The sequence below is a fragment of the Spea bombifrons genome, chromosome 12 (genome assembly GCF_027358695.1).
Source record: "Spea bombifrons isolate aSpeBom1 chromosome 12, aSpeBom1.2.pri, whole genome shotgun sequence".
Classification (NCBI taxonomy): domain Eukaryota; kingdom Metazoa; phylum Chordata; class Amphibia; order Anura; family Pelobatidae; genus Spea; species Spea bombifrons.
This window is the reverse complement of record NC_071098.1, coordinates 32,705,654-32,777,742: the sequence shown is the minus strand read 5'-3', so window position 1 is coordinate 32,777,742 and position 72,089 is coordinate 32,705,654. Positions and strand designations below refer to the sequence as shown.

The window sequence follows — 72,089 nt, the reverse complement described above, 5'->3', positions numbered from 1 at the left end:
CGCCGGGAGAAGATGTCTCGAACGCTCTCACTCTAGTGCTTCTCAGCCAATACAGGCATCACCTGGATGGGACCTTCCACGTGTAACATAACACCGGTGAGTATGAGTGGGGATCTGCTGGAAGAGAGGATTTATTGGAAATGAGGATCCTTGGACAGCGAGAGGGTCCTGGAAGCGCGTCTGTCTCGGGACTGTAGACCAGCGCTGGGAGAGCGTCTGGTTGGAGGTGTACTTGGTGCCATCCGAGGCGTTCTCTATTCGGCCTGGATATTACTGGATATATTTTGGCGCGGATCTCGCCGCCGTGTCCCGGGAGCCCCTTTGAGACGAAGCTCCTGTAAACTCGTCGGCAGATTATACTGCGTTTCGCAGCGATGCTTTATAACGCATCCCGAGAAGTAACAAAGAAAAATCACACGTTTACTGCCGCCTTTACGAGCCGTTTCATTTCATCCCCCTGAATTTTACTATCATATGAAGCGCATCGACAGGATAAATATGGAAGCAGGTGTGGGGGGGGGCACGGCGTGCAGCGTGAGAGCGTGCGCTTCAGCTGTCCGATATGTCACCGGCGGCCTGTTACAGATCCCCGGTCACGCTCGGCGAGATAAAGCCACGATATCACCCTGGGGACAGCGAGCTGTCGGGGAGCTGGACGTCGCTGATGTCACCCACCTATCCAACCTGTTGGCGCGGCCCCCCCAACCACATTAAGCTAGACTGTTTCCCACGCGTTTCACTCCCACCTCCCCCTTTATTCCCGCCACTCGCTTGGGCTTTTATAAAACCCGACGTGCTTCCAGAGCGCTGGAACTCACACCGGCTCGATGTTTACCGGACATCAAACCAGAAATTGTTACTTTGTTTTCCTGGATAAATTCTAATGAAAACGCCCCCGTTTATTAAGTGGTCAAAAATAGCATTTCTGGTCTGGGTTAGATGACCTTCGGCCATTTTTGCGGAGGAATTATTGATGATTCCCCATTTCCCCCGTTTGTTGGTTGTGGCGCCGGGTTTAATGTGGCAGCTTTGTGGACGGCATGACCCCTGCCCTGCATGAAGCCCACCACGTCCAGACATTTATCGTACTTTCTATTGATAATAATGTTTAGCGGGAAGTAACTAAAGGATATTAGAAACGCAAAAGTCTCTTAAAACGCGTCGGACGGATTGACAGACACGCAGGTTCTTTGTCCCGTGATGGGATTAAACACGCATGGGATAGACACACGGCTCCTGCGGGCGGGCTCTGGGTTTCTGTGGTATGGGACTCACGAGTTTATGAGGGGTTTTGGCACAGGGCAGTTCTAGGAATACCCCGATGCGTCGGATTTGCGGTTACGGTTCATGTTATGGACGCCGCAGCTCTCGGATTTGCTCTTTATTCTCTGTCAGCGGAAGAAACATCATTTCCCCCGGAATCGGGGAACACGGTCTGTCATTTAATGTGAAATACAGACTTTTAGGATAATTGCGGTTTATGGACAGAGCGCGGTAAAGACATTTGGGGTCCCTTTAGACCGGACGTGTCGCACGTTGGCGGATGAGCGGCTCGTTTGGAACGCGCTGCTCGAGTGACGTAAATACCGATTATTCCTTCTAGATATCTTTCGCTTACAGCGCGTAAACCTGGATGCTAATTACAGGTTATTGGAATAAAAATCCAAACTTTCCAAGCTTTGTGAAAAAAGTCACTGTCTACACGTCTCAAGCGAGGCCTTTATTCCCAAACAAACCAGGGCACGATCCATCGTGTTAATTCCTCCCCGCGGGGCAGATGCAGGGTGTTGCGTAATCGTGCGATGTTTACAGACAGATACATGTCCATACACTGACACAGTCTTGTTTTATGTTTGTCGGTTTAACACCCTCCAGATTGCTGGTAGCCGATCCTATAGCTGTGTATTCCTATAGCTAGGCGCCAACGACCCTCTTATTGGAATAACCGCGGGGGTCTCTGAACAGAGGGTACAAAGACGTCCCTGGCAAATACTGGGGAAGGGGCACGGCCCTGATTGTTAAGTGTTTGCTTGACACTTGGGCTCTTTAGGACTACAATTACTATCAGGTATCGTGGAGGGGGGGGCGTTAAATACCCGTACGTTCCCGGAATTAACAGACCTTACGTTTCACGTAAGTTACAGGACGGTGCGGAGTTTATGTCTGGAGGGACGCGGTCCTTCTGTTCTCCCATATCGGAGAGGAAGGCTTCCGGTACTCTGATATTCCTCTGGCATCTGGTAGGCACTTCACACTAGCCACTACCCCTGGCACAGAATGCCCCGGAGTTATTTATTTCCCGCAGTTTGTAACCATCCATTGTATGCCCGGTGTTGGCGTAACGCTGCTCCCCACTAGGTGGCGGTAGCGATAAAGATCCGGCATGTATTGTAACGTTCGTGCGCGGTGCCAGCCTGTCCTGTTTATTACAATGAATTATTACTTATATAATAACTCCAGTCCTGTCACAGGGAACCCAAGCGTGTTATCCCAGCTGGAGAGCCCCCCGGCTGAGCCATACCCGGCACTCTGCTGCCAATCTAAGGCCGGGCTCTGCTCATGTACCTGACCGTATAGTGATAAAATTATACCCAGAACCAGGGCACAGCTTGGCAGCACCCACTGCCGACCCACCACAGACCCACCACCGACCCACCGGGGCCCCTGCTCGAGAGACACGAGGGCTGTACGCACATTACATGTGAATTGCTGCGCATGGTTATTCCAAGATTGCCAGATTAGCAAGTAGCTCCGCATGTTGCACACATCTGCTGCGGCCAGCAGAGAGTTATGTGCGGAGCCATAAATCTGACAGCCGGTCAATGCACGTTAAACGGGCAGTATTTATTGCCTCTCAGGAGTAGAATCTGCCCCTCATTGGCTTAACGCTTACACTTTCTAGTAACTGATGTCCATTAAAAGATCACAGAGCAGCCTGATGCGCAGGAAGATAAAAAGCCAGCGCTCCAGCAGCCACGGAGGGGGCTAAAGCAGCAGGGTCTATTCACTAAACTCCATAACGCCCCTAATCCGCTTGGAATCTTAACTGTAAAACACATTTAATACGCAACATAGTGATATGGAGAGTAAGAAAGGGCCGCCTACTCGCCTGGGAGCCCCCCCGGACCCCAGAGCTTACAATCTAACCCTACCATCGGGCCGTGAGCAGGAACGTGGCCCTAGCACTGCATCTGCGTGGTTATAATGGGAACTTCAGCTTTATTCCGGCAAGCGAAAAAAAGCTCCATCTATATGCAAATTTAAAACCATTGATAATAACGTTCACGGGTCCTGAACGACGTTAATTAATACACAGATAGTTATTGTCCATGAATCAATGAATGATTTTACTCAGGTGGGTTTTACATAGTAACATAGTAACATAGTGCATAAGGTTGAAAAAAGACCAAAGTCCATCAAGTTGAACCTATATACATATTGTGTCCCTACCGTGTTGATCCAGAGGAAGGCAGAAAAACCCTTATGAAGCCGATGCCAATTGCCCCATACCAGGGGGAAAATTCCTTCCCGACTCCAAATCTGGCAATCAGAATAAATCCCTGGATCAACGTTCTGTCCCTATTAATCTACTATCCATAACTTGTGATATTATTGCTTTCAAGAAACACGTCCAGGCTCCTTTTAAACTCTTTTATTGAGTTTACCATTACCACCTCCTCTGACAGAGAGTTCCATGGTCTCACCGCTCTTACTTTTAAGAGATTGGAAGAAGAAATAATGTGTTAACTGCGTGTCTGCCGAAAAGCCGGCGGCTAAGTGAAAAGCGCCACTCCTCATGCGGTTATTTATCAGCAAATCAAAGGGTTAATAGGGAAAACGGACGCGGCCGCACTGATCCAAGTGAACATGGTGTCTTTGGTCAAGAGTCATTACCTCTTATTGAGGCAACGGAGGGGAAAAGAGCAAGACCGTTAGCCTTCCAGACCTCAGCCGTCTCTTCTTCAGATGCTTAACCCCTTAATGACAAAGCCCGTACATGTACGTGCTCAAAATGCATTGTTTTCAATGGGTTTTGGGACCGCCCATTGTCCTTAAGGGGTTAAGTAACTTCACATGTTTTCCTGCGTTGGCCGAATAAAAGGTGTCACCTCCGACTAAAGACGCCACGCTTCCAGAATCAATGAATTCTAATAAACCTGGCTTTACCTAGCAATGACCTATTCCATTGTACAGCGCTGCGGAATATGACGGCGCTATATAAATCAGTAACCAGGTTATGTTGGTAAAGGAGTTGCCGCAGGTAGCGCCGCCGTCCACCAGGTGACACTCTTAGTACAGAGCTAAGCCCCAGCTCGCATTCATGATTCAGCGCATGGAGCGAGCGGCCCCCCAGCCCCGCCGTCAGCTCCTGCGTTAACATGCCATGCGCGGGCTGCTGGGTCCGGGGCGGAGAAACGATATACATGCGCAGACGAATGAGTACCGACCGGCGTACGGTAAAGCGTGTAAACACACAGCTATTTAATAACCGCCCCGTCACGTGGGGCGTTTGTGGGGGCAGCTGCCACCGGCTCTGTCTGAGTTTTTGGTGCAGGAGATGAATAAACGGTACATATTCGGCGTTATTTATTATTCACTGGAAGGGGTTCGCTTACCTCGCCCTGTGCTTGTCGGCAGGTAGAGCGCGTGACGTCCTGCGCGGCTCAGTGCGCCTTTTACTCTCGCATTGCCCATCTTCCGGCTTTTTTTCTCCGCTTCCAGGGAATCTGTAACCCAAATTAAATAAAATCACATTTACATTCAAAATCTCCTCTCCCATACATCTCTGGTTCAGCTTTAATAATAACCGGTAATGAAGCGGGTCACGCGTCCATCATCATCATCATCATCATCATCATTATTATTATTCACATCGTCCATGCGCACGACTCCTGGACACGGTTCTCTTTTTTGGATATTGAAAATATTCTATGGGAACTGAAGATTTAATAAGTCCTGCTTATGTGATTCGCGGGCCGGACAGCGACAGGGGGGGCTGCGTAATAATCAGCACGTTTACCGAGTGCCCACTCAGCACTAATCACACAGAGCGCTGCGGCGGGCGATATATATTAAAGTACAGCGCGCATGCTCCCGGGACGGGCGTTTAATGAAGATTAAAGTTACAAATGTATTTGAGGTTATGGGGAGGAATTATTATGGGAAGTGTCATTCTCTGGTCAATAGGTCGCCCTTTAATATCGGAGGGCAATCCGTTTTGGCGTTAAAGGCGGGCTGCTGCCCCATCTGTTAGTCATTCATTCACACCCCGGACACCGGTAACCCGCGTTTTACCCCTTGTCAATCAGCGTTTCCATTAAAAGTCTTTGCTACGGAAGCTGAGGTCGGAGGCAGCTTGTGGCAGAGCCAGGATCATCAATTATTACCACATTACGACGACGAGGGGCAGTATTTGATCGGACCGGGCCCCTGGCCCGGGGGGCCAGAAATACCATTTTTTCTACCTGCGCTCTGTCAATGTGGAGCAGATTGTCCCGTTTGATATACTCGGCTGAGGCCCCCAGGAGATGATTTGCGTGGCGCGAGATGCCGAGTCTCATGGAAGTGCCCCACAGACCTCCTACTGGAAGTGCCCCCCGTTAGTCTAAATCCGGGTGATTATATAGGAGATGTGGCAATTCCCGTGATTGAGGCCAGCTGACCCGGACTGCGGGGGGGGCAGTTTTAGCGTCTAGCTGCATAGACTTACGACGAGCGGCGCATGACCGGACACACAATGGCCGAAGCTCCCCGGAGCCCTATAAAGACTTTAGGAACAGGAACATCCTAAAACAAGAGGCACCCCGGGGCATAAAGTACGAGGGGTAAGTACAGACGCGAGTCTAATAAAAAGCCCCTGTTACGCAATAATGACTTACTACGGCCTTAGAGACAGAAAACCGACAAATATCAAAAAAACGCAACGAGGAGACTCGCTGGGGTCTGCAGTGCACAACGTGCGCTTATTCCTCCCCAGCTCTCCTAATCACGAGGTTTATTTATATAAAAATAACACAGAGTTCTAGCCCCATGGAGCATGTTCACCTTCCGTCTTTCATGATTATTACTAGTAAAGTGATAATAATCACAATAACAATGATAGTAACAATTATAATAATAATAATAATAATAATAATAACAATGACAATAACAATAATAATAATAATATATGGCACATTTGGTTTTGGTTGCGTGGTGAAGGCGGATTCCGTCTAAAGTATCAATAAAGAGATTAAGAAACAAACAACTAAATTACCTTTTGTAGCAGAAAACAGCTTTTTTTTTATCTTAAGGCACCTATACACCGCACGTATGCATTTATATAGAAATATATTCTAGAGATAGTTTGTGGCATGGTTAATTATTCATTGCATTTTTTAACTAATGAAATGTATTTCTTACCATAAATATTAATCTATGAAAGAAGATACTTCGAATTATTAATAATAAGAAAGATAATGAAACAGATAATAGATAGAGACATTACAATCACGTCACACAAAGCAAGAACATTCAACCATTCCAGCTAATCGCGTATAATCTGCTCTAATAAATGAATAAAGCGAGCACCGGTTATCTAAACTCCACTATCTGTAAAGAAAGAAGAATAAGAAGAATAAGCGAAGTTCCCTGGAAATGCAGGAAATGATTCTCTGCGATCACCGTTTAAAGAACTCGTTATCATTACACAGTTTAGGGGCCGGCCCCCCGCCACGGCTGGATGGAACAGATTGCATTTCAGGATAAATAGAAGGGATACGGCGCGCAGCGTATAGGTGACCCCAAATTTATATTCACAATATTTTCTCAGCGCCACCGGGAGATTTCATTCATGAAATAACCCCCCCAAAAGAAAATAATAACAACGGCGTTAACTTGCCAAATATGCACGCTAAGCCATACGGAAGAAGAATCCCACCCGCTTTATAATCATATTACATATATTGAACATTTACTGTATATAGTATGACATATATGTAACATTTAATGTATATAGTATTACATATATGTAACATTTAATGTATATAGTATGACATATATGTAACATTTAATGTATATAGTATTACATATATGTAACATTTAATGTATATAGTATTACATATATGTAACATTTAATGTATATAGTATTACATATATGTAACATTTAACGTATATAGTATTACATATATGTAACATTTAACGTATATAGTATTACATATATGTAACATTTAATGTATATAATATTAAATATATTGAACATTTACTGTATATAGTATTACATATATGTAACATTTAATGTATATAGTATTACATATATTGAACATTTACTGTATATAGTATTACATATATGTAACATTTAATGTATATAGTATTACATATATTGAACATTTAATGTATATAGTATTACATATATTGAACATTTAATGTATATAATATTAAATATATTTAACATTTACTGTATATAGTATTACATATATTTAACATTTACTGTATATAGTATTACATATATTTAACATTTACTGTATATAGTATTACATATATTTAACATTTATTGTATATAGTATTACATATATTGAACATTTAATGTATATAGTATTACATATATTGAACATTTAATGTATATAGTATTACATATATTGAACATTTAATGTATATAGTATTACATATATTGAACATTTAATGTATATAATATTAAATATATTTAACATTTACTGTATATAGTATTACATATATTGAACATTTACTGTATATAGTATTACATATATTTAACATTTACTGTATATAGTATTACATATATTTAACATTTATTGTATATAGTATTACATATATTGAACATTTAATGTATATAATATTAAATATATTGAACATTTAATGTATATAGCATTACATATATGTAACATTTAATGTATATAGTATTACATATATTGAACATTTAATGTATATAGTATTACATATATGTAACATTTAATGTATATAGTATTACATATATTGAACATTTAATGTATATAGTATTACATATATGTAACATTTAATGTATATAGTATTACATATATTTAACATTTAATGTATATAGTATTACATATATTTAACATTTAATGTATATAGTATTACATATATGTAACATTTAATGTATATAGTATTACATATATGTAACATTTAATGTATATAGTATTACATATATTTAATATTTAATGTATATAGTATTAAATATATTGAACATTTAATGTATATAGTATTACATATATTTACGACAATTTTATTTTTATAAGTAACTTATTTTTTGGCTAAAAGACACAAACTGGTTATATTTATTATTATTTATTACGCTTAGCCTAAAATGTGCTTCTTAACAGCAAGCATGGCTGACGTGCGGCCCCCGAAGCGATATCTGGAAGTATCCTCCATTTTTATTTTCTGGAAGGCGGTTATCGTATCCCCCGCTTGATAATGTGATAAGGGGAGGTCTCAGGACGGTCCCGGGACCTGCGGATATGTTTCAGACGCACGCGACGCTTTTTACCGCTGATTTTCCGAATGGGAATTTGTCGAGAGCGGCGGAGACCCCGCCCGAAAAAAAAATGAAAGAAAAGAAAAAAATTGGAAAGAAAAGAAAAGGCTGCTTTACGATTATTTTGCTAGATTAGAAAGCGGTATCTGCGAGCGTTCGGCGTAAAATCTTTCCATTGATATAAAAGTATGCAGACGAGGTTTGGGCGGCCTGGGCTCTGTAACCGTATCCGCGCGCACCTGGGTATTACCACAGCCAGACAATACCCATCTCATACCGCCACCTCCTCATTCTCTCCCGCCCGGCGGCGTCCTGAACAGCGCACGCACGACATTTAAAACAAATATGATAGACGGATCCGGGAATCATTCATTAGCGGGTCACGGAAAGCAATTAGTGAAATACTTGGACAGTTCGTTTAAGAATAAAATGGAACTGAACCTGGCAGTGGCGAGCCGGAGAGAAACGGCGCCTGGTATCATGCCAAGAGAGCCGCACCACAAGGATCCAGTCTCGTACGGATGATTAATACATAGTTGGGATGACTTTAAGTGCAGGAACAGCGCCTGCCGAGATGCGAAAGCAGAGGAAATGATAATTTGGTAAAAAGTACATTTTTGGGCGTTTTCTTCCTTTATATGCATTCTCTTCCAAAACCAGGCGACGACGTTTTAAGGTTAATATTCTGCATCTTACAAAAGTTTATTCCTTTAACATTCCGGATGCAGAAGAAGAACGGGGGTTGGCTTGGATTTTATTTATTTTTGTTTAAAAATGTACAGCTGAGTGAAAGTTTTTGCAGTTAGTGAATCAATTCATCAGAATGACAAAAAACATCAGCTCAAATAAAATGCATGCTGGCGTTTGTGTAAAATATCTAGTATGCCAGCGCCTAGCTGAGGATTATGGGAGTTGTAATGTAGAACAGATGCGTGCCCGAGGGGGTCTATGTCTCAGGAGAGGAGGTCAACGAGGGAGAGAGAAAAAAAAACGTTGTAGCAATGGATTCTGGGAAAGGGCCAATTGGTCCGCAGTCTCCCGGCCCCTCGTGGAAAGAAGTCATTATTTCGCGGGACGCACGCGTCTGTCGGGAGGAACTCTGGCAGCTTTTATTCTTTGCTGGGGATTAAATCTTTCAGGTCCTCGGAAATTGTTTTAAATGTAGATTGAAACGGATATGTCTCCTAAACGGCGCTCAGGCGGAATTTATCAAAGCTGCCTTTTTATTATAACGATGTTTGGTATCCTGGTTCGGTTTATTTGGGATAACGTATGGAGCGATGCTCGGGATGCCTGTGAGGGCCAAACACGCTCCGGATGCATTTCACATCCTAAAATGTTTCTAATGGGTCTCGTTTCCTGCAAAGTTTGGGCTAAATATTCATTTTCCGCTCAGGTACGGAATGGTTTAAACATTTTAGAAGCCCACAGCGGCTTCGAGTGGCACCGGAGTATGGGGGGGCAATAGAAACGGGATCTGTAAACGTACCCACGGGGGGGGGCAATGAACTGAAATGAAGGGAGGAATGGATGAGACAGAAGTGAAAAGAACGAGGAATCGGATGAAACTGATGAGCGCAACAGTCGGGGAAAGAAAAGAGTGGAAAGGTTCAGGTGACTTTGCTTTAAAGGGGGGGGTAGATGGTGGGCTTCTGACCCCTTTAATTAAGTTCATTCACAGTCTGGGGAGTTCTCTGGTACAGGGTCACGGATGTAGGTTTTTTCACGCGTGATTCGGGTCAGCCTGCCTCGCATGTTGTTTAGCGGAGGTCTCCTTCTGCAAAGACGTGGCCGGGATAGAAATCATATTTGATTTCTGTTGAATGAGTGAACGGATGCGTTGAGAAGAACGCGGCTCTCTCCAAAGCCATGTTTAATGCGGAGCTCTTTCTGCCGCGTGGAGCGGGGCGCACAGAAAGCAGAAAGGAGATTAGTGCAGAGAATACATTCTATTATATTATTATATTATTATACTTCATGTTCAAAATGGCTCAGCGGTTTTTTCATGTGTAGCTTAATAACAGATTTAGTTTTATTCCCATCATGCAGCTGGCCATTCCTTCCCAACTACTTCATTTCTTTTGTTAGATCTTTATAATTTGCTTCAGAACCAGAGCTCCGATTAGGGGGTGAGGGGGTGACGCAGATTCCTTTTCTGAGCCCCAATACAGGGGGCAGTTTGGCTGCAATACTTTCTTTAAAATGTTTTAAAAACAAAATGATTTTACCCAAATAATCACCCGGATCATGGCGTGGATGTGCCAGTACCAGCATGTCGGTGTTCTGGATCAGGGCACAGCCAATGGGAGTTAAGCCGGGCAGAGATTCCTTCTCCCATTGGCTGCATCCATCGTGTTTGGCTGATGTCGGGATGCAGAGATGGAGTCAGCACCATCCCCAGCTTCGTGTATCATGTATGTGTAAGGCTCCGCAATACTAAATGTTTAATGTATGTATTTCGTCTAAACGCCCCGATCCGGTGTAGTAATCCTAGATCCGCCGGCTCATTACATGGAATGCGGGGACTCCATGCTGCACCCTGCGGAGGAGACATGTTGGGTCTTCTGACCCTTTGGTAATTGGGCTTGATGGGTATCCAGCTCATCTGAGTAGAGAAAATAAGGTCAGATTGTTTTTCCATTTGCACACCTCCCAAACGTGAGGGACCATTACTTGTACCATTACTCATTGGTTTAAATTACGATGGGATATTCAGGGACAATGCACCGTAAAATGTATTCACGCGCGTGCGAAGGAATGACCGCTTCGACTGCATAATCCACGACAAAGAATGAAAAGTGAGAAGCGGAAATGTGGCTCACGCTGCGCACACTCTCAGGGCTTTATTTACTAAGGTAAAAGTGCTACATACATATATATAAATATATATATATAATGAGAAGTAAAGTAAGGTTCCTCCACGTATCTCGGCATGAGGTTTTCCAATAACCGTCTGTACCGTCTTGCATTGAAATGCTTTGGACAGAATGTGGACGTCACTACTTTTAAATGGACCAACTTTTTGCATACTGCTGTACAGACCAAGCAATACCCAAATATACCACAAATAATGATGAAAAATATTGCAAAATAAAACAAGACATACCCCCCCCCGCTGCATTGTGCGGGGAGGCAGACACAATCACCCAGCGAGGGGGCACGGAGGCTGCTGATCCTCTCCCTTGTTTCATACGAGTGCCCGGTGCCAACATGTCCTGGCATGGACGCCACTCCCTCATACAAACTTCACTCAAACAAGAAAGGTCCGATGGAAAAGTGGATGAGAGCAGGGAGGTGCCGCGGCTTAGAGCCCAAACCCTGGTCTTTATTCTGGGTTGGATCTCTCGCCCCTCTGCCCAGACTCTGAAAGGAGAGATTGTTACTACGTTTTTAATACTTGTAAAGAAACCTTTGCAGGATGATTACCAGTTAATGAGCTGTCAGCGAGAGCGAGAGGCAGGCAGTGCCATTCAGAGCTTAGCCAAGGACGCGTTCTCAGCTCAATTCAAGCCTCTGTTCCATCTTAATTCACGTTATCTCTATCCAAAAATCCAACATTGAGAAATAAATGGAGGCGGATTTTAATTTAACTACATAAACCTGTGTGCCTGTGCTTATAGAGTGAAACCAGCAACATGTATGTATTAAAATCCCAGTCCATGTGTGCTGGGAGCAGCCGTACTTACTTCCTGTAAAATCGATTTTATTATTCCTGCTCTCACATAAGTGACCTCACATTGTATTCCATAATTACCTTACTTTCCCTTTTAACGCGCCTGAAATCGTTTTTCTCTTCCCTGGTAGGTTATTGGGGGAAGATGTTTTCGGTTACAATCACCACTTCCTGTCTTCCCTTACAACAAGGAGAATACACAGGAAATGCTCAGAGGTGCAAATAATATTTCTTCCCCCATGCGGCCAAAAAGCAAACAAAATACTTAAAGTGTTCAGGATTCTGCATCAATGTTAGTAAATGTTTAGTTAGTGCGAATCAACAGGTATTTTATTCCATCTCACTTCCGGAAACCAGCCTCATAAAAAACATAACTTTTCTCTTTGCCTCTGTGCTACTGTGAGACGTATACATATAATAAGTTTGATCGTCAGTAAGAGGCTTTAAATAATATTTCAAGTGAAATACGTGCACTAGCTTAATTCTATAGATGCCATTAAATAAATGTATAATGTAAGGTCTGACGACGGACAAATATCTTTTTCACCACTTCTTAAAAAGTCAGAAATGTGATTTTTGAAGTAGTCCTGCTATAAAGGGCATATAATCCACATCTCCTTGGTACTTTATAAGAGCCGCACGGAAATAAATGAACAATCTTGTTCAGTTCTAGTTCTGATCCCTTTTAACAGCTGTTATAAAGAAAGAATTCAGAGGATTTCCTTTTTATGGTGAGGGAATTAATAGAGGTTTGGAAAATTGGGTTCAGAGGGACTCCAAAATCCGCAGAATGGAATTATGTATTGACAGTCATTATATTATGATAAAAGGGAACTATTTTACACCTGTAAAATAAATGGTTTCTGCCAGCCCCTGTGGGAATGACGCATGCACGAATCCGACAGGGCTCCTGAGGGCTGACAAACGGCCTCTTGCACCCTGCTGAAGCCCCCTTGCTTTTGGTCCCCATCAGTAATAACCCCCAGGGGCAGAAACACAAAGAAATTCTGTGAAATCTAAAGTTTTACTTTTAGGCGTCCTACGTGTCATACTTATCAGAAAACAGTCCACATAACACTGTAATTAAGGTGGAAAAGAGACAGGACGAGTCCATCAGCAGAAGGCAAAAACAGTGAATAAGCACTACAACGAATGGTCCTGCTAATGGCTGAAAAAAACATTCCTTAAATATATAACCTAGTGTGAATTTATTTTTTGTTACTATGTGTTACATTTCTGTATTTTTTTTACTGTTTCTTTTTCTATGTGTGTTAAATTAAATATATTAGATACACTTTTACATGATTGTAGATGGTTTCTACCTAGTATTTCTTATATAATGATAATAATAATAATAATAATAATAATAAATGTAATAATTTAAATCCCCCCCCCATTCTAATCGCACTCCCTGGAGAATACTCCATCTTTGCTCTTTTGTTGGTCAGAGGGTCCTGCCTGCACATCCCTGGGGTTTGGGGCTTTGTCAGGGGATATTCTGCCGCTCTCTGGTATGTTTTAAATACTTTTACAATCATTTGTAGCTGAAAATGAACGTTGTCTAATTCCAAATGCCACTGAATATTTCGAATAATTATGGAGCAGAGCTCACAGATCTTTTTATTTCAATCAGATTGAAGCTAATTAGACTGTGCTCCCTCAAACAGCTCGAACAGCCTCTTAGCGAGTGATTAATCTCCTTTACAAACCCCAACAAAGGCTGGAAAGGCTCTGCTGCTTGTGCACACTCAGTGGCCACATGGCTACCTTAATATTTCCGTTTGTTTAATGAAAACACTGTGGCCGTTGCATGGATGTCTTGCTTTGCTGTGTGCTGCAGCTTGACATGCCCTGCATGGGGTTCTGGGAGGAGGGCAGGCAGGCAGGCAGGCAGGCAGACCGGGGCACTTGCTGGGGAGAGCTTTGCCCCTTTGTCAAATGTCTCTGGCAGGAGCACTTTATGATTGTGTTCTGCTTCCTGCCCCTGGAGAGGGTCCCTGTGAACAGAAATTAATTCTCATTACACAGAAATTAGCAGCATCCCTAACCAGAGGCTGGCAGCCGGAGACAGACAGGGGGCAGGCAGTGGGTGGAATGAGTGCGGGGCAAGCTGAGTGGGCATGTGCAGGAGCCCACTCACACCCATAGAATGCAGGAGCCCACCGGAGACCCGTCACCCTCTCTGCACAGTGACAGGCTACAGGTGGAGATTATTTGTAATTATTATTTTATTAAAATCCACTTTCCCAGCCGTTTAATTGCCCCCCCCCCGTCCTTAGATAGATAGCAGGCAGGGTATATACAGGGCATGGACACACAGAGGGGGAGCTTCTTTACTATTAAACTGTAAGATACTGTTTTAATTGCATATAAATAAACTCTCTACATAAAAGTCTTTACAATAATAATAATAATAATAATAATAATAATAATAATAATAATGTTCTGTAAATAACTTGGTGCACTATGAGTTTCTGAAATGTGTTATCAAAGACCGTAAATTCAAACTATGCACATAAATATTTTAAAGCTAAATCATTTTATGTCAATGTTTACCGTTTCATTATTGTTATTTTTGGATTGAGTGATAAGAAATATTGGGGCTCAATAAATAAATTGAGGGGTAAATTGTGCAGGATGGGAAGCACTTCCAGCACTCACCCTCTGCCAGGGGTGCCTATGGTTTGGGCTTATTCTTTACATCAGTATTAAAATAGTTTCATGGGGGGGTTAAGTGACATTTGGGTCTGCCAGTAACCCCCCTCAGACCCCCAGCTAAATCCCCCGTTTCCCTGCACACTCCTTAATTGTTGGAAAAATGATTTGTGAAATTGCCTTTCACCAGGAGAGCCCTGCACGCTTGTTCTCAATGCAAAGAGTTCCCAGGGAGCTGACAAGCCTCTGATCCCAGCATACAATCCCAAAATTACAGGGGAAATTAAAAGGCTCCTTAAAATGCCAGCACATGGCAGGGGCAGGGAGATTAATGGGGAGATAAACATGGGGCAAAATATCAGGGGCACATTCATTTCTGTCAATAGTTTATTGATATTGTGGGATAATAAAAAAATAATACATTTTACAATTCGAAAATAATTATTTATTGTGCATTATTTTGGGTGGAAACCAATAATCTGGAAATTATAAAATAAATATATATAGTTTTGAAAAGTTAACAAATTAAAAAACAAACAAAACAGTTTTATTTATGGTATGAAGACGAATTGTCCATTTCTGTGTTTAGGTGTCAAATATTTGGACACATTTTTTACATATTCTTTTGGTCATGGTAAAAAAGCTAATCCTGCTTTTGATCCCGGGGTAACCCAATAGCACCTTAACCGAGAGAGCTTTCCCAAAGATCAGATTCTCGGGGCAGGTTGGGGAAGAGAAGCAAATCAAACAGATCCAACAGCAATATCGTGCAAATACCGTGCAAACTACCCCATCAGGGGCTGTTATTCTGTAATTCTGCACACAGAGATACATTGCGCTAAATGAAACATAAATCCATAAATCACTTCCACGGAAATGCAGTAAAAACACGAAATATTCCGTCATAGAATGTCTTCTCACCTTGTTACTTTGTTACATTTGGTTAAAACACGCAGGGAAAATTGTGCCAATAGTTATAAGATTCGAAACCCTTGTAAAAGGGAACAGATTTCGTTAGTTATAACACATTAAGTGTTCTGAGAATGTTGCCAAAAGCGGGAAATAGAAAATCAATCCTAGCACTCTTAGCCATCAACATGGGGCACTGGTTTGTTGGGTCTGGGTAATGCTTAATGCTGAGTATGCTGATTTTATTCCCCCTTTCAACCAAAAATAAAATATATGGAAATTGTATGGAAGAGGAAAGAAAAAGTGTCCTTTTTGGTGATTTCCCCGAAAAGCCCATTTTACATATGAAAACGGTGCCTGAGCGTTTGGCGTCACCCCCTGCTGAGAGTGGGTTCTGTGTGAAGCCCCCAGACACTGCACTGTGCCCTGTCATTGTTTAAACCCCTCCAATGCCAGCTCCAGGGGCAAAATCCGTACAGCCACTTACCGATGGGTATTAAGATTTATTTCACCCCTTTCTGTGCCAATGGGGCAGACAATACATCGGACACCTCTCTGGCACTGACAGGGTCAATTCAACCGCACCTTATACCATTAAAAACGTGTATAAATGGCTGAAATATAAGGCTGTATTGCTGCATTTGAATACATGCAAGTCACGGCCAGGAAGGGGTTAAAACAATTATTAAAAAATATTCCAAACTTTTAAAGAAGCCGCATTCATATTTTTCTGAAGAAAAATAAATTCCGTTTGGAGTCACGGATACTGAACATGGAATAAAGCGCATTACTTGTATATTAGATTACATATAGTATATGGGATAGGGTATAGTGTGTGATTTTTACCCCCTGGGGGTGTTTATATGACGGTGCTGTCCCCACCACCTGAAACATCCTTGTGTTTTGGGGCAGTTTAGGCACATGTGTCTCTGTAAAAGCGTTTAAGGGAAGGGGTGCTATTGGCTAAATTGCACCATTTTCACTTTACCTTGAGATCTTCTGTCTGGGGACGAGTAAAACAAACAGAATTAGGAAATATTCGGGCAGACAGAGGCACAAAGTGACATCACACCCGGGACATTTCTGCCGCAAAAAGAGGAAAACCAGAGCATGTGCTGTGTACCCGGAGAGGGGTAAATGTGGCAAAGCGTGCAGAATGCGCCCAGGTACAGCCAGCAGCCCCTCCGCGTCTCTTTGCCAGGATTTGGAAGATGAAATATATCTGTATGTTGAGTCCCCCAGTCTGGGCCCAAAGGAGTCTTTTTTTCCATTGGTCCCCCGTCTGTCAGCAAGTCCCTTCCTTCTTCATGAATAAAAGTCCAGCGCAGCCTCCCTGCCTCCACTCACTCCTCCTACCCCGAGCCAAACTTGGCCACTTTAACAAGTTGCAAACCTTCCAGCTGACACTAATTGCCCCAGCTAACACCCCCATCACATCCCAGGTACCCCGGGCAAACGGAGAGCCAGCAGCCTGTGCCCCTCAGTCCTTCCTGGAGCAGATTGTGTGTTGCCTGCGCCCCCAGGACCCGACTGCCAGCTTTTTGGAGGGTCCCTCACCCCAGAACCCGCATTCTCTGCCCAGCTGCGAATGGCAGGACTGCCAGGCAGTGTGCCCAGAATGATGCGCCCAGCTCCCGGACAGAACTACCCCCGCACCGGCTTCCCCCTGGAAGGTAGGTCTCCCCCAGATACCAAGGGGACCCCAGTAGCCCTCACATCGCTCTGCTTTTCTTTTACATTATTTACCAGAAGCGGCAATAGTTTCCGAAACTTATTCTTCTTTTATAATCGCTATACATTTTTTTCAAATATTAAGAAGAGAATATTAGAGAAGAAAACATTTTGTAAAATATTAAATAAAACACGAATACAATTAGACAGCATTTTGTTATTTTGCTTGTGTACATATATATATTATATTATATATATATATGTGTGTGTGTGTTTTATTTATATATATTATATATGTGTGTTATATATAAATATATGATATATGTGTGTTGTATATATATTATATAGGTGTCTGTGTGTATTTATATGTATGCACAATGTAACATAATACAATCGTAATTTTTATGATCGCTACAATATACGTGAATAATAATATACATGAATTCGATTATTTTTAAATTATTATTTCGTATATTTTCTATTATTATTATGATTGTTTTTATATTTTTTTATTAATCTAAATCTATTAATAGAATTGTTTGTAGTATTTTTGCAGACGCGCACACTGGGTTTTTATTCTGATTTTTAGTGTGGCAGCTGTCACCCTGCGTGTTCGGATTTCACTTAAAGCAATTATTTTACAAGTTTGGGAAAAAGCGTCCTTAGGAATTCAAGGATCTGGAGTGAGCGGAGAGCTGGGCATAGGATCTGCCAGCTGGGGGGCTTTAATGGGTGAGGGGGGTATTTACTGGCCTTAATCGTGTTGTGACTTTCTCCACGTCGGTGCCACTTTGCTGAGCTGCTAATTAGGGGCCCCTGCAGCTGGGGGCCTCTAGCTGGGTCCTGTCTGCTCTGGCCCATGATTTGGGGGCAGCAAGGAACAGATAATAGCCCGAGACAGCCTAAGACAGCCTAAGAGAGCATGAGACAGCCCGAGACAGCATATGCATTTATTAAAACTCCGATTTATCCAATCCGTGATCAAGTGCGTGGAATAAAACTGCGAAAAGCCACGAAAACTGCAAAACCCACAGGCTGCGGGGATTTAGTCGAGTGCTTCTCTGTAGCAAATGAAAGTAAAACAGACAGCAAAGAGACGGATCAAAGGATTACGAGATATTTGCACAACATGAGCAGGAATATTAAAGAGCCCGGTGCGTGCATTCGGGGAGCCTCTTGAGTGTGAGCTCTTAGGTCTAATGATACAGAGCGAATTAGCATGAAATCCCCAAATACCCCCATCCCCTGCCCTCTCCCCCTGCCTCCGCCATTACACATTCACTCTGCCAGCCTGGAAAATCGCTCTAATCTGTAAGATCTATATTACACGATATTAAACAAATTGCAGATTTCTGCCCGGATTAGACAGCCGCCGCCTCCCCACCGGCACGGGCAGAAAATCGGAGAGACGTTACTGAGATAACCGGGCTCCGGGTGATATGGGGGCATCGCTGCCACTCAGTCACTGTGTGGGGCCGTGGACGAGGGGGCCACAAAGTTACCATTTCCAGCCTAAATTGGCCCAGAAGCTCCCAAAAAAATATGCAAAGAAAAGTAAAAGTTTTGTTGATAATTTAATATTTGTTATTCTAAATAATAATATAGCAATAATACATAATGATGATAATAATAATAATAATATAAATTATAATAAGCAATAATTCTATGAATGTAAATTGGTTAATGGGTTAGAATATTCCTATAAATGTCTATTAATCCCCACCCGGGAATCGGTTAACTTGTAAACTACCCTTTCATTAACTGTGCTTTTTACATAAAACTGTAATTTCCTGTGTGGGTTTCGTCCACTTCGCGTGTTTATATCAGTCTGATTATGTCTGCTCTCGCGTTTATTCACACAGAGTGTCACATTTAAACTGCTTCGCATTTGTTTAAAATTTATTATTTTTGTGTACTTTTAGAAAACGAATATGTCGAAAGAGTTCCCCACTCGTGTGTTTGTAGAGTATCTCAGCACGGTTGAATAGAGTTTTTTTCCTTGCAATATTTAACTGAATTTGATTATCGGTGCAAAAAGTTACTGAGAATTATTTCCCCGATACTGAGCCTAAATAGAGTTCACGGGAAATAATATTTAACCCCCGTGTTCAGTTTTAATATTAAACCACTTTCCTGTTATAATATATTTATAAATGTATTTATAATAATATAAATAATATACTTATTGATAAATGCCCCTCGGTGTGTATATGTGTGTATACATATATATGTATATATATATATATATATATATATATATATATACAGACAAGCCAGCAGGCTTGTTTTTCCCCTCAGAAATCTCATAAGAATTGACTGACTCTGTTTTGTGATCGCAGTGTCCACCCCCCTTGGCCAGGGAAGAGTTAACCAGCTCGGTGGGGTCTTCATCAATGGCAGACCCCTACCCAACCACATCCGCCACAAGATAGTGGAGATGGCCCACCACGGAATCCGGCCCTGTGTCATCTCCCGGCAGCTCAGGGTGTCCCACGGGTGCGTGTCCAAAATCCTGTGCAGGTACCAGGAGACCGGCTCCATCCGCCCAGGGGCCATCGGAGGCAGCAAGCCCAGGGTGAGTACCGGTTACACTGGCAGACACTAGCTGTAGGGCATTAGGGCAATAGAACTGGGCATGACCGGGGCAATAGCACACTGTTACCCACAGAGTAACTGGCATTGTGAAACCACACAGGGGCAGCCTAATGGGACAGGCAGCACAGGGACACAATGTTACAAATAACACACTGTGTGTACAGGGACATATTATATATTACATATAACACACTGTGTGTACAGGGACATATTATATAGTACATATAACACTGTGTGTACAGGGACATATTATATATTACATATAACACTGTGTGTACAGGGACATATTATATATTACATATAACACACTGTGTGTACAGGGACATATTATATATTACATATAACACACTGTGTGTACAGGGACATATTATATATTACATATAACACTGTGTGTACAGGGACATATTATATATTACAAATAACACACTGTGTGTACAGGGACATATTATATATTACATATAACACACTGTGTGTACAGGGACATATTATATATTACATATAACACACTGTGTGTACAGGGACATATTATATATTATAAATAACACACTGCGTGTACAGGGACATATTATATATTACATATAACACTGTGTGTACAGGGACATATTATATATTACATATAACACTGTGTGTACAGGGACATATTATATATTACATATAACACACTGTGTGTACAGGGACATATTATATATTACATATAACACACTGTGTGTACAGGGACATATTATATATTACATATAACACTGTGTGTACAGGGACATATTATATATTACATATAACACACTGTGTGTACAGGGACATATTATATATTACATATAACACACTGTGTGTACAGGGACATATTATATATTACATATAACACACTGTGTGTACAGGGACATATTATATATTACATATAACACTGTGTGTACAGGGACATATTATATATTACATATAACACACTGTGTGTACAGGGACATATTATATATTACATATAACACACTGTGTGTACAGGGACATATTATATATTACATATAACACTGCGTGTACAGGGACATATTATATATTACATATAACACTGTGTGTACAGGGACATATTATATATTACATATAACACTGTGTGTACAGGGACATATTATATATTACATATAACACACTGTGTGTACAGGGACATATTATATATTACATATAACACACTGTGTGTACAGGGACATATTATATATTACATATAACACTGTGTGTACAGGGACATATTATATATTACATATAACACACTGTGTGTACAGGGACATATTATATATTACATATAACACACTGTGTGTACAGGGACATATTATATATTACATATAACACTGTGTGTACAGGGACATATTATATATTACATATAACACACTGTGTGTACAGGGACATATTATATATTACATATAACACACTGTGTGTACAGGGACATATTATATATTACATATAACACTGTGTGTACAGGGACATATTATATATTACATATAACACACTGTGTGTACAGGGACATATTATATATTACATATAACACTGTGTGTACAGGGACATATTATATATTACATATAACACACTGTGTGTACAGGGACATATTATATATTACATATAACACACTGTGTGTACAGGGACATATTATATATTACATATAACACACTGTGTGTACAGGGACATATTATATATTACATATAACACTGTGTGTACAGGGACATATTATATATTACATATAACACACTGTGTGTACAGGGACATATTATATATTATAAATAACACACTGTGTGTACAGGGACATATTATATATTACATATAACACTGTGTGTACAGGGACATATTATATATTACATATAACACACTGTGTGTACAGGGACATATTATATATTATAAATAACACACTGCGTGTACAGGGACATATTATATATTACAAATAACACACTGTATGTACATGGACACATTATTATATATTACATATAACACACTGCCCATGACTTGTGCCGGTTTGTCTGTCTATGGCTGTATCTGAGTCTGCCCTTGGCTAAGCTGCCCACCTCTCTTGGCCATTAAAGCAGGTGGCCACTCCTGATGTGGAGAAGAAGATTGAGGAGTACAAGAGGGAGAACCCGGGGATGTTCAGCTGGGAGATCCGGGACAGGCTGCTCAAAGATGGACACTGCGACCGCAGCTCTGTGCCCTCAGGTGAGCACAGGACAAGGGGCACTAAGGGGCAGACTGAGGAAGCTGGCCACAGGGTACAAGAGTTGGCAATAGACCCCATTATCCCTGCAGCTATCTGTGCCATTGGCACCCTGTCCAAAACTGGACTCTACCACCTTAACAACTTGTTACGAAATGGATGGGTACCCTACACTCACTCACTCACTCACTGCCGGTAATATCGGGCCCTCCCGAGGTATGCAGCTCCCGCAGGGTGTTATTCCTGGAAATTAAAAGTCAATCAATTTGGGGACACACTCAGGAGCTGTCAATAGACCACTCTGGTGTTAATGAGCCTTAATGCCATTTAAATTCGCGTCATTCTGCTGTCATTTTGACGCAATTCGTGAATTTGCAAAGGAATTCACAGCGCTGAATTCCTTAGGGTTAAAAGATACATCTGATAATATCACGATCTGGGACATTTTAGCTGCTGTATGAAGTCCCAAGGAGGGGGTCCACCTGCCCTTGTCAGTCCAATTTATACCCCCTCCTGTTCCTTTCATGTCCGAGGTTTAGTGAGTTCGATTAGCCGAGTCCTGCGAATCAAGTTCGGGAAGAAAGAGGATGATGAGGATTGTGACAAGAAGGAGGATGAAGGAGACAAGAAGACAAAACACAGCATTGATGGCATCCTCGGCGACAAAGGTAGGACGAAACGTGGGCAACACAACTGCGTCATTGCATTGGGGACAATAATGGAGGGAAGGGGGTTATGGGGACAATGTACCCCTCCTGCATTTGGAATTTAAATGTCTGCAGAGGCTTCACCCTGAATGGGAGCTGCGGTAAAACGTTGGTTGATTGTGAGGAGGAGCTGTGCTTGGGCCACTTGTTCTGGATGTGTACTGCCGGACTGGGCAGATATTGCCCCTGATGCACATTAAGGGCAGTTAATTGCAGTTTTGTTAATATTAATGAAGTGTTTTTGATAGATGGAAAGGGCGTAGATTTTATGATGGCAGGGGCTGGTTAAAACGGGAAGGGGTGACAGATCATGGAGGAGCTGCTTCTTTCCCGCAGGGTGTGAAATGTCTGCTGTCAGGGGCACTGGGGCCCCGCTGGCTAATTTAGCCCTTGATCAATTATTTATAGGAGGCTGGGGGCCCGAGGTCTGCTGCTAAATTAATTTGTTAAACACATTTACTTGCCTTCTAAACGGTCCCTAGGAAGCACAGCTGACAGCAGCCCGAACTCAGCTATCAATACCAATTAGAGACTGTGATCTGCTGGGCCCTGTGACAGTCCCTGACAATGGCAGGGCCCCGGGTGACAGTCCCTGACAATGGGAGGGCCCCGGGTGACAGTCCCTGACAATGGGAGGGCCCAGGGTGACAGTCCCCGACACTGGCAGGGCCCCGGGTGACAGTCCCCGACACTGGCAGGGCTCCGGGTGACAGTCCCTGACACTGGCAGGGCTCCGGGTGACACTCCCGGACTGTGATCTGCTGGGCCCTGTGACAGTCCCCGACACTGGCAAGGCACCGGGTGACAGTCCCCGACACTGGCAAGGCACCGGGGGACAGTCCCCGACACTGGCAGGGCCCCGGGTGACAGTCCCCGACACTGGCAGGGCCCCGGGTGACAGTCCCCGACACTGGCAGGGCCCCGGGTGACAGTCCCTGACACTGGCAGGGCTCCGGGTGACACTCCCGTACAATGGCAGTGTTCCTGGTGACAGTCCCGTACACTGGCAGGGTTCCTGGGGGCTGCCCCGTACACTGGGAGGGCCCCGGGTCACATATTCCTATAATCATGAGGAACTGGATAAGGGAATTACATTGAATGTATTAAAGCAGGCAGTGGGGAGCGACAGTCCCCCAGATTCCGCACAGGTGACGGTCCCTGAGACACACGATGCAGGTGACTGGCTCGTTATACAATGAATTGCCCCAAGCTGTGCTGCTCATTTAACTGCCCCAAAGGAAAATTATTAGATAAAAGTTAGGCGAACTTCTCTCCGGTGCCGATCCCAGTTTAAACGCGTTAAATGGCATTTATGGCACTTTTACAGAAAAATAATCAGATATTTGCAGAAGAATTTTTTTTTAAAATTAAAATGTTAAGGATTTAATGGATATTTTACATCCTAATAGCCTTTATTTCTTAGAATTGTTGTTTCCTCGTATTTTTGCCAATTATTGGGATAATTAGGTTGCAAAAAATATACTATATAATACAAAATGGAGTATTTTCAGGGGCACAGGGACGAGCCTTTATTGGGCTGGTTTTTAGAGGGATAACAGGTTCAAACATCTTACCCCGGGGCACCGAACCTCTATTGAGTCGTTTAAACCTCTGGACCAGAAAGGTGTTTCGTAAAAGCCCTCGATGCCACTTCTAGGGGCAGATAAAAAGACCCCAATGACCTAATCAAACATTTCTCTGGGGACTGGGGGCTTCTTTCCAAACCCCACTCCCCTCTTTTATCCCAAACTTGAAGATGAACTTGGCTCAACAAAAGCCTCCTGTCTATTGAGGGGCACAAAGCAAACTATTAAAGAGAAAGTCACCCCCCTAAAAAACACAGCACCAAAGGAGGGGGTATCTTTCCCATTCAAACCCCTGCCCCTGCACAAAGGCTTGAGAAGCAGGAAGAAAAGGGGTCGGCTGTGGGGAACCCCCCGCTGCTAGCCGGCCACAATGTTTCACTATATACTGGGAATATTGGGAATTCGGATTGTTCATCCTCAAACCAGGTCTATTGTGTGACTATCTTCTTTTTTATATTATTTTAGCCTCTTTTTAAGCGAATGAACACTTTTATTCCTTAAATACACACACAATGTTTGGCATAAGCCCCCTCCGCCAAATCGCCCCCACTCCTGCATTTTGTTGAACGTTTAAAAACATTATGTCGGAGGGGAAATTTCAGTTTGAATGAAAGAGAAAATCTCTCTCTTTTGAGAAATGAATCTGAGCCCAATCCGAGCTTTTAATCAAAGCGGAGCCACCAAATGACTGCTGCCCCCCGCCGCGTGTCATTTATCCGTCAAGTGGAAAGTTCACGAGGGTTAATATTGGCGAGGGATAAATCACATAGAAAAAAGAATTACTATTCGTTTTATTTTATTGTCCTTTATTTACACTGTCTGCATTTTAACAAACGAAAAAATAAAAATAAGGAACCTGAAACTATGGAATGTGATCAAAAATAAAAATTACTAATATGTTCCCCATATTTTTAAATTCTATCCGAGTCTAAAAGCTGTAAAATAAACACGAATTTTCTTTATCGTTTTGAATTGTTTGAGAAAAAGATTTATTTGTTTTCTACCGAAGTTAGTTCCGAGCATGAGAGGTAAATAAGGGGAAAAAAACTTTGTGTAATTATGTTAAAAATGTGTATTTTATAAAACTGCGCGTGTGTATGCGACACCCGTAACATTATACGAGAGCATGTATGTATATATTATATATATATATATATATATATATATATATATATATATATATATATATATATATATATATATATATATATGTGTGTGTGTGTATGTATATATTATATAATTATATATATATATATATAATATATATATATATATATATATATATTATATATATATAAATATATATAAATATATAGCAAATAAAACGTGTAAGATATAGATTTGAAATGTTATTTTCCTTTGAAAAATTAAAGTGCGGTAAACGTACACGGTTCCGGAAAATCCGGTAACATTCGCCGTTTATTTCGTACGATATCCCTCCAACGTTAACGAAAAAAAGAGCCAAAGTTTGTTTTTAAAATAAATAAACTTTTTGGTGTTTTTGGGTGTGAAGCCCCAACCAAATCCCCCTTTATTGCAGCCGCGCAGAGCTCCCGTCTCCTCTCACTCCGTTATTAGCGCCGGTAAAGAAACCGCCGAGCGCTGAATAGGCAGCGATGCCGCGGAGAGTGTTATAGCCGGTGGCCCAGTAGGAGATGCATTTGCCGCAATCACGGGCATTTCTCCGGGGCCCCAAAGGGTTTTCCGACAGATTAAAGTCATTCTTTATTTCTCTCCTTTCATCTTTAAACGGCTATCTCCAGCTCGCCCGAGGCCGGTTACTCCGTTAGAGAGCCGGGGCTGCTAAATATTAACCGATCTGTCGCTGTTAATTCGAGTTATTTGAACCGGTTTCCTTAGTGCTGGACTGGGGCGCAAAGTGCATTTGGGGCGCTAAATTTCACCAGCAGGTTATATATTTATCGGGAGTTGTATCGCTAAAATGGTTGTACATTTCGTTCTCCGTTATATAAATGTATATTGGGAAATTTCGTTATCCGTGTATACGGTGTTACATGTTTCTATTGGTCAAAGGATATCGTAAAACAAAATATTAATTATTACTAATATTATTACTATATTATTATTATTATTACTATTGTTAATAATTATAGTATATTAATACTGATATTATAAATGATAACATTCTTCTTATTATTCTAATAAATATTATTTATTTAATAAGGGGGGGCTATCTTTTAATATCCCCCAGGATCTGACGGACAGGGGCTTTTACACTACAAGCATTAACTCTTTGACGGCTTGGAAGCTATTGTTCTGACATAGAAACAACCCCCCCCCCCAAAACAAAATAAAAAAATTCAAAAGTGCTATGTTGGCTGGCCAGCTGATGCCTATGGTTTGGTTACCCCGACAGAGAGGAAGGGGCCAGGGGTATTTACATGGGAGGCCTGGAGGCTGTTGGGAATACTCATCAGCCGGTGACTACTAACTTTGGCCCCAAAAGCCACTTATGGGGTCTGCTGAGCTGGGGTAAGCTGTGAGTGTGTGGCCAATGAGATGCCACATTTAATTAGACTCTGAGGGGTGATTGAAGGAGAAAGAGGTGTCACTCTTACCCCCCCATCCACCTGTAAGGGGTGAGGATCTGGCATACCTGCCCTGTGCCTGGATTAAACACACAAGTCCCTCTCCCTGAGAGAGACTGAGATGTTTACATAGCAGGCACCAGGCACTTCATTAAACCCACGGATTACCCACGGCTCCCAGTATAATCAAACAGAAAGCTGCGGGGATTTAGTGGGATGGTTTAAAATATTTTGGGGGTGTCAGGCAATTGACTGGCTCTGGGGGGAAATACTGAGGGACAGGCCTCTCCCCAGCACTCTGTGGGCTTACATGCCACTAAAAATGAAGAGACAAATGAACACAACAATGAGCACAGATAACAATTACAAAGGCAGACACTGGCCTCTGGGAACCAGCACATGGCAGCAGATAAACCCTGCTGGAGAGGGGGGACACGGCACAGGGAGGGCAGCCAGGCGCACAAGAGCAGAAAGCTGCACTGGCACAGCTCCCTGGCACACACTGGGTTAATGCAGCTCACTCACCCCCATTCTGTATCTGTTTCTAAGGAGGTTATCCCATATACCTGCACCAACCCCCCCCCCTTAAAAACTAGCGATTGAACCCTTGCGGCCCTCAAAGTGTTAAAGCAGTAGCTGCAAAGCTTGGGCCAAATGCTAAAAACTGGGCACGTTGGCTGTTAAGGGGTTAATTTAATGATGGTAATGACAGGTTTGTAACGATGTGATTCTGGATCTGTGAGGAGGCAGCCTTTGACCAGTCCTGTTATTCCATTCCCCGGGTAAATTATTTCCACACGGGGAGTCCGTTATAAGAGGTTTTTCAAATGTTATTGTTTTTTTGTTTGTTGTTTGTTGGTTTCTTTTACCGACAGTAAATACGTTTAGACGGTGCTTACTTACAGTGAGGGTATCCAGGCGCGAGACAGACCCCGGGACCACCTAGGATGGCAACCTCCGGCACACAGGCTAGATATAACTTATATAACTGGCAGAGGGGCATCTCAATGCATTGAACGTATAATCAGTGCGGCCCAATGCCAAGAAAATAATTTGGGAAAGCAGCATTCCGAAATCAGCAGAGACCCTCGTTGTGTCTGTTAAATCGGGTACCATTGTAGATGAAAATGGGTCACCATATACATAATATGACTTTCCTAAGATGGTGGTAGATAAGTGGAACTGCCTCCCAACAGAAGTGGTAGAGGGTAATACAGTGAGGGGATTAAACATGCATGGGATAGACATACGGCTCCTGAATCTAAGACGAGACCAACGACTGATTAAGGTTTAAAAGACAGGTGACCAGACGGGCCGAAAGACTGTCGGAAGATCAGGCCCCATGTTTCTGCACCTCCTCCCTTATTGCTCATCAATTCCCAACATGGATTTATTGAAACTTGGTTTGGGGATAATATCAGTAAAACACGCAGGACGCTATTAGCGTTATAACTGCAGGCGGCCCCCGTCTGGGTTTGGCGCGGCGTGGCGTGGCGCGGCGTGGCGTGGCGCGGCGTGGCGTGTCTTCCGCGTGTTGGCCTGGTGTTTGGCTATTGGGTGTAGCGAAATAAAGCTCTCGTATATATTTCACGTGCAATAAATGTTTCAATGTCCCGGGCACAGCGTTAGGACTGACGATCACACGAAGCCCTCTAGGTTTTACAGACCATGAATTCGATGGCCCTTTTGGGATTTGTTAACAAGCTACTTCGAGCTGATTTATCCCAAAGCATCCAAGTCACTCACATGTAACATGTTAATAGGTAATAATATTAGAACGGAACGCCATACGGCCGCCACGGGAATAAATACATCTGCTAAAACTTTTTACTAAAGACGTTTATCCGGACGGGACAGGAATCGGACTCCAAGTACCATTAATTCATTAATTCCCGCTAAATTATTCCATCCCAGCCCCAAAACGTCCCTATTTTATCTGTTATGACGCAATAAGGTGATGCGCATGGGATTTTCTTTGTAAACGTGTCATTTTTAGCGTTTAGTAATTAAAGATAAAGTCTAATGGGTCGCAGATCCTTCATAGAATAAATATTTGCAGCCCAGAAACTCATCCGTTCTTCATCCTGCCTCTCTGTTTTTTAACTCTTATTTAAATTACTGGAAGGGTTTTGCGAATCAGGCTTGTGTGTGAGTGGGCTTTGGTTACAGAAATAAGATATTTACCCGTTCGAATTAAGCCCGGTTACAAAAAAAAAAAATAAAAAAGAAGAAAAAAAAAAGGGAGAGACATTGAAGAGATGAGGCAGGGGAAAACTTCAAACGAATTCATCTGGAATGGTGAAGGGGAGATTTAGAGACAGTATTGGAAGTTATTTAGATATTAATAACACATTTTCCTGAGGCTCTCGGATTGCCTCAATCTGCACTTCTGTTCAGCACATTTGGCTGGGTGAAATATGGGAGACTCAAATGTTGGGGAGAGATAACAGAATCATCTAGCCCGGTCCTGTGACTGCAACATTGCATTAAACTGGGATTAACCTCAGTTGTCTCCTCACAGCGATCCAAATTTTCATAGGAATTTAAATGGTGCGGGTTTTAAATCGCACGCCAGCTGCCTTGAAGCCACCGATACCTGGCCATTGCAAAGATCCTTTAAAGTTAACTTTGTCATCCAAGCGACGCGCGTTTAATGGCAGCGGCTGCCTGGCGTTCTGTAGCCTGCGCTCGGCTCGGGTCTTCTTGCTGCGATGGGATTTTGCTCGTCGTCCCCGCTGATCCTTATTATGAGTCGGACTCTTTATTGAATGTCTTCTAGTAGCAGGTCTGATAAGCGCTCTGCCTCCTCCGTGCCGGGGATCGCTGTGTAAGTGGGAACTGCTCCCGATCCAGTAGCAGATTGTGGGGAGATGTACGTAAATCCCCCCCCCCCCACATGAATGGAAACGAGGGGCTCTGCGTTAGGGTTCCGGGTCATTAAATGACACCGTGGTGATGGGTCCTTGGATAGAAGTCAGTAGCGGGTCTGGGTGCCGGTACATAGCATCTACTACAAGCCCTATAACGCACATCCAGCCATTACTGGGAACCGGAGCCACACTCCGAGCATGCACTCTACTTGGAGTGATCAAGGTGTGAATTGGTTGTAAAATGGGGAAAAGAGCCAGGTACACAACACCTTTTGTGTGCCAATGTCAGCCTGAAATACACAAGCGAGGGGTCTTTGGGTGGGATTATTCTAGCAGCGGACACCGCAAGGAGCTCTGGAGATGAATCCTGACCCCAAATCACAGGCAGAGGGTTGTCTGGGTGAAAGGTTACTATCCAATTCTGGCTTCCTTTTTTCTATCATGAAAAGATGAGAGGGAGCCGGACATTCCTCGGCCCGGACTCTGTGGCCCCGGACTCTGCGCTCGGGTCCGTGGCCCCGGACTCTGCGCTCGGGTCCGTGGCCCCGGACTCTGCGCTCGGGTCCGTGGCCCCGGACTCTGCGCTCGGGTCCGTGGCCCCGGACTCTGCGCTCGGGTCCGTGGCCCCGGACTCTGCGCTCGGGTCCGTGGCCCCCGACTCTGCGCTCGGGTCCGTGGCCCCCGACTCTGCGCTCGGGTCCGTGGCCCCCGACTCTGCGCTCGGGTCCGTGGCCCCGGACTCTGCGCTCGGGTCCGTGGCCCCGGACTCTGCGCTCGGGTCCGTGGCCCCGGACTCTGCGCTCGGGTCCGTGGCCCCGGACTCTGCGCTCGGGTCCGTGGCCCCGGACTCTGCGCTCGGGTCCGTGGCCCCGGACTCTGCGCTCGGGTCCGTGGCCCCGGACTCTGCGCTCGGGTCCGTGGCCCCGGACTCTGCGCTCGGGTCCGTGGCCCCCGACTCTGCGCTCGGGTCCGTGGCCCCCGACTCTGCGCTCGGGTCCGTGGCCCCCGACTCTGCGCTCGGGTCCGTGGCCCCCGACTCTGCGCTCGGGTCCGTGGCCCCCGACTCTGCGCTCGGGTCCGTGGCCCCCGACTCTGCGCTCGGGTCCGTGGCCCCCGACTCTGCGCTCGGGTCCGTGGCCCCCGACTCTGCGCTCGGGTCCGTGGCCCCGGACTCTGCGCTCGGGTCCGTGGCCCCGGACTCTGCGCTCGGGTCCGTGGCCCCGGACTCTGCGCTCGGGTCCGTGGCCCCGGACTCTGCGCTCGGGTCCGTGGCCCCGGACTCTGCGCTCGGGTCCGTGTTCCCGGACTCTGCGCTCGGGTCCGTGGCTCGGGGAAGCTTTATGGGGGCTCTGTAGATCATACAGGGAGCTGCCTGGAGTTGAGCAGCGCATGCGGTGCGGCGTGCTCTGTTACGGGTGCCCTATTCGAACATAATAAATACGCAATTTCCCCGGCAATTAGATGATGTCACTTATATGACAAGTAGCCTGCGGAGACTGATAGATAACTCCTGAGTATACGTTCGTTACCCTGCCTCCCTCGCCAATTCCCATTGGCTGATTAATCCCAGTGCCAAGCAGCGGCTAAAACAATCATTTATAGCCATATTTAAAAAGGGCTGCCCTATCAGCAAAACATTGCACAGGTTTCCATGGCGACTGCTCCACTTTTAGAACATTTTCCCCAAAATGCATCCTAGTCTTATAAATAGTAAAGTAATGGCCTCTGTACCAATAAACCGGCCATGGTTGCCCCCGCAGAGCGCGGTGTCTGCTGTGGGCATAAGATGCATCCGGTTACGTTCTTGTGATATAAATGGGCTAAATCCAGCGGGTTTTGTAGCAGAATAGGTCTGTTTCGTAAACACAATTTACAAAAAAGCCCTGCATTGTTTGTGAATCTTTGTAAGTAAAGGGATCTCTCTATTTATCTCTCTTTCTCTCTCTATCCATCTATCTGGCCTGAGACTAGTTGACCGCCTCTTTTCCACTTTAATAAACTCCTCTGGTCCCTGCCTTTTCTTTGAAGTGATGCCTTTACAGCTTGCTCCATATTCGAAAGCCTCAATAGGCACTTTAGGAATACAAACATCTTAAAGAGAGAGTAAGCAGACCAGAATGGGACTCTGAATGGGGACATAGCTGTCTTGCTTTTGCCATGGAGTGTGCAGCGGTCTCTGGCTAATCCGGCTTTCATTTCACCCGACAAATGCCAAGAATCTGTATCTGTCTCCTAGCCCATCAGGGGCCTGATTACACAACAAAAGACCCCCATTATTCCCAGAAGCCAAGCGGGAGGGGAGCAGCGCATTTGGGTCTGTGTGCACGGAGCGTCTTCTAACCAGCGACTTGTGGTGTCAGAGCAAACATTAGGAACAGCCCCCAAGTCATGTGGCAAAAAGAGCAACTTCCACCCGAAATGCCACAAACTCTGTGCACCTGCCAGGCCTGCGCAATTTCACACATATATATATATATATATAGAGAGAGAGAGAGAGAGATAGAGAGGAGAGAGAGGGGGGGAGAGAGGAGAGAGAGGGGAGAGAGAGTATTGGGAATTACGCGTCCGCTCTTTGTATCCAGAACTGGTTGCAGTTTCGTATCTCACTGTAACATTGAAGTTGGGGTCAGTGAGTGTCGTATGAATAATACAGCTTCCTTACATCGCAATAAACTGCACATTATTCATGAAACAATCACACGGGTTACACCGAGCACAGGAGGTAAAGTTAGTAAAAGTCACCACAGCCCCCAATGCAAAGCGTCATTTGCACTTTATAAATTCATGCAGAGAACTCGGCTTCAAAAGCACGAATGACCTTTATTTACTAGTCGTTTGATAACCGGCCGCATTGGGGTTAATTCGGTTTATTCACTTAGAAACAGACCTTTTTACTGCATTGATCTAAATTAATGCTCAGGGTGACACGTTTGCCTTCCAAGGTGTGTACTCCAAATCCCATCACGCACAGCCTGCGGCACGTCTGTGAGTCGGTACGGGTAGCCGGGCCGGCAGCTTGGTGCACGATGCCCCTTGTTAGCGGATCTGAGCTGCCTTCCTCTAACCGGGGAATTAATTCAATTAAGTGCAGCTTCCCAAACGTGTACGGCTGGAATAACCCGGTCTCCCTGCACACACGGCCCGGCTGGTTAGATCATCGCGGTAAAGGAGCCGTCCTGCCCTCTCCCGCTGGGTCTCATCCAGCGAGAAGAATGCCTTTTACAATATGGCTGAATTGCCCCTTTGAAAGTTAATGCGTCCCGAGCATTATAACCTGTATCAGATTCTTTCTCCCTTTTCTGCTTCCCTGAAGACCCCTCCTTTTCGGGGGACGACTGTTTAAACCAGATTAGTGTGTATCAGCCACAACATTCCTCCCCGAGATTAAACCCACAGAGAAAAACTCATTAGGGGATGAGACGTCCCGTACGCGGAGGGCTCTTCTTTACAGAGCTCAAAAGCCAGCGAAGACTTCAAACTCCGCTCTCAGTAACTATCATAGGAAGAAGTGTCGTAAACAAACAACGGGGCGCTTGGTATCCGCCTCGGGGTCCGGCGGAAAAGCGTTAAACGCAGAGAGACGCCGAGTCAGAATCCCTCCAATGACTGCATTTTCTAGGAACTTCAGTATTTGTTATTTCGCTATTAAGTCTGAATATCTCACGTTTTCATGGGATTTATCCCGGTAAAAAAAACGGAGGTTGATTCATTTGGCGAGTCAATAATCTGTAGCGGATCGGATCAGGGTTTCTTGTGACTCTCCGGCTACTCCTCACCGGACTATTTGTTCTGAGCTTCATTAGTTTCCATTCTGTGCTTTACGGGCTAAAATATGCTTTTGTGCGGGTAAAACCTGCGCGGGTAAAACCTGCGCGGGTCCTACGAGGCGTCACAGAACCTATTATCTCAGAAACATCCACGAGGAATCGATGCAGGGAAATCTCCTCCATACTTTAACGTCCCTCTAAACGATTCTACTCTGGTCTCTGGTGGTCCGGCAGGTGGGATAAAGTCTATTTCTGCTTCCTATGGCAACCTGCGTCCGGGGCGGCCCCCGGGTGACATCCTGCTTCTTTTGCCTGTTGGTTACAGTTTCAATGTATTCATACGGAGTATTTCTTATCATTGTTTGGAGAAATTATTTACTGTGTGGTCCAAGAAACACACGCATTTTTCTTAGGCTGATAAAATATTGCCGGTTCCGGACTCAAAACCCAGTCCAGAACCGGCAAATCCTGTACGACGAGCTCATGATGAGAGGGTTTGATGCCCTACTCCGCGGGCGGCCTCTCGTAAAATACTGAACAGTGCAGAAGCTCTCAATATCCGTTTGTTTTAAACACGCGATATATTGTTATTGTTATTGTTATACAGATATTCAGTATACCACAACCTTCCCTTTATAACCGCTTCCGGTCCACGTGTCTCGGTGACAGTCTGATGCCGGGGGCGAAGCTGGGAAACATGAGCCGGCTCCCTGGTTGTTCCACCTTTACCTGACTCACCAAACAGCGGCCACCTGGACGCAGCAGAGATTACAGGACACGACTCTGAAACACTTTAATTATCTTTGGCATGAGAGGGAGGACAGAGAAAGCTTCACAAGGCGAGGGATTTAACCTGTCTGCGGCTGCGGGGAATGAAGTGAATGAAGTGAATGAGGGGAAGTGACATTTCAAAGTTCTAATTAGGTGTAAATAAGAGAAGGGAAGAGGCCCCAGCGCTCAGATAACTCGATTGTTAAAGGATTAACACCTAAGCAAAGACATAAAGGCCTCTGCGCGTCTGATAAGCACTTGTTGTTGGCTGGGGCCGGACTCACATAGCAGAGCCGGGAGCCGCTAATGTCCAGGAATCTCATGCTAAATATTTAGCATTTCCCGCTCCGGCCCAGCCACGGCACACAGGACGGGACTCATAGCTGCCACGGAGCTCCTATGGACAGACTGACTCATTTCTACTAATATCAAATCAGCACAATTTTACGAAAATTAAGACCCTGAATTTATTTAGAACATTTGAAAGGATATTACATACAAAATGATAATGAAAACCCCACTTGCCGTCATAATGATGCTAGCTCTTCTCTGCTGGGAGGCTGATCCTTGCTTTATCTGCTTGGAGGCTATTACCTAGGTCCGTGCGGTTTTCCATACACCCAGTTTAATCAGAGACTGCTTTGAGCCATTCAATTCAAGGAAAACACAAAAAAAAAAATTCATTTTTCCCCCCAATTTCATTAAAATTCTAAGTTGTATTATTATTACCAGGAGTAATAGAAGTCGTTCAGCGCACTGCGGGCTTCCCCAGCAGAGTTTGCTTTATAGTTTTAGAATTATAATTGGGATTCTGTGTTGTGTCAGGGGTCCTTCCGCAGGTTAAATGGACCCGAGCTATAAATCTGCCCCTTTGGATTATCGCTGCTATTAAACGCAGTGGTTGGGGTCAAACAGCAGTTTAACCTTTAGCCGAGGTGAGAGGCAGCGTGACCCGGCGGCGGGTACCGGTCACCTTGTTTTCTTTTTGATTTTCATAACTTAATGCATGTTAGGATTTGTGACTTGGATCTACCTGAGCGCACAGAGTCCAACTGAGTTCAATGAAGCGCTTCGCCAGTGTTTGTCGCCTGATCTCAGTGGTCACCTTACCCCACTGGCACTGCTAATATCCAGCACTCTGGGGTGTACATATTCCTTCATTCTGAGAGAAAATAGCCAAAAGATTAGCACCGGCAGCTGCCTGGGAGGGGAACAATAGCCAGACCTAGGAAGTATAGAAATTGAAAATGGAGAACCCCTGATCACAGGCGTTCAGAGTTCATGCACAGAATCCCTGTCTCAGCCTGACCCCCGACTCTGCCCGCAAAGCTTCTTTACAAAGAGGGACATTTCGCAAAACTCCTTCCAGCCATAAAGGCTGCCCTCCAAAAACTGACCCCGGCTAAATAAAGGCCAAAGCCGCACTATATACTTTCATAAGAGATTAAACTGTATTACGCTCCTGTAGAAAGAGGTTGGAATGTGCCGGGTGAATCGCGTTCTTTCTATGCATTTGGTAAAAACGATCCCTTTATAATGGATTGCAAGCTTTCCAGACTATCCAGGTCTCTTCTTGGGGTAGCGTCTTTACCAAATTCGCTTTCTCTCTTCCTATGGCTAGCTCCGCAGAGCTCTATACCTTTAAGGGACATAAAGCAGGGTACACAGCGGCCCGCGAGCGATCCTAACGTGGCACGGCGTACGGACGCCTAATATACACCAAGACGAAATCTCTGTGTCCCCAGCGTGAAACGTTTCAGGGACACCACATATCCCTATATCCCACCACATTACCTCAGTCTATATATCACCGCGCAGTGCATTTTACACCCTTATTCTTTCCACGCTCTCGGTAATTATTTACTTGTATAAAATACTTAATTTAGGTAAAACCGAAAAGACCTCCCTGTTTGTTATGAAGATTTTATTTGGTTTTAAGATACTCACACGGTCCAGCGATTGTAACTCCTTATGTATCTTCACAGGAAACAAATACAATGTTTCAAAGGACAAATAAACAATAAAGATAAAAACATACAAACGGTAATAAATTGCTATAAATAATTGGAAAGCGGTCAGGCGGAGGGACAGGACTCTAAAGGGACTTGTTCCTTATCAGACCCTTCAGGTGAAGAGAACTTTCTCCTCTCACAAACATGTCAGCAGTGATTACAAGTTTAACCCCGGCACGAGACCACTCGGGAGACGCAGGAATCAAGGCTTAGTGATGCCGCCAACTCCCGTCCGTCCGCCGGGGCCACAGATTCCCAGAGCCCACGGCAAATTATTACAAGGCCGTCACAAAAAACTCTCAGCCTCCTGCTAAAGATCAAGAAACCGACTATATTGTCACTATTTTTTATTGCTTAATTTATTGATTGGAAAAATATCAGTGAATTTTTCTATGCTTTATTTTATGTAAAATGTAAGTAAAAAAACAAACAAAAAACAGATGCTTAAAATTAGACCTCTGTACATTATAAAAACTATATTTATATATATATATATATATACACACACACACACACATATATATTATATACAAACACCCAGATTGAAACGTTTTGATATTTTTAGATTTTTTCGGTTATTTTATTTTTCTTTTAGAACTTTGTAAACGTAAAATGCGTTTAATGGCGGAACGCGGCCCCCCCCTGAAACCCCCTCCTGTCAGATTTTGTTTCCAGTCCTTACAAATGAGTCCATCAGCTATTCAAGCGAATTGATGAACTCGCCTAAAAAGTTTATTAAGAGGGAGAGAAAACAAAGGCCGTGAAAGGCTCGGGCAACTGGCCGGCCAGTATATAAAGTTGGATCTATTGTCCCCCCGAGGCAGATGCATGAATACCCCTCAATGGGCTCTTTCTGGCGACACGATCAAGCCAGACACCAGCGCGTTAAAAGGAGAAGCGTTTTCTCCGTTGCCTGCATTAATGTACATCTGCAGTGGGAGGAATAAATATTTGGGGTCGTTGTTTTTACCCCCCCCAACACTTTGATTTTAAGACCATATGCTGCAAATAAGAAAGTGTCTGTACACAGAGACGAGTAATCTCTCTAAATGAAGCCTAAAGCTCGTGTTTGGTCGTTAGGAGTGAGTAGTGCTCACCTTAATTCAAGCAGTTATTAACCCATTAGAGGCGTGCGATGTACAGCCCACAGTACATGGTCGTTTTAGGACTGAGTCGGGCTGATGCTGAGTATATAAGAGATCATATACCGTATATAAGAGTTACCAGCCACGTGTCTTAGAGGGAACCACGCGTTAACAAGTGCCATTTAATGACGTTATCCCGTCTACATGTATTCATGATCTATTTTTTATATAAAAGGAGAAAAATCCATAAGAATAAGGAGGGCTGATCTGTGCTCGTCACATTATATATCTACTAAAGACACCGCAATCGTTTTCAGACGGGGCGGATTATACGGTTTATGCAGGACTCCCAGGCAAGCGGAATATCAGAGAATATCTGCCATAAAGGAAATATATATTTAAAAAAACTGAAAGAAAGAAAATCAACAGGTAGTTTATTTGCATTATTTCCCAACATGTTTTTTCTTTTTAAAGAGTTACACAATTTATTGTATTAAACGAATATGTATTGATTATCCGGTAACCAAGTCCCTGCCGTGTTAACGGAACGGCGAAAGGGTTAATGCGATGCTTCTATGTCCATGATGTAAAGGCCAGATGCCCGGTAGGAGTCAGTATAAAGGGGTGGGGTAGGAGGTCAAGTGGTAATCAAAAAAGCAAAAACAACACAAAAAAGGAGCCCCCTCTCCCCTCCCCCGCCCCATTTCACGGATGAGTAAAGTCAAACTTCCCTCAAGGGGTTTCTCTGACTTGTGACCCCTGTAGCCAGTACTTAGCACTTTCAAAAGATTCTGGAGCCCCAGAGAGATGACCTGGACGGGAACAGATCCGCAAACCCCACCATGTCCAGAAGAAAAGAGTGGGCAGAGTGAAAAAACAGGACAGGGAGCTTCTTCTATTATATCAAACGTTCTTGGTATATACACGGAGCTTTACGTTCCAGCCAATGGGAAGCTGGGATGAAAGCGGTGGATTCCTGAGTTATACAGCCCTGCAGTGTGGGGGTCGGAAAACGGTTTATTTCTGTGAATAGATTCAGAGAGAGGGTCCGTGAGAAGCAAATACCCAGCCCTGCCCTGCGGGGGGAATGCTGTACGTTACGCGGTTACGTCACAAACCATTTTTTGTAGGGTGCAATTTGTTTCGGTCTCCCTGATCGATGTAGGCTCCCCTTGCATAAAATTATACATTCAGCTACCCTCTGGAATTTTAATGGTTAAACCAAAAAAGTGCTTGTTTCAGAAGACACATTTGTTTGCCCTGAATGAGCAGACGAGCGCTTGCATTTGGAATTGGTTCCTCGTGTTATTAGCACAGTTTCCTTGGATTATTTCTAGATACTAAGAATACAGATATTATATATTTGGGCCATTGGGAACGCTGCACCCTCCCTCCCCTGGGCCAGCGCTGCTGAATACGTCGACGCGTTAGAAATAAAATGTAATAATAAGAAAGAAATGACACGGACGTGTCCGCCAGAAAGAACGGCTGCAGCTGAGGATGCCAGTTCGGTTTTTATTGTATAAAGTGCCTTTTTTTGGAGTATCTATTTTTAATGGCTATTTTGGAATGTGTCGCTTGTACAAGGAATGAATTATTCCCGGGGCAGGGACCCTGCTACCAGTTACCCTGACCTTAACTCTCTCAATGCCTCAGGGTCAGCGAGATATCTTCGCTCCCCTGCCCTTTAACATTCAAACCAAAGGAGGACTCTTGTGAGATCTCAGGACCACGCGCTTCACAACACGTGCAGCCAACTAACGGCATTAGAGAACGAGAGCCTTCCCGGCTGCGGATGCTGGGAGTTATAAGTTCCCGAACTATAAGTGCGCCACTATATATGTTTTACTACGACGCCGCACGCGTATTTCTGCCGCTTCTCAATAACGCAAGGGGTAGTCGGACCTTTTGCTACGTTAGAAGACGGCTGTCTGCTATGGCTGCACAGTCTACATGGATGTTTCTAATCGTCGTAGATCCGATGAAATCATTTCATGATGTTACCTTAGTAAATACACCAGCTATTATGACAGAATGGCCATAGGACACAGGAAGCAGTCCTACGGATCACGGCGTCAGCAGGCGTCTGTGCGGAAGGAACGGTGGAGCGGCAGAATACTGGCCATTTGTTTGCAATTTATACAGTGAGCCTTAAACCATCCACTTTCCTCCCACAGAGAGACTGGAGCGGGTCCAGTTCCAGAGGCATCGCATTTCTCGCTCTTGGTCATGGTTCCAACGTCTGAGGAGGGTTTCGGGGAGCAGCACCCTTCCCTCCACACACCTCCACTGGAACGCATGTTACTCGCTGCGGAATAATCTATTAAAAGCAGGGATTTTCCACGGCACATCTAGCTTTTATTCTGTCCAAATTCCCTTTTTCCTCCAAATGTGTAATTCTCCAGCAAATAGTAACCCTCAACCAGGAATAACTGCTGGATTCCTGACATTCTTCTGGTGCTTGAGCTGTCTGATAGGTCTTATAGTTCTATCTTGGGCATGAGCTGGATGATGGGAGATGTAGTTCTGTGTTGGGCATGAGCTGGATGATGGGAGATGTAGTTCTGTGTTGGGCATGAGCTGGATGATGGGAGCTGTAGTTCTGTGTTGGGCATGAGCTGGATGATGGGAGTTGTAGTTCTGTGTTGTCCATGAGCTGGATGATGGGAGATGTAGTTCTGTGTTGGCCATGAGCTGGATGATGGGAGATGTAGTTCTGTGTTGGGCATGAGCTGGATGATGGGAGCTGTAGTTCTGTGTTGGGCATGAGCTGGATGATGGAAGATGTAGTTCTATGTTGGCTATGAGCTGTAGTTCTGTGTTGGCCATGAGCTGGATGATGGGAGCTGTAGTTCTGTGTTGGCCATGAGCTGGATGATGGGAGCTGTAGTTCTGTGTTGGGCATGAGCTGGATGATGGAAGATGTAGTTCTATGTTGGCTATGAGCTGTAGTTCTGTGTTGGCCATGAGCTGGATGATGGGAGCTGTAGTTCTGTGTTGGCCATGAGCTGGATGATGGGAGCTGTAGTTCTGTGTTGGGCATGAGCTGGATGATGGAAGATGTAGTTCTATGTTGGCTATGAGCTGTAGTTCTGTGTTGGCCATGAGCTGGATGATGGGAGATGTAGTTCTGTGGATTCTTGAAATGCTGCCTGGCCGCTCATGGCCCATCAGCCAGGTCCCTTTTATTTCTTGGCGAAGTCAGTAGCTGGGAGAGAGCCCGGGAGCGTTAGGCTGACATAATGTGTAACAGTAATTAAGAAATAAGGCTCTCGCCCAGTTTCACAGTAATCACTGAGCTAAGTAACGTCCATGGTCCAATGCCTCAAAAATCTCCATTAGCCTACGCCACTTACGGCCAGAAAATTTCTTATTTTCTGCTTTCCATCAGCCCCTGCCTGGAATCTTCACTTTGCCGTATTTATACATTTGCACTTAAACAATGACAATAAACATGTTCTCGGGGTGTTACGAATCAGAAATTTGTCCCATTCTCTCCACCACCTTCCAGTTCTGTGCCGGCTGCCCGGCCTCGGGGCCGGGCCAAGCTCCGTGTGTGAGAGCCGGTGACGTACGAACTCCGGTGTGGGTCACATTGTGTCATCGGTTGTGAATGAGTATCACTTTCCTTTTTTACATTGGCTCACGAAATGAAACTGAGCACTAAGAGAAAGTCCCTCTTTACTGCTGTATACAGTGTAACCGGTCACGCATCTTCATCATTACACCGACACGGGTATGAGCCTTCAATGGAAACCCGTTAGGAGCAGCCATGGTCCTGGGGAAAGTGAGTAAAGGAAAAGTTGGTTTTGGGACCCCTGTCCCTAAGTTGTGGTCGTGCGGTTGTAGCTCTGCTTAGGTCCAGCAGGTATATTGTGACTGCGATGTGTTAAACAAGAAGCCGGCTGGGCAGGAATGACACAGGACAGGGAGCGAGGGGTTCGGTTTGTACAATGCTTCGAAGCGCATGTTTCGTTTCCGGCCCTCAGACCGTTATCGGGCAGCTCTAGACGTCTTCCGTGTTTATAAACATATAGAACACGGGAAGCATGGAAAGGAATCACAGGCCCTGCTGCTATGTTCCTCCTGGGGCAAGTTATCCCTCCCCGCAGGAGGCCGAGAAGTCTTGTAAAAATGACTAAAGGCTCTGAGTCCTGTGGAGTTTTACCTTCATTTAAGAATTCCTCCTGAAAATGCGAGAAAGAGGAGGCGATGCACGTGCAGGGGGCGAGCCAAGCATTGTTTTTACCATGCAGGGGTACTATTCGGAAATAACCAACACAGCGGCCCCCTGCCGTGTCAAGTCACCTCGGGACATCTCCTCCCCAAAACCTGCCTGTCTGACCCATCTGTCCTCCACGGCAAGGCGGAAATCCTGTGAGGGGTCCATAAACCGAAAAGCCTTTCCCAGCTCAGGGTATAATTCCCCAAATCAAACGCTTCTCAAACTGCTCTTCAGTCCAAGACGCCAGCCCCTCTTCAGCGCATCCATATACCGTGTCACTGTATGACCTGGCTGGAGGACGGCTTCGCAAAAGCAAAAGCGGATCGGTGGTGTAAAGGAGAATAAAGACAATGAAACAAAGAGTAACTCTTTAAAAACTTCCGTAAGAAGAAATTCAAACGGTAACAGCTGTTACGGATTTCAGTTTCTTTTGCGATTGTTCTTTGCGGCATATTCTGATGACGTAAAAATTTAAAGTAAATGGAAAACGATCCATTTACCCCATTTTAAATATTTCATATAAAAAGCACAAAAAAAAACATTTATTGCAAGCTTGACAACTGTCTCTCCGCACAGGGCCTGACATACCCCCCCGTGTTATTTGTGCTCCATGGTGGCTCATTTGGTCATTTCTATGCTTTCCCTAGTGGCAAAAAATGTTAAATAAATAAAAATCCTAGCGTTTTCTCATAAGTCTATGAAAATCGTGGTACAACGGCCCACCCTGCCAAAATGAGTCCTCTTGTCTGGTTCCCCCCATTGATTGGCCGGGTTTTAATATTCAGGAGGCACCTTCTTTGCGAGCAGCGAGGCCGGGTTCACATGTCGGGGTTCATTGATATCATGGAGCTGTTCAGGGCTGTCACAGCGACATTGAGCGCGTAACGGCCCCCTAAGGTGCAGCCTTTGGCAGCTCCAAAAGATCCGCGTTTTCTGCAAGGTGAGACAATGAAGAGTATCTCACAGCATCTGACATGCTTCAGAAAAGCCTAAACACACTTGCCGAGACTTTTTTTCCCCGTCCTTTCTCATTCTTCTTCCAAGTTCTTGTCATTCAGTATTTCCCGTCTTTATTCCATCGCTCATTCATTATCCTCATGTGAAAAAGAAAACGACAATCGCTAGCAGGTACAGACCGGGCAGACTGCGCCAACGTCTGACCGGCGGTTTTATTCGGGGCATTTAAATCTTCTTTACACTCTCTGCCATCCTTTGCAAAAAGATAAAGCAAGTGGCTCAAAAAGAGCAAGCAAATTCTTCTTAGTTTGTTTGCTGGATAAGCCCTTTAGCCCTGCGATCCCCCACCTTTCCAGTTTTATTATTTCCTACGCGCCTCAAATATTTCCCAAAAGGTGACGGAATAATAATCCCGTCCGCAGAGAGCCGTTAAAACGAAGATCAAACTCATGGACGGAACGTTTTGTTGATGTGTTCAGGGTTGGGTTAAACGTCACCGTACCGGCTCCATTGGTTCTCGATCGCAGAACGTTCACGGCTGCAGGGACGGGGTAACAATAAGCCGCCATCACGAAAAATGCTCTCATCACGAATGATTTGGGTTTATTCACTGATGTTTCTTTTTTTTATACTGGATAGAAAGTTGCACCTGCTGCTGTACAAATCAGAAACGGCAGATACTTTATGTCAGCTTTCCTGAATAGCTTCCTTGGCCTGACAATGTTACAATTAATCAGAATTACGGCCAGACAAATATAGGTAGAAATAACATTTTTAGCGTTGGTTTGATTTTTTTGATGGAATCAGAAAGCGTTCCCAGATCCCGCGTAGCAAGAAGCCATGGCGACATGTTTTTTTATTTGCGAGCCTTTTAGAAAAAAATAATCTGTTTCTAGACTGTGAAGTGAACAAAACTACACAAAACTATGGGGGGGGGGGTAAATACACTCAAACGCTTGTGTTTTTCCTCCTTCACAGTGGGTTGAAAATAAGTGAATGATTCAAAGGGAATGTGACTCAGCTGGAAAAAAACCAGTAGACAAATGATTAATTGGGGGTCAGGGGTCAGCGTGTTTTTGGGAGATAATACAGTATGCAGAGCCCAAGGGAGAAATAGTCCAAAGATGAGAAGTTTATTCAGTGAAACGAACCATTTCAGAACCCTGCCCAAAACACGGGTTCTTGGAGCTACCTTGTAAAGGAAGGTAAAGCGATGGACGTGCTCTCCATCAGATCCATCGTTACACGGAGAGGATCCCGCTACAGACTGGGAAAGCGATGATTGATTTAGGGTCACAATCTCCAGCAGCTGTGGAAACAGAGCCGGGCAGATAGAGAGAGCATTACTACCCAGAGACCAAAGAAGCCCAGAACGCGAGCAAAAAGACCAACAAAAAACATTACCGTTAATAAAACCTCAAAGGTTGGAGATCCAGCCTTAAACTAAAATACATACGTCCCAGACGATTTTACTAATGTGAAGTCACGTCACGGCGGGAAATCCCGGGTGTATCAAACCGTGGAAATTCTCAGCATAAACAGCTAAAAGGGGCCGCAAAGCAGCTGCTGCCCACGTCTTGGTTCTAAATTCTCAATAACCCGTATATTACGGTCAATTCATAGATTCGTTTGTGCCGCAAATGTTTATTTCAAAGAAATTACCATCATTTCAACAATATAATGAGACGTCTAAACCCCTCATATAGCGCACTGATCATGCTATATTCTTCTAGAGCGTGCCGTTTGTCTCCGGATATCGATCCAGTTTGTTTGGGTGATAAACTGATAGCCGTAACCAGTAGGGTCTGCTCTGAATCATACAGCAGCCTCGCACAGCGACTCAATACTGCCCCTCGGTGTCAGGCCACGGAAATGCTTCTGCAGAGTGGCAGCATCACAGCGAAGCAGGCGCACACCATTCTAACATTATCTGCCCCTCATTTTTATAAAAAAGACATCTATTTAGCAGGGAATAAAACGCTGGGCTGTGAATGAATCATTGGATCAGCGATACATGGAACATCTCACACCTGTATCTCAATCTCGGGAACTACGGAGTCCCCGTCAGGCCTGGGTGATTTGGGGATAATGCAGTTGTGTGGACGTGCGTGTCAGTGGCTCCCAACTAGCGGGGTCTCTGATGGTCCTGTTATTCCGCCAAAAGAATCTCCCTCCCTCGGTATCGGCAGTCAACATATAGTTAAACACATTTTATCACACAAATTGTATTTTGCCTTTTTTGAGCCCTAAACCAAACCAATCACTGTGGGCGATGCCATGTAACAAACACACGCCAAGTCTCCCCAAAGAGATCCAGTAAACCACAACAAGTACCGGGGGAAGGAGAAAAACACTTAGAATACTTCCAATCAGACCGAGCCGCACACGAAGGGGAATTGTAGTCCAGCAAATAGCGTGGAACACCACTGTTGCAGACACCTGCTTTGTGTAGTTTGAGAAAGGCCATTTTGGTGGATGGGAGTCGGACTGAATTCAATATATACTCGTATTTCACCCCTCGCTAGGGGCCGATCGGCTTCTTTATGGAGCTGCGGCCGCCCTGAGCGCTGGATGAGATTCGAGGCGGCTCAGAATAGCAAAGCTTATAGCCGAAGCTTGAAATGTGTGCCTTCCATGTTTCTTGTGTCACACTTGGCTAGTTCAGCGTCGGTTAAAGAGAAAAGCCAGCCTCATACAGCCCCCTCCGATTGCAGCCCCACAGCCTGCCGGCCTCCAGCTGAGCAGCGAATGACTTTCTCATTTTTCGAACTCAGCTGCCCGGCCTGTTTGGTATTCAAGGGCACCTCGCCGACCCAGAGTGTCATTCTGCTTTGGCCGAATTACTTGATTAAAACGCATATAAACTATTACTGGAATCATTTTCCTTCTATTGCTGCACGCTATGGATTCTAAGCTACGTTAAATTGTAATAAAACTGGGGGAGAGGAGCAGGAGAACTCAGATTACTTCATCCTCTGGATTTTCTTTAAGGGGGATGGCGGAGGAGTTTTTTTTATTTTTTTATTGAACTTGTGTTTTTATCAAGCTGCACGCTTAGGACTCCACAGAAATCCTATTTATTACCTACAAAGCTCGAGTGTCTTGGCCTCCACCTCATGCAATCTGTTCCCAGCTGTTTGTGAATTTGGGGTGTCCGTGATCTGGATCCTAATTCCTTGTGGCGGTGCAGCAGCCCCCTCTCCATCAGATCTGTCATAACTCTTCAACGAAAGAGCAGCTGAGAATCCCAATATTTAGACTTTTTTTTTTTTTGCAATGTGAAGGAAAGGTCATTGGCAGCGGCGACTGCAAACCCTTACTGCTCTTTTTACTCAAATAAAGCATTGTTCCGCGGCTGAGCACACAGCCACTTACTTAGGGTTCGCGGTACACAAGCTGGCCCCAGTTTTAGGCTTGGTATCATCATACGGCAGCCCGGCGCCGCTCGTTGTTGCCAGTGCCAAGCAAACCCGGTGTCCTAAAGTCCTCCGCGTAATGCTGTGAGCTAGCTCTTCTGCTATTCTGTTATTTATACCAAAGCAGTGAAAAAGCCTTATTAATCAAAATAAAAATATAAGATTTTCCTATGAAATTAATGTCACACGGCTTTGGTCATTTGCCTCCTAAATACTGTCCGTCCTCCGGTCAAACGCTGAGGTTTCCTTGGCAACCATAAGAAACGTTCCATTTTTATATAAAAGGTGAAGGTTAAGCATTTTCCACAGACAGATCAAAACTGGTTAAAATTTGAAAACTACAGCAAAATTCAGGCAGATTTTTTTTTTCCTGGATAACCACTGTTTGTAACAATTCTCCCAATACTGCGTTGTCAATTTCGATCTACACCAATAAAACGGGTATTATTTTGGTGTCACCTGAGCGTGCTGCCCGGGGGCCCCGGTTATCCGATCGATGGGCACTCAGAAAAGGGAAACGGGGAATGAGAGCATCCACTTGCAGTGACTGGGAGCCCTTGAGTCCGCTCTACAGGCTCGCTGGCAGACTCGAGCGCTCGCGGAGAATGGATGGATTCTCGCTTAATCCTATTGATTCATTTAATGAAAAAAATAAGAGGCTTCAGGCTGCTGCAGGGAGCAGATAGATTTAACTCTTTATCGGTCAATCATGCCCTATACAGAGCAGGCCTGTCCTAGTAAAGGGAATTTATAGTGAAATAGCCAACCGTAGGTAAGAAATACAATTTCTAGGTGTACTGCAGAAGCGCAGGTTTTTAGAACTTATCGTGCTTTGCGTTACCAACGTTCCCTGGCGCCCTGTGAAATACTGTAGCCCGCCGGGCAGTCAATCTTGTACCTTCCTGCGGAAATCTTACCCGCTGTCTCCTTTGCCAGGGAATCGTCTGGACGATGGATCAGATGTTGAGTCGGAGCCGGATCTCCCTCTGAAGCGCAAGCAGCGTCGCAGCCGCACAACCTTTACTGCGGAGCAGCTGGAGGAACTCGAAAAGGCGTTTGAGAGGACTCATTATCCAGATATATACACCCGCGAGGAGCTGGCACAGAGGACGAAGCTCACCGAGGCCCGTGTCCAGGTAAGAGCAGTCTTCATAACGCAATACTTCCCTTAGCTTTAGGTGGGCCAGTCACCCAAACATAATGTACGAGTGACCTTTGGGTCACAATAAGCAGCCTTGGGTCATTGGGAACTGGTTGTAACATGAAGTCCACTTCTTTTATCTATTGCACTTCAGGTGACTTGGGTAAGTGAAATATATTCTATTAAGTCTCCGCAGACTTATTTATATGAAGGACATTTCATTCTTGTGAGGCATTGGATGAAGCTCAATTACAAAGCACTCGGCTTAGATTCTGTTCCTTATTCCTTCTCAGCTACAGAGCAAGTGCAAGTCTTAGTCTACAGACATTCAAGGTCAAAGGCTACAAAAGGCTAATGTCACAGGCTAGAAAAGGGCTAGAGGCACCCGTGGGAACAGTGTGGAGATCGCTTTGCATGTCAGTGAAATCCTAGGTCAGATATGCATGCACGGCTCTAAAAGATAGGGGCTGAGGACAGATTTGTGGGCATAATAGGGTCCCCTGAGCATCCCTGGGTCACAGACTGCGTAGGGTTGCATTGGTTCAGATGGCTGAACAGCACTGGGATTAGGTTACAGGCCCAGGAGGGAGAATACGTGCCATTATCCTACTTTAGCCCAGCAAGATTCTGCCACGTCTCCCCATTACTGGGGCAGTACAGTACAGTGAGCTCTATTCCAATCCCCAAGCGCTACAGTCCCCATTTAGTGTTATGAGCACAAACAGCTGGGGTGTTTGTTTCCCAAGAGCGCCCACTGAATGTAGAAGCGATAGCCTGAGATCCAGGGATTGCATGACGTGCTGGCCATGTATTTCATGAAACACATGTTGCAGGATGATAATGAGATGCGTTAACCATGGAAATATTCTGATCTGCAGTCAGACTACCCCATGTAGCATGAGCTCACCACGAAACGTACACCTGGCTGGCACACAGGGGCAGACCACACGTGAAATGATACAACAGCAGCTACATGCGCAGCCCCCAGTGAGCTGGAATGTTCTCTGGAAACCAGTGGGTTGATGGGATACGGGACCTTTAACTCCAGTAGCTTCATGAGCAGATTAGCGAGGACTCTGGAATCTCGTGCAATGATCTCGCCAGTGTTCCCGCAGCAGCTGTTTGACACATTCCTGACCCGTTCCTCACCCGTTCCTCACACCAGCATCTTGGCAGCTGAAAGTTGTTCCCACCAGGTCTGAGCCGACCACCCCACTGACAATGAGTCACCGGCCGGCACTGGGCAGAGAGCGGGCACCTTACCAACAGCCCCTCCGGCTGCACAAAATATACTCCAGCGTCGCCACTATGTGACCAGCTACCCACACAGGGAGGTTTAGGAAGGTGCCACATCGTTATTATTTACTGATTTATGCCTCGCCATCATATTCCACGATGCTGAACAATCCATTCAGATCACAGATGATGGTTCCATGTTTTTCATGTACCATGATACTTATTAATCTTCTTAAAAGTTACTAAATTATGATCATATCTTCTTCCTGTCCAGGTCTGGTTTAGTAACCGCCGAGCCAGGTGGCGCAAACAGGCGGGAGCCAATCAGCTGGCGGCATTTAACCACCTGTTGCCAGGAGGATTCCCTCCCACTGGAATGCCAGCTTTGCCACCCTACCAGATCCCGGATACGTCCTACCAGGCAGCCAGCCTTGCACAAGGTGAGACCACGTGTTCCGTTTGCCTTGAACCTTTAATACATCAACGTGGAAGCTCAGATTATTCTTACTTTAACATTGGTAATATTTCTACCCGAGATCCGGAAATCGTGCTCTTCTTGAGCGTCATGTGGATAGATGCCCACAGAAGCTGGGTTCCATGCTGCATTCTTCTCCAGCTGGGTGCACCGTAGTCACCCATTGAGCTGGAAATAGAGGATTGTTGTGTTTCGTAGGGCGGGATGTGACCTCTCTGCTGTTACTTTGCGTCTTTGCAGATGGCGGGAGCACCGTTCACAGGCCCCAGCCTCTCCCTCCGTCCTCCATGCACCAGGGAGGTCTGTCGGCTGCCACAGCAGATACAGGGGCCGCCTATGGGGCCAGACACAGCTTCTCCAGCTACTCAGACAGCTTTATAAACCCAGGAGGGCCATCCAACCACATTAACACTGTCAGCAATGGCCTCTCCCCACAGGTAAGCAGCCACTGTGTCCTGTGCACTCTAAATACTGAACATTCGCCAGTGATTGTGTTGTATGCCTATGGGAGGATATTAATATGGAGTAGACCATACTCTGAAGGTGCAGTGTTTCAGATAATTATAGGAAAGATAAACCGCTCACTTCAGTTGATGCTCTATGGTTTGTTCCAAGCCGGTAGATGGCATAAATCAGGTGGTACTCGCAAGGTCATTCCTCTGTTTTAGACTCTAGTACGTAATGAACAGTCTGAGACAATTTATAATTTGCCGTGCGCTGGATGAGATACTCTGTGCAGCATGATGCTCTGTAACGGAGGCAGTGGGGGATCTTTCACGGTTAGCAGTGGGTGATGCTACATCGTGACGGCCTGTGGTGGGACATGCCCGGTGGTGGAAGCAGTATGGTGTGGTGCGTGGTGAAACTGGTGTGACATGCCCGGTGGTGGAAGCAGTGTGTACTCCTTTGTGTTGTTTTCTAAACACAATTGTTATGTCTGGGATTTAATGCTCCAGACCCTAGAGATAGGAATCTCCCTATTTCTGGATACGGACGGAGCCCATATGACATCTCGGATCAGGTTCATTTGCACGCCTGAAGAAACTGCAAATTATACTAGCTATTTGGGGGAAAAAACATGCCTTTACATTAGATTTCTGAAATTGTGACTGTTAATCCTCTCATGGATTTGCAAAAGCGTGGGTTTGTGACCTGATCTGCAGACCTTGCCTAGGAAATGCATCTTGCATCTGCTTTATCTGAAATTGGATTTCCATACTACGCAGCTTGTATTAAACATGTATATATATTTCATTACGCACCTGCATTAAACCATAGAAACTGTGGAGGGCAATGCTGCAGATTGGCTGGGAATGTCTGACATATTATTTATAACGCGGACGGTAATTTGTTTGTTCTGAGCCATGTTCTCGCTAGCAGCGATTACTTTCAATCACATGGATTCCCTGCCATGGCCTCCCTTGGCTTTCTGTTGCTCCTTCGTTCTTCCAATGCTCTGTGCTTCTAATAAGCATTTAAAATGAGACTTGCTGTGTGCGGGAGGAGAACTGCAAGGGATGTTAAATACTACAAAATTAGAAAAAAAAAAACTGATGCAAATCATCGGTAAAGAGAAAATTATGTGCAATTACCCAGCGATATTGGGCAGCTCGGCCCACCCTCGACCAACAAGATCTCATTAACAAGCAGAAAATAAGATTGAAATGGTGTGTAAAAGAGCTGAAAAATGAATTTCAATGCTGCATTTGTCCACAATTACCCCCTCGTTCACACATATTTTATTGCAATTTTTTTATTCTTCTTAATCTTTCCATCCCTCAAAGCAGATTGGCGACATCCTAGATTTACAGAGGCTGAGGGAGTGAGCATTAAGGATTTTCCCTCTCTCAATGTGAGCCTTGCTCTCTGCTTCTCACAGGCTGCCGCGCATGGATAACGCTGCGCGTCTCAGAGAGAGATCACAGGCCAGCTGGGTGCTTGTGGGAATGAATGTTTGCCGCTGTGAAGGGTTCTTATTGGTCAAAAGGATAATAACACAGTAATGAGTAACTTAAAATAACGAATACATAGAAACCATCATTCTGTAAAATGCGAACCAAATGAAGTGAGAGGGTGTTCCGCAGATTCTGATTCACTGGGGTAAACACCAGTCACCCCTGGAAGGTTGATAACGTCACCCACTACTCACAAAGAGGGCTGCTTTAGACCTTGGAACAATATTCCAACACTCCATCATTAGTTTAGTGGAAATTTCACAAAAAGTCCCCTGGCACAGTCATCATTTCCCTGTTTGCCTGGTAGTTGGCATTACCTACTAAGTAGAAATAATACTTTGCAGGTCTTACCACACTGGGGTATAATATTGCTTCTATCACTTAGAGAGTACTGGGATGAGGATGCATGAAGGTCTACATGTATCCAGTCTAGAATCTAGAGAATGTATCCAGATGGATGCAAGAATAGAACACCAACATCACAAACCGTGAAACTGTGGTTTGTAATGAGAATTCTTCTTTAGACCTCCCCCCCCGTAAAAAAAACCCCGCACAAAAACTGAAAGTAAAAAAAAAACATAAAAATAATAATCCACAGGCAGATAGTATTCATTTAGAGAATGCGAGAGGTCTGTAAAAACACATATTTATATATATATACACAGAGACGCATAGAAACCAGGATAAAAATATAGCACATGTGAGATACGAAAATGTTACATTTTCAGCAAAGGAGAAAATGTTCAATATACGATGTCTGTGGATATACATTTCACAGATGTGTGTTATATGCGGAAAGACATAACGGACATAGAAGCTGCTGAACTTTTTCTATCCGACAGTACAGTTATAAATAATATATATATATGTGTGTGTGTGTGTGTATATATATATGTGTGTGTATATATATATATATAGCTGAGTGTAGATATGCACAATATACATGGCTGTGGCTGCATATTCCTATCTCAGGATTTGTTGGATTTGTGGCTACAGCCCCCCCCCCCCCGCCTTTCTCAAAGTATTTTATAGACTATTTCCATCGCTGTAAATATTTGAAGCAACGCACTTACATCACAGTGAGGAATACCGCATGCCGGCAGTGAGAAGCCACCTGCTGCCGTCACTCAGGGCTGTGGGAGAGTCGGGTTTTAGGAACTTTGCATTCCATCACACGTGAGAAAAACAGAAACCCTCTCGCTGCTGAGGTCGGTGCTGAGATTTCCTCCTGTCCCCCGAGATGGCAGAAAACCAATGATTTGTAGCTGGCTGCTCGATCGTTATAATCTGCATAGAGAAAAATATTAAATATTAGTTCAGATGAATAAAGATTGTTTAACCGTTTACAGTCAGCGCTTGCAGAAAATGCCCCGAAAAATAACATATTACAAACCTCACTAGAGGAACAGAGAGAAAAAATAAATAAAAACAAAAACAAATATCAAAACAAATATAGCAAAATCCGCTATGTTTTTATAAGCATCACACACATTTACAAACTAGTTAGTGAATAACAAACACAGAGAGCATATCACATCTCAGCCGGGCATTTCTGGCATAAACCGTTCGTCAGAATTTCATCGGCAAAGCAGTAACTTTTTATAAATGAAATCTAAAAATGATGCAGAGGATCTCTGTAAATACACAGGGAAGGACACAGCATCGCATTATCACATCAGGAACCTTTATTCCTGTTTTTGTTTCTGAGTGCGGAGCGATGTATAACAATGCGGGAAAGAATGTCGAGTTTCATTAGGGAAAGCATTTCAATGAGGAGCCCCTTTTGCCATACGGTGGCCACGATGTCACGGCTACAAACACATCACGGTTAGAACTATTTCCCAGTCCCAAGCCTCCCACGAGTCATGCCTGCTGTTTATATCGCTTCTCTGTATTATTGTCATTATACCAGGGGTTATAATATCTAGACAGAAAGAAAAGTAAAGCAGCATTTCTGATGACTGTGGAAATTATAAAATGCTAACAATTTTATACATTTTCTGTTAAATGAAGTAAACTTGGAATGGTAGGATGGAGATGGAATCGTGATTGGGGATTATGGGTGCGTGAGATTTGGTAGCTTTATTTAATAGATACAGAACGTGCCGGTTTGCTAAAGACTTAAAGCAGGTGAGAGCGGCCGTCTTAGATGTGTAAGTAACTGTCTTAACTGTAACTGTCGGTACCGACGTACGCACCCAGGAACGAGGATGGCTCTAATGGATCTCCGGATCACATTATTCAATTATACATCACAGGCTGGGTATTTCTGGTAAACCAATTTGAATTTAGTGTACCGGAGTAAAATATATTATTTTTTATTCTCTTCAAAGAATTTAGAGGGTTGAATGGTTCGTAAAATAGTTAATTAAAAGCTTTACAAATGCCTAGTTTTTATAATTTAACAAACCAGAAGCAAGTAGTATTTCTACTGTCTAATGGCATAGAACAGGTTAAACACACATGTAACGCTTCCGGATCCAGCTTTACTCACTCAATGAAGAGGGTGAGTGTTCATACTCAGTACTCACTTCCCGTGTAAATCCCCCGTTCCCTCCCTCCGTCCCTATCACTCTCCTCGCCTATCCTCCTGTTCCTATTTGAAGTGGAGAGGAGCCGTTCCATCGCTGGGTTTTTCTGAACCAAGGGGATGAGTAGCGTCAGCAGAGCTCGGCTCTCCTTTGATCCATGTCCTGAGGCCGGCTTGACAGCAAAGCAGCATGGAGACAAAACGACTGAGCCAAAGTGATTCCTGACAACTGTCTCCTAGAGATAAGGGAGCCTCTTTCTTCCTGGGATTTTTTTTACTTAATACCTCCTCTCGGTTTCCATATGAAGGAGAGTCACTTTAAACTAGCGGCAGCCGCCAGGGCTTGTTGTGTGAGGATGATACACTAGAGCGGAGCTCAGTAAGCTCCATCTCGGCTCATCCTTGCAGGATACAGGCAGCATCGTAAATCGACAGAAGCCTTAGACAGGATCCCTGAGCGGGTCCTGCGCGGTCACTCACTCCAAGACATGATCATGAGAACATGCTTCGCACGGGGATCTCTGGGTGCAGGGACAGACTCTCAAAGCTAACCTGCCGGTTGCATCTTCTTATCTTGGCTCTGTTTAGAAGAGGCTTGAGTGGGAACCCTGCTTAAACACAGGTGAAACCCTGAGCAACCTTTAGGTGGCTAAAGCTTTAACCTAGTACCTTAAAAACCTTGTGCAGACACGTATGTATATTAACGCCCGCTGCTTGCCACAAACCGGGCTTCTCTCAGTTTCCCTTTTTGGTCACACGTACATCAGGTTGCCAGAGCTTCTTCTGGAAACGATGTCCGCCATTCACGAGTCCATTGCAATATTAACATAGCATAATAACACGAGTCCGTCACGTTCAGCTACAGCTGAACTATTCTGTCTTAAATCTATTGGAAAGACAAAGGCCTGGAGGACGGGTTTGCACATAAGCTGCAATCAGCGATCTGTATGTATTGGTTTATGAAATGCGTGTGTAAGTGTGGGTTCAGGAAGCCTGATCGTTCCCAGAGGTGAAAGGTTGCCTGGGATTAGTTCCAGATGCCTCTTTGGACAGGTGCAAGCGGGTGACATAACCAGCTTCCCGGCGCTCTCCAATGAGACAGGGACCAGCGCCTTACAGACTCACTGCTCCCTAATGACCTATTAGGCCAACCTGCTACATTCTCATGGATTTCTCCAGACTCTCACTTGTCATCTCAGTAAAAAGTATGTGTCTCAGGCATGTGGTAACGTTCACCCTCCTTGGTCACTCACGGCTTGGACCATAGTTACTTCGTTTGATTAACTCTTTTAAGCCAAACATTAGTAAAATTAGTATTTATATCATAACCGCTGGTTCAGGTTGAAATTAAGATTTTTTTTTATATTTATGAATGATTTGCTACATACGATAATCTTTAGAAATGGAGGTTTGACATTTTTCGTGATGTCGGTAGTGGGCAACAAGAAGACCTCCATTAAATGTATCCGTGAGTCTGGGAGGCATCGGGATACTATAGAGAGCACGAAACGTGAAATTACAGAACATTTTCCACAAGCTACTAAAAACTCCACCATTCTACTACATCTCAGCAGACAACCGAGTGTCCACAGAATCCGCATCCTCACTGCCCCTTCTATACGGTTTTATTATAGCGGGATAGGAAACAAGGGGCCGAGCTGGGTTCAATTACCTGCGATACAATTTACCACTTATGTATCTCAAGATTTCTCTCGCAGAATTTGTATTCAATTAGCGGATATAAATGTACCCCAGAAACGCTTATACCTGACACTTAAACGAGACATCTGTGTTCTATACTCAGAAATACTACAAGCGATCCCATCGTGGCCATTGCTCCCGATTGAAGCTTGACTGGGGAAGAAAGGGGACGCGGGGGGCTCTTTCTTGGTCTTTGTTCTGTGCATCAGCAGCGAACGAGTTTATCCTGAGCCTATCTCGATCAAACTCATCTGAAACCTTGGGTTTATTAACAGCTCCTTATCAACTCCCAGTATCTCCCGTCTTCTGTTGTCGGGTTAAAAAATGAAATAGGAAGTCAATGAAAGAGTTTTTTCCCCGTTATCTGGTGCAGAGATCGGCGCTGAGCTCGGAGGAAGGCAAGCCTGTGCGCCAGCTGATGTGTTTACCCCGCGTGTTTGTTATGTGGCAGACGCCAGGGGCTGAATTCTGCTAATTTTGTATCTGCCTTTATCCAGCTATTTCTCACCGGCGGGTCTGTGCGCAGATAAGGGGATTAGTTACCGAGCTGAACAAGAAGGTGTTTGACAAGGAGGGAGCTGGAAGGAAGATATTTGTTTCCCAAATAAAGGAGCCATGTTTGTATGTGAATATACACCCAGGATCCTCTTGTTCAGAAGAAGAGGGTGCCTGCAGGTCTCATCCCTTTTGGAGAGGCATCCAAGCCAATAGGTCATTTCTTTGGAAACGTGCAGCGAGTGATACACAGAAGCCCACGTTCCTTTCTACAGACGAGGGTTTTTAAAACAGAATGCCCCTCTTTTTCTTTTCCTTCTTAAACGATGCGCCACCGTGCTCTGCATATGGAAGGTTTTGAAGCAGCACTTTGAGGCACAATTCTAGATGCTGAACTTAATTCGAATCATTTAGCCGACACAATAAAGTCCTCTCTGTTAAGGTTTCCTACCCTGCGAGGGCCAACATGTTCACCAATACTCAGCGCAGAAGCAAAGGGGTATAGAGTCTTTCCAGGAACCAGACCAGTAGTTCACATGATGTTTGTCTCTGTTAGACATGATGTAATAATAATAATAATAATAATAATAAAAAAAGATTCTGCCCAGAACGGATTTTAAAAATCACCACATACTCCCCCAAAATATATTCCGTTTCCCCCTATCTTCCCCTTTTAGCTTCCAGATGGCTGCACAGAAGCCGGAAGATAACCTAACCTTCCGAGTCTCCCATACTTCCGCAAATTCACTGCTGGACCTCGCCCTCGAAAGATAAATACCTCCGTGGGGTCTAAGACTACATATACTGGAGTTTGAGTAAATAGATGTTCGTGTTTGTCACAAAAATAAATAAAACAAATTCACGTAGCTTTTATGAGACACTTTGTTGCAGAGATTAGGGACAATCTGTGCTTATCTTTAGCTACATAAACCGAGACATTCAAAACAAAAACACAAAGTCTCTTTTTTGTTAACGCAGCATCTGATGTAAGGCAGCATATTAGGGATGCTCAGCTTTTTTTTTTGCTTTGCATTTTACGAGCAGGAGAAAACCATCTTATTTGCTGACATTGGCAGAGGTTTTTTCCTGCTACATTCTGGTGTTTTGCATTCTGGTGTTTTGCAGTATATAAAATGCGTGGGTATTACCGCACCAACCTGTGCGTTACAGGGCGGAAGAGGTTAATGTGCTGCGCGTATCCCCGGCCACATCGCTCTCAGGGGGTGCAGGAAGGACTGTTAGCCCCATCTGGTTGCGGCAGTCAGGAGCGCAGCTCCAGCTGAGAGTCATCTCAGTGTTTATTTACAAGTAATTAGAGCGAGGAGGTGCAGATATTAACACTGTCAAGAGTAATTTGCCCTGACATTTCTCCGCCGCCCCCTCCCTCTGACTATTTAACTGAGCTGCTCACATAAAAAGCCATTATGTCGGAATCCGAGGAGGCTCAACGTGCTGTGAATGGTTTGGTCGGCAGACACAGGGCACGATATTGGTTAACTTTGGGGACTTCAGTAAAACCAATCTTTAAAGCAGAAGTGTCTGCTTGGACAGAGACAAGCGGGTGAAAATCACCCGTGCTGAGTGGGCTTCTCCAAATCCTGGGCTACTACATAGTAATTTGGAGGTCATGGCACACAGCGACTGATCATACAGAATCCCATATTATTATATTATAGTAATAATAATAATAATAATATAATAGTTCTTTCAAGCTCAACTCCTGGATCATGAATCTATTTATATGTAGTTACGAGCAGTACCCCCCATGATGGGAGGCATCTCCTTGCTCCTTCTACTTCTGCCTACATCTCACCTCATCTGTTCTGCTGAAGCCTTTGACATTGTTTCAAATGTAGAAGCAATTTCCCTTTGGCCTTCTGGGAATCACTAATGCCTAAGTGCATCGTGTACAGGTCACTGTGGGCCACGTTTGGGAGTAGAGGGGTCAGCTCCTTTTGTGTCCTGCTCTTGCGTTTCTGAATGTTGTTACTATGTGGGGATTAACCAGTTGTGAAAGATGGGCTTTACGCCCTTTGAGAAGCCGAGTAGTGGTGGGAAATCAGCACCCAATTTGAGTGATTATTTCCCACCACTACTCGGCTTCTCAAAGGGCAGCAGTTATAAACCGATATTTTGTCATGTTATACCAACTGAAAATTATCATTATCAGCACCCTTTGCTCTTTTGCATATGAGGGTGAACTAAAGAGAATTCCCAAGCTATGGGTCTGGATCATAGAGAGGAGCTATCTGTGACAGACAGGCCCTGTTTACACCTCCTCCCAGCTCCCAGTCCGCCACAGAGAGGATACAGAATATAATAAACGAACAAACCATCCAAATTAAATTAGGATAAATCGAGATAGACGGACAGACCTGGCTAGGGGGGAGAGGTTAATGGAGCTGACGCATTTCAGGGCTGTGTGGATTTAACGTGTTGTGAGATGTGACAGCTTGTTTTCCCGGGTGTTAATCGGTCATTACTGTCCCTTCCTTGTCACTGCCCAGTTTCTGTCACTGCCAATCTGTATCCTAATCTGCCTCAATTAACCCACCGCAGTTTGCTTCCCACCAATCCACCTTATCCTTCAGACACCAATACGGCAGCGAGCGTGAGGCATGGAGAGTAATGCTTCTAACTACCGAACAAGAACGTACAGAGAAGCGGTGCACAAAACCACATGCTGATGCTGAAACCCTTCCTAGAGCGTTTCTCAGGGACATCAATGTGACCTTTGCGGTCAGGTCAATGTCACACAACTTCATCTCCCTGTAAACTTTACAAACAGCACGGGGGATTGCATACCACAAAATGTGGCTTCCATGCTGCCCTTTACTACTTAGTATGGCCTGTTTTTTGTCTTTTTGACATTTTTGAAGCCATCTTATAAGTATAGTGAGAGGAGGCAAGAAATCTCGTGATCCTCATACAATTACCCAACATTCCCGAATCTGGACCCATCTTTGCCCCATTCTTTCATCTCGCCCCCTGATTTAATCGCTCACAGAAACACCTGACACAAAGAGCCCGCTGAATGCCCCCGTCATCTGCTGCCTGTCCTTCATTACAAAAAAGCAGCATCTTCCCTGCTAAGTGAGACTGGGAACATAATTACAATCAGCCATTTGCAGCGTGAAGACGCCGTAATTAAATTTATGCAGTCATTCTCTCTAAATAGTCATATCTTTCAGACAATCAGTAGGTCTCCTCTTGCTTGCTCCCTCCCACTCGCTTCTCCTCTTCGCAGATTACCTTCTTTTAGTCTTCTGATTGTTTCTGCCCTTAAACACATTCTTTTTCCAGTTGAAGTTGTATTAGTGAACAGTTGAAAGAGCAAAATAATTGGTGCTCTATGCAACTTTGTGGATAAACTGACGTGCGATTATGGGGCCCCCATGTTTTAGAGTTGAATGTGCCTGGACCTAAACTGTATTCTGTGATACATGGCAGGGCCCCCACAACGCCAGCTGCCCCAGGACCGAGACTCAAGTCGCTCCTAATCTCCCTGGACAAAAAACCCATTGGGCAAATTGCTCAAATGACCCCTACGCTGACCGCCTGGATCAATCGCTGTGATGTACCTCTCTTTCAATTCAAATAACTTTACTGAAAATGACACATACAAAAAAACGGACCACTATAAGATGGAAACAACGCATTTCGCTTATGGGCGGCTGGGTTCTATTGATGCCCTGGCTAATTGGGTGTCTGGTGGATTAGATCAACTGAAATCCTAACAGAAATTATGGACATCTTATATGACAAACGAGCCGTTATCTCCAGATTCTGGCCACGCACGCTTGCCCGGCATTTTTGCTTTCCTATGACCTTCACCTTGTGTAGATCCTAGAGGAGAGCTGCGCTGCCTGAGTATGGCTCCAAGCCTTGCTAACCACTAAGGGGTTTGAGATTGATTACAGAGGCGTTGAATTGCTGATATCGAGTCACAGAACAGCACCCCAGGCCGGGACGTGTCATCTGAGGAAGTAGTTTATCGAACCGTCCACCAGAGAGGACGAGGGGGAGGCATTGCTGGGGCAGGCTCTAAAGATCTCAGGAAATCTTGTTTTGATGCACTAAGTCAGTGTGAACTCTCCATTACTAAAACCCCGGGGGGACAAGAGAAGGGGAGGAGAGCTAGCAGCTTAGCTAGGAGAGGGTGAGCGAAAGGTGAGTAGACGGCGTAGAAGGGGAGGCCCTTCCTAGTCCAAGCAATTACACCACTGTTTTCTCTGGCACACAAATACTTCAAATTAAAACTTGCTTGTTTGCAGTAAATGTCAAATATTTACGAGAATTTGATCATGCTTTTTATTTTCCGCCCCCGTAACAATAGACGTGTATCCTAAAACCTAGTGACATTTCCTCCAAGTTTGGCTGGCGTTACCCCATTGTTATGGAATCATTTATTATATATTGTAACCTTGTTGGATAGGAGATGGACAGCCATTAACACAACAAGGTGTTTTACAGGGCATTTTGCATATCCGAGGTTGCTTTATGTCCTTATGGACAACGTCCTCGCCGGCAGGTAAAATAAAACCAGAAAAATGAACAGAGGGGAGCCCTGGAGATTTGAAAAAAGGAAGGTTGACAGAAAGACGATGAAGCTGATTCCAATTATACGTAGAAAAACATAAGGCTTTTTTATGCAAACAGGCTCAGTATGAAGCAACACGTCTTTCTCCAGCTAAAAACAAAGACTGCATTATCCAAACTCCAGTTAAACAGCACCAGACGTCCCCACCAGCACTAGATAGTAACAAGCACTGCTAGGGACTGCCGAAAGAAGGGCCGATACCAAACCGTCTTCTCACTGTCCATCTAGTGTGTCTATTGCTATGGCCTGCTAGCCCCTGTCCAGATGGCCAAAAGCAACGCTATCTGTTAACATACCTGATGAGAGCTACATATCGAGTACCAGTGTGAACACGGGTGCCCTAACCACCTTTAAAATATTAAGCCTTTAACAGCCGATCACAACGACTGCTCTGCAAATTCACAAAGAAGCTGAAACCTAAGTCTCTTCCTAAAAAGAAAAAAATATAGTATTAGGTTTGGCTCATACCTACAGGCATTTGTGCATAAAGCACACTTAATTAAAGCTAATTTTAATCTAATTTTTGTCCTGAAGCTACTCTTCTGCGTTCCCATTTAAATTCTCCTTTACAAAGCCACATGCACTTTTTTAGTAGAACATGAAAGCTCCTAATACACAGATAAGAATACAGAGACCTTCCTCTGAAAATAGCCCTTCCACCACCGCTCGATTTCTGATAGCAATGCCTTCTCATGGTAACAGATAAGCATGGTGGCATAAATCTGCATAAATTATAAATTACTGTGGATTGTAAGATCACGTTAGCAGTCATCCTCGCCTCTTCTTTCAAGAAACCTATTTTTTTTGGTTGGCAAACAATATTTTTGCTTTATGTCCTAGGACGCATTTTGTCTGAAAAGTTTGCATGTCGCAATGAGGCTGTCGCCGTGCCTGGCCTTTAATCTCCTTACGCCCCGGTATACAACAGATCCTATAACCCAAAGAGATAATACGGGATCCCCTTGCGCATTATGTAAGGGACACACTTTCATCCTATCTTTCACTTTCATGTAGTTCTCGTCTGCAGCTCAATTTCCTCCTGCGGCCCAAGAAGTTGGAAGAACTGATGGTCTCGAGATGGGGGATCCTAATTGCACTCGAACGTCTAAAGCCAGCGCGGTTTATCATAAAGGGTGCAGATTTCCCTGGCTGGAGCCTCTGCGGACATAGCCCCTCAGGCCCAGCTCAGAAATGTAGGGAATTAATTACATTTTTTTTTTTAACGTCCCCTTCTTTTAAAGTATGGTAGCGTGATGAAACCTCCTGAGGGGAGAAAGTGTGTCTGCGGAGAAAAGGAACGAGTGAGTGTGAAAAGAGATACAGAGGAAAGGGGCAGTAAAAGGACAAGTTTCAGTACTGGGGGGAGGGAGAGCCCTCCATACTAGATACTACTAGCCGAGTGACCTGGTGACCAAGCCTCTCATCAGGACCAGACTAGGGGTCAGAGGATCCGAGTGTATATCCTGTCGGCTTGGCTTACACTTCGCTGAATGGAAGTGAAACTTGTATCCGTATCACATAAATAAACATTCATATGTTTCAATGTATCATGCTGCACAGACACTTTAAAATCACCCTACGTAAGCACACAAATATGACATGGACAAACGCAAAGGTGGCAGCAAACTTGCTTCTTATAAAAAGCCTCGCTACTTATTAAAATGTCAACATACGCTGTGAATAGCTCAGCATTTATTTGATTTGTGCCAATTTTATTTTTTCTAACCAAACTCTTCAGTTTGTACGGAGTCACAAAACAGGTGGCAACAAACAAAGAGACTTTCCCTGTAAAGAAATTGTGGAACCCGATAGTCTACAACAGCATTGCAATGGTGGTGGTGGTGGGGTGATTATGGCATTGAGAGGGTTACTGTGGATTAACCATGACTGATTTGGGGAAGAAGTAGGAGGGGTGACTGTGGGGGGAGGGAATAGCAAGCTGCCACTCCTGGTGATTGACAGGCCTCAGATATCCCTGCAGATAAAGCATTGCAGATGTCGCCTTGAGATTGATTTTTAGTTAGTGATGGTAATATACCAAGAAGCGATGCATTATAGAGGATTATACCGCCCTTCTCTAAGACCCCAGCTTCAAATACTTGTAGAGGAACTGCCCCCCTTGCCCCGGTCTGCAGTGGAACTGCAAAGAAAAGTGGCAAACACAGGGAGAAGGTTCGAAAAGGTTAAAGGGCCAACAGCGTACAAGAGAGGTCAGACTCGGGACAAGCTTAGTTCCAATTTTAACAGATTTTTTTTGATATATTAATAAAAAACGTATGTTTTCTATGATTTGCAGTTATGGTACAATCTAATTTTTGCTTAGCAACGCCACGTTTCTTTTGTTTTTAATGAATGTAATGGTTATTTTGGAAGACTGCAACTTCGCTGATTCTCCGGATCCTGGGCACTGCAGTTTCTGCTTGCCTCCCATGATATAAAGTTGCTGATATAACATGTCACACGGATCTCTGAATGCATCTCCCCCACAAGCGCTTGCAGGAATTGCGCAGGATGCATCCGCCTCTGACAGACCCTCTTTCCTTACTTTGTGTTTTCCAGGTAATGAGTATCCTTAGCAGCCCCAACGGAGTTGGACCTCAGTCCCAATCAGACTTTTCCATCTCTCCTCTGCACGGTGGTTTGGAGACCAGCAACTCTCTCTCTGCAAGCTGCAGCCAGCGCAGTGACTCCATCAAGTCCGTGGACAGCCTCTCCACCTCCCAGTCCTACTGCGCACCTACGTACACCAGCACCGGCTACAGCATGGATCCTGTGGCCAGCTACCAGTATGGACAGTACGGACAAAGTAAGTGCCACTGTGTATGAATGATTATGCTGCTATGAGTCACTGACCTCACCAACTTTAACCTTTATCATGAACGGTTGCCATTAGCGAGCGCGGGTGATTTAAGAAATTAACCATTCGTTATACATGGCTCAGTGCTTCATAGCACACGGTGAAGTGACCCAGAGCATCCTCCTGTCTGCTCAGCACATTATGGCAGAACTCTTTCCTGTCTATATAGCCTAGAGCTCCAGAGCGAGCCTGGGTCACTATCAGCACCGTGCACGGGTTTTCACCTCCGTCACACCCACTAATCTCTTTAACCTAAATTGAAAGCGTGTGTTTCAGCAGACGTTGTAAGGGTTCTGCTCCTGCGCCAACACCGACCTCTCTCCCACCTCCTGCATGTCACGGGCACACCTGCAATTCATAATCAGTCACAGCCTAACCCTCCAACTCAGCCCTCGGGCACCGCTGCCTATTTCCTCGCTCAATTGGGAGAGGCGCAGGAAAAAAAATCACTGAAAGGACTGTAAAGAAAATAGAAAGGAATTTAAAGAAATCAAAACCTTTCACTGAACACCATATGGTCAATAAAGTGTTAAAAGCCCCCATAGGTACAACTGAACAAGTCTGACATCTAGAAACAAAACCAAGTTCTGTGTCCAAAGTCACCCATATAATCTCCAAGCAATGCTTTCACGTGAGCTGCCTGATGGGAGCTGTGCCCCGGCTTCATGTAGCGTAGTTTAGGGTTAAAGAAGACTGAGAGATCTCCACGGACTTATGATTTACCCCTGTGGGGATTGGGTTTACTCTTCCTTCTTGAAACTGTCAGAAAGTGCCATCCCCTACTTGCTGCTGGCCCTTGGCACAGACGGGTCCATCTCTCGTGCCCACACTGATAGGACACATAAGCGTGAAAAACATTCTAATGGATATGACAAGTCTAATAAGAGTCCTGTCTGGATGAGCCCTCCCGCCGGGGCACAGCTGACAAGGGGCTGACATTTCTTATTTGTTTACTTATTGGCACCAACTGTTGGATGTGTAATAATTTAATTTGGGGCATTAATCTGAGAGAAGAGGGAGCTCTGGTGTTTCTCTAGGTGTGACTAATAACAGGTGACCAGGAGCCAGTCCGGAGACGTGCAGAGACCCCTGACAGGAGGGATGTAACCCAGGAATGGGCCACACTATGCTAAGCTTTATGATAGACCGATGTGTCTTGATGAGTTAGAATGACGAGTCAGTACATGGTGGGAATGAAAGTGTCCTTTGGCACTGATGTCACAGTAGATTTGCTGATGGTGCTAACGGTTTGCTTTTGTTTCAGCTGCTGTTGACTACCTGGCAAAAAACGTCAGTCTGTCCACACAGCGTCGGATGAAACTCGGGGAGCACTCGGCTGTCTTGGGCCTCTTGCCCGTGGAGACTGGACAGGCTTACTAAGAGATTCCAAACCTGAGAATGTCAACGCTAACCAGCACTAGACTTCACCATGAAGTGGGACTAACATATGCATCTTCCAACATTCATCTGCCCCCCACTCCATCCACTTCTTTCATCCGCCGAGGCAATGAAATAAGGATGATGTGCTGCCCTAATCCCTTGTTCATTTAAGTAGCTGCGCCCGTGAGCTGCTCATGCACAGAACTGAAGAGGTGACAGCATGTACGAGGATCCTTTTCTTCCCAAATAATTAATATTAACAAAAGCCAGAGTACCACCATACTCAGCTCAGTGTGCTTTTGAAGGCCACATGAATTTTAAAAACTGACACATGGAGACACGATGGACTCCAAGCTGCCTCAGGCTGAGGAAACGCTAGATTCTAGGAAACAATGTTTGTGAAGTCTCCGTGGTTGATAAATAATTTGAGTTTTCTGTTTAATTTTTACTTTGTTTTGTGGCCAAGAAGCTGTTCACAACAATCAATGAATATCTCGAGCATAAAGCTAGGGAAATACTAGTGAGTGAACACTTACACTAGCAAATACACCTGTTCCTCCATCCCCACTCACCAGTCAAGCTTCTCAGACTGGTACAACCTCTATAAACAGTTACAAACTGCAGCTAAAAGCGCATCGGTAAAATGGACAAAGAAGGTTTATCCAAAATGTTGCAAATTTTTTTAAATACTCACAATGAGGTGCGTGGCCCTGGACAGCTTTTTAAAAAAAAAAAAACATCATCTGCTAAAGGTAAAGCCAAAATGACTGAAAGCCAGCATTGCCAGCCGACGTCACGCAGCGACCACGGCTGATGCTGGGATCAGGATTGATTTTTGTGTGCGCCAGTACTGGACAATCTGGGATGTGAAAAATAATTTCTGGTGTTGGTGAGCTGTACTGAGAACGCTCATACACCAACACAAAAGACTTCACCCAACCATAACGGATGTGCCCGTCCACCATGAAGTTGCTAACCTAGGGAATGACAAAAGGTTTCTGGCTGGTTGTTGAACAATGATCGGGACCAACAATTCTTTTTCACATGGCCAATAGCCTTTCCAGTTGCATGCATTCCAGATAAACACTAGTTTTATTATGATTCCTTATATTTGGCAACTATAAAATAACTAATGGCCCTTGTGTATGGACTCTATGCAAATACATTATAACAAATACTAGAGGGCGATAAACCCGGTTGTGATTATGCATGGAAATTCACATAGACAAAAAAATCAAATACACTGCAACATATCCAGTGCCACAAGGGTGCATTCGAATGTTTGCCTGAAAACCAGAATTTATGCCCAGCACAGATTGAAGCAAGCACGTTACAATCCAATACCCCTGCAAAGGGAATCCCTAAAATCTCACAACAGAGCACATCCTACTGTATAAATATGTAAATATAATTAGCCCATTCCATGTACAATTGGACCTTAAACTATTCCAACGAGAAGATTTTACTTTGTGTTTTCTGTGAGTAGTTAAACACAGACAAACGTATAGGAAGGTTGGTGTATATGAGTCGTGGTGTCTTAAGAAAAGTTATATATTATGTTCCAGATGAAATGATATTGTTTTGGTGGAATGGTAGGATTATAGGGGGGTTTCAGCGTGTACAGTATGTGTGTCAGTTTAAAATCACATAGGGTACAGGGACCATAACAGGACACATGGGCTCAGAGAATTTCAGGGTCCACGTCTCGTACGGGAGCTCTGAAAAACGGCTGAAAACAACGCACATATAGACACTTGATGTTTTATATATATATATATTTCTACAAAAATATGAACTTTAGCGGGAGGCTAATTCCAGGTCACAGGTGGCAGAACCCCAATACGTATGTATATTAACTGCTAAAGCTATGACACTTCTTACCCAGTACTCAAGAACATTCCATTAATACCCCCTGTGTCTCATTCCTTGCCATGCCTTTTAAAGTGTGTGCTTGTGTAATGTATATATATATATGTATCCTACTATAATTTATTTAGCTATTTTAAGTCTTAGATTAGAAAGAAAGCTGGTACTTGCTTTATCACAGCTCTGCTGGCTGGTGTCTGCAGCATATAGAGGGTCTTCAGCATGGAACATGTTAGCTACCGCTGCCTCTGTGTGTTCTCGGTGTACGACAGGCATTGTTACACATTAAAGATGATATTGGAAACTTGGAGTCATGTCTTCTGTCAACCGTTCCCCCTACAGAAAAAAAAACAATTTACATATTAGCACAAAAAAAAATAATGAATGAGCTTCTAGAATTATTTGCAAACATTTATATAATTGAATTGCCTTCAGTAAATTGCACCCATTCCTTTGATATATATATATATTATATACACATACATAAACACACACACAGGGGTATACACTTCCAAAACTCAACCTGCCTATGACCAGTGGAAAGAAAAATGATTCCAATGTAACTTTATAAAGCACTAGGGATATTTTCATGGGTGTCAATAAGGCAAGGAAGACTAAATAGAAGTGATATGGGTGATATAACAGGAACATTTAAATGTAAAGGGGGTGATGAAAACAACAGTACCTGGAGTACATGTATAGGTACATGAGATAAAGATGGAACTAGGAGGGTCGAATGGTGATATCTGAACATGCTCTTTTATAGGAAGAGTAGGTAATGGGTTATCTTAAAGCCAATAGAATACAAAGACAGAAAACCCTGGGATATGCATGAGGAAATCCTAAAACAGTATACAATATAGTGTTTTGGGCTCTTAAAGTAGGTTACCTGGACCAAAAACATGCTTTTTTGCAATTTTTGAATATCAGGTGGTGACTTGTAACTGTTACAGATAAAACCGGTGCAGTTGGGAGCACAGAGCCCCCATACAAAGACCGAGAGGGACAACTGGAAGCAGGGAGAGGGAAACCCAATCTTGGCAATATTTAAAGTTTCTTGTCAGTAATGCAGAGAACTTGCAATTGTGTCCACTTTTGCTCAGCTGTATTGCATGTTAGGATTTGGATATCACAGAAACACCCAAGGTAAAAAGTGAGGCTGAGATCCATTATTTAAACGTCCTCGCCGATTAGCCAAACTTAGTACAATGAGAAAGGAAGCTGCCAAAGGCCAACATGTCTACTCTACACGCACAGGTCTAATTTAATAAAGTTTATTTGGAAAATGGTATTTGTATGCCTGACAGCAGCTCTCCCTGTCTCATACATATAGGACTGTCTGACTGCCCCGAACACTATTCTATGGCCAGCCGAGCCCCCAATGACTATGTTGGTGCACCAAATCTTATTGTTCATCACAGTAACAATGTTTAAAAGTGTATAAGACTCGTGTTTTTGTTCAATAAATGTTATTCTGGTTTACCCTCTATGACTGCAGCTGTGATTGTATTATTTTGGGATAATATGTTGCTAGGGGTTGGCTCCATGGGCTGGGGAAGCTGTCATTGGGACTTCCGCCGTCAGATCACAAGTTCCATCATAACTGGTTATTAAGACATATAATATTACATAATGTAATTACATTTCACATGCATGCTGGTTCATTAAAGCACTAAAGTGTACATCCATATCGATCACCATGAGCTAATCTCCCAGCGCCTAAACCGTTACACTTATAACAAGTCTCCTTAAACAGACACATTACACTAAAATGTATCACTTTTATAAACATCCATGTGCAGACCCTTACACAGTGCGTTATGTTTCACTTTAATGCCCCCTGGGAGTGCTTGCTGTTTTTTGGGATTGTGGATACATTTAATTACTTTTAATATTTATACCCATGACATTCCTGCCCTGACATGCTCCAGGCTGCCCCTGTAAATCAGTCTGTCCCTGTCCCAGAACATAACGGTATTCAAACCTCTATACCAGACTGCCACATATCCCTGGGGGTCCTAAACCCCGTACCGTGACAGCCCAACACCCAGACCGCCCTCATATCCCAAAATACCTCAGCTTCCACTCAGCAAATTGCCCCAAACCCTATGTGCCCCTGTACCCCAACTACCCCACACCATAAACCCCACTGTAGCCAAGGATACTCCACACCATAGACCCCCATGCCCCACGCATTCCCAGGCCTTGCACCCCTCAGGTTACGCTTTATTCTCTGTACAATGCCTCACACATAACATTACAACGGAGACTTTTTCCAAAGCACATTCGGAGGCTCTGTGTTGTTACAGCCTCGGGGGTAGGTGGGCAATTAACCCCGTCCCGGGTGGGTAATTAGCCCCATACCTGGGCAGTTCACCCTGCGCGTACCTTTTCCACAAACTCTGTCATGGCGGGAACGTTCACCTCAGACTCCAGCCGGAACCGCCAGGGCGGACAGGGCTGCGCTGATTGGCTAACGCACCGCACGTGACTGGAGCCCTGCAATCCATCCTGGGACTGCAGTTCAAGAAACTGACTACATGTCCCGGCATCCTCTGGGAGAAGCAGAGGTCCCGTCTGAGGGTACCTGCCGCAAATGCCCTTTCGATGTGTGCGACCCCATTTGCTACAAAAACCTCTTGGTGTTCCGAGCTCTGTAATTATTTTAGAGATATTTCTGTTCAAGTTTTACCTCAGGAAGATGATATCTGTGGACTCTTTAGATGTGGCCTTGGTATTTTCTTTGTATCCCCCTATTTACAAAGACTGCCTGAAATAATCAGCAACCTGCATGGTGTATGTATTTGTGATGACCATGCCACTCGAATCACTTCCTGGTTTAATAATATTTACACATTCTGCTTTTTGCTAAATCTACCCCCAAGACTTCGGTTTCTGCAGGCGGCATTGGAACGGACTCCCGCTGTTTTGTCGAAGCTACATATCTACTCGGCTGATGCAAAAATATGTTTTCTCTGCAAATATTTGTTTTGTTTTTTTTTTTACTCTCATTTTGGCTCCCGTACCTTGCTGTGCGATTCCCGAGTAAATTTCTCATTTTAATAAATGTTTCTGAAAACCTTGCAGTGGGCACAAAACACTGTATGACATCTCTGCATTGTATTTAACATAGTGTGACCATTGCGGTGCTAATACATGGGATAAATATATACATTAAGGACGCTTTGAAGTTTAAAAGCTCTTATCGCCGTGGAATGAAGTCCAATGGAAAGTGTGCAGATGCTAAAATGTAAACCGCAGCCGTACGACGAACGCAAGTTCAGATATTCTTATTGTAGCCCTTTAAACACTGTTGGGTTTATTTGTTTGTTTGATGAACTCTGTGATTGTGAGGAGTGAGGAACCTAGTTTTGGATCCGTCCGCATCACGAGATGCCTGTGAGGGGAAGAGGCTTCCTTTATTGGCAAGTCACGTGCATAAAAGTGTAGCTGTTAAGAACCTTGTCGCTCTCCGGGATACACGGGCTGAGTGGTCGGTTTACCTGCGCCAACGTTACTTTATTTAATATTCTGCTCCTCTCATGGATTGGAGTGTCGGAAATAAGGTGTGTGAATCGCCCGGCGGGTGTAGAGACGGAATTTCACCTTTACCTGCAGCCACGGGTTCGGGGACACTAGGCACTATAGGTCGTAGGGGAAACACAGCATTGGCAAGTGGACGTTGAGCAGAAATTTGGAGTCTGATAAGGCGATTTGAGTCCTCGAAGCACCCTGGGGTTTGCTTTGAAAAATCGGAGGGAGCTGTAGACGTTTATCTATTTTTAGCACGCAGTGTTATATATATAAAAAATTATATAAAAATAAAGTCGCGACTAATAAACGCTAATAGCCTATAGGTGGATATACACTAATTATTTCGGAAACGACGTATCCTTTTTTCTTCTAAATCCGTAGTAATAGTTTGTTCGGCTCTGACTGTCGTTAATGAGACTCCGAGGCCCTCGGATCACACCTTGGACAGTCACTTTGAGACAGCGTGGCACACTTGGGGTGCGTTACTGTTAAATACCGCTAAAATACTGCTATACCTCCAGCCCGGAAGGGTTAATTCATCTTGTGTTACTAGTGGGCTGTGGCCATCGGCTGTTTCCAGTAGCCACTTCCAAGTAATGAAACTTATTGAAGGCGTTGAGGGGGGGGCATCAGAAGCAAATGTGATTTTTGCAGATAAGGGCAATAATTGTGATAAATCTCCCAGCTTTGGAGACAAACACTTCTCGCTCTGAGGCCTTGTTTTCTTTATGTTCTCATTCATTCTCTCGCTTTGCTGTTCTTCCTTTTTTTTTTTTATTATAGCCCATTTTATCTCACTAGGCGGATAGAAGGAGGGAAAGTTTAATCTCTGGACGTTTTTTTTTTTTTTCCTTTTCTTTTTTAATGTGTTTTTCTGCGGGAGGTGGGGGCCAACACAACACGTATCGCCTTCGCCTTGTGTATTTTAAGAGCAGCGGACAAAAATCAAAATATTTGAAACTGTATTTCACGGTAATTATGATAGATTTTATGGCTGGGTGGCAGTACTCAAAGGCAGACTGAATGCCTTAATTTGTATAGAAATTGTAATCATTTGTTCATTTCAAGGTGAAAATTGCATTTTTTAATTTAAATTGTATCCTGCCTGATAGTCTATTATGCAGTGAAATTGTCTGCATGTTTCAGTGGCTTCTATGTGGCTTCATGCTTGTTACAGACCCACTTATCCCCGATTCACTTTATACACAGTCCCTGCCTTTTCACAGGAACGGGGCTGGCTCTTTGGCCGTCCGCGTATATTTATTTGCCGTCTGCTAGTCTATAATATGTGGCAAAAGGGTATATTTCGTGGAAGTAATCAGTTCCTGGTAGGTTGTTGACCTGCGCGTTTCTGGGTCACGATAGGCTAATGTGCCCACGTTTTGGTGACTCAAGGGGTGAAATGTGGAAATTTGTCTTCTTAAAACATACCGTACTTATTTACATCTCAATATTTGTGTTCTTGTTGAAAAACTACATGTACTATGTATGTACGCTATTAATAATAGAAATTCCCTGTAAAGATTACAAACCCCCGACGACTTGTATTCTTTTTAGCTTGTACACCAGGAATAAGTCTGCGGAACTCATTGCCGGCCGCTGAGGGCTTTACTTCCTTTTCTTCTCTAAGGACGTCACTTTTTAGTTGGTTTTCATCCAGCTAGTTTAGGAAACCACCATCTTATGGACACTATTATGCGTGTGTAATTAAACATGCTAGTGTGTCAGTGTGTGTGGGTGTGTTAATATGTGTGTGTATGTATGTTATAGTGTGTAAGCATGATAATGTGTTAGTGTGTGTGTTAGTATGCATGTGTAATTATATTAGCGTGTGTGCTGACCAAGTTTGTTGACCCCTATATATAATATTCTGTAAACAGATTAGATTTTCTAGCACATCGCGCGATTCCACAGAGAGATTCCAATAGTGGGAACAATCCGATGAACCCGCGTTAAAACATACTGTACAGAAGGAGGAGACGGCCCTGCTCCGGAGAACGTATATACCCTATAGAAACATATAGAAATACATAGAAATCCTACTCATCCCAAAGCAGCTAAAAGAATTCCTTTGGAGATGGCGGATAGCGTATATTTTTAAATCTAAACACCAGCGCTTGTGTGAGGCGAGGGTCTCGGCGAGAATATTTTCCGTTGGGGTCTCTCTGGCCGGTGCTGGCCCTTTAACGCTGGCCCCAGCTGTG

The 72,089-nt window shown here is 44.3% G+C and overlaps 1 protein-coding gene across 2 annotated transcripts; it reads left to right on the top strand.

Annotated features, from left to right (window-relative positions):
* Positions 1-17,092: 17,092 nt before the first annotated feature.
* PAX7 (paired box 7) lies at positions 17,093-65,203 on the top strand. Of its 2 annotated transcripts, none has more exons than XM_053451913.1 (9): positions 17,093-17,398; positions 19,736-19,971; positions 22,043-22,172; positions 22,710-22,838; positions 47,052-47,251; positions 48,767-48,932; positions 49,208-49,404; positions 62,808-63,054; positions 64,370-65,203. In XM_053451913.1, the coding sequence occupies exons 1-9, from the start codon at positions 17,314-17,316 to the stop codon at positions 64,483-64,485; spliced, it is 1,506 nt and encodes a 501-aa protein (XP_053307888.1). In that variant the 5' UTR covers positions 17,093-17,313; the 3' UTR covers positions 64,486-65,203. The 2 variants fall into 2 exon arrangements, with proteins under 2 accessions (XP_053307888.1, XP_053307886.1); XM_053451911.1 differs by having other exon boundaries at positions 22,704-22,838.
* Positions 65,204-72,089: the final 6,886 nt, after the last annotated feature.

Coding starts and splice junctions, on each gene's coding strand:
- PAX7 (XM_053451911.1), top strand. CDS start 17,314: ATGGCAGGACTGCCAGGCAGTGTGCCCAGAATGATGCGCCCAGCTCCC. Junction 22,173..22,703: donor CCGCAGCTCTGTGCCCTCAG/GTGAGCACAGGA, acceptor TTCATGTCCGAG/GTTTAGTGAGTTCGATTAGC. Junction 48,933..49,207: donor GGCAGCCAGCCTTGCACAAG/GTGAGACCACGT, acceptor GCGTCTTTGCAG/ATGGCGGGAGCACCGTTCAC.